Below are 72,089 nucleotides of genomic sequence, written 5' to 3' on the forward strand. Positions count from 1 at the left end.
GACACACACACTGCCACAAGCGCTGGGACGACATATCCAGGCTTAGCAAGAATGTTGCGGAGATGACACTGGGGATGTATCCAAGATCTACACGTCTGGCCCGACGCACCATGACCCCTCTTATGCACCGTATCCATGTCTGCCAGGTTGACAGGCCACTTGCTTAGTTGTTGAGGGTTCAAGGACATGCCGTAGAGGTCTGTGGTCCCATCGCATTACATGTGTGCAGATCTACATGCACTTGCCCTGTTCGTATGATGTACTTGTTTCACGGCCACCACCGATTCTTTAATGTGAGGATGACTGGTAGGGGTGGGACGTGTGCAGGATGGGGGCTACATGTTCTTTGTCTGAAATGGAATTGGAGATTTCTTGTCCTTCAGTACGTGAGTGTGGCACTTACTTGCACCTCTTCTCTCTCAATTTCAGCTTTGGCAGAGGGCACTGACCCACAGACGACGGAGATGAGTGGTGGCAATGCATCCGGATCTGACATCACACACACGCAGACTGACACAGAAGAGGGCAGCCCCGGAGAGGGGGACAGGACCGTCCCTGAGGACTCGCATGTCGAAACACCATCGTCCTCATCTTCAGACAGCGGTGGTGAGTCAGCACTGTTGTCACAGACAGGAAGTGGGCAATCAACACCTTCGGTCGGGACACAGCACACAGGTCCCACACTGCCGACAACTGCACCAAGTACTGCTCGTGCACGCAGAAGTAGGGGGAGCAGAGTGGCCTTCGGTGCAGGCAACGCTGCACCTGCCCCGGTGACCCAAAGTGCACTTTGTGCTGAGGCTGTTGATCTGCTGCGACAGCTATGTGTGGGGCAGACCAACATGATCAATGCATTCCAAGACCACGATAGGAAGTTGGGGCAGGTGGTGGCATTCATGGAGGGGATGCATGGCGATGTTGCTGGTCTACACAGAACAGTCCAGTCATTGGCAAACACTGTGTCTTCTGCCATTGTACAGTCGCATAGACAGGGTGCTACTTCTGTTCCCCCATCTACACCACTTGATGTCTCAGGGGGGAGTGAATTTTCTGACCAGGACTCTATTACAGGTTATTGCACTAGAAGCAGCCACAGGCAGCAGGGCAGAGCATGGAGGGCACAGACACCATCCCCTAGGACAGGAAAATCTGTTACCAAAGACGACGTGAGATACACTGGAGTTCACACACAGGATCCCCAAGGGGTGTTGGGGGAAATGGCTTCACATGCTACACAGGCATCCCACACAAAAGGTACTCCCAAGAAAAGAGAAACTCCAAAGTCCAGGGACACTCCCTTGGACGAGGACACTACAAAGGCAAAGACACCTCAAAAGAGCAGGGACACGCCCATGGACAAGGACACTACTAAGGAAGGGGTGACGCCTAAGGGCAGGGACAAGGACACTACAAAGGCAAAGCCACCTCAAAAGAGCAGGGACACGCCCATGGACAAGGACACTACTAAGGAAGGGGCGACTCCTAAGGGCAGGGACAGAGCCACTACAAAGGCAAAGCCACCTCAAAAGAGCAGGGACACGCCCAAGGACAGGGACACTACTAAGGAAGGGGCGACTCCCAAGGGCAAGGACAAGGACACTACAAAGGCAAAGCCACCTCAAAAGAGCAGGGACACTCCCTGGGACAGGCACACTACAGAGGAAGGGGCATCTCCCAAGAGCAGGGACACTCCCAGGGACAAGGTCGCTTCTAGAGACAGGTACACTACAAAGGACAAGTCTGCAGCCAGGGACAGGGCACCGTCCAGGGAACAGGGAAAGTCTAGAGACAACACTCCTCCTACGGCCAAGGCACATCCAAGGAACAAGGCTTCTCCCATAGACACTAGCTCCATCATGGACAGTCGTACATCACCCCTGGCTGCACTGAGGCTGATGTTGTCGAAGGAACGGAAAACAGATGTCTCCGCGGTGGAGTCACCCCTTACCTCCAGTCCCATCCAGGCCCGTCAGAAGCAGAGGAATGAGTACCCTGTTGTTGCATCCCCCATTACAAATGATGCAGAGGCCAGAAGGCAGGCACACAGCAAACAACAAGCAGGCTCCAGCACGTCCCCAGAGAGCAGACCTCCAGCAGCAGATGCTCCACCTTTGGTGGGTGATATTTCATTGGAGTCCGCACCACTTGCCAGTCCTGTCATGTCCAGGGTGCCCTCACATATCCCTAAGAAACGTAGACACACACCATTGACACCTGAACACCCCGATGTCGCTCCAGTACAGCTATCCCCAGCTCCCACAGCCACCCTGCTTCCTGGCCCATACAGCCCTGTGGCTCATCATTTCAGTGGTCCCAGTGGCGCAGATGCAGTTGACTCTCATGTGTCAGATAGTGGCACTGTGTCTGTTGTTTGCTGTCATGCATCATGTAGTAGCACTGTCTCAGTTGTGCCCTCTACTGTTTCTGGTGCTGGCAGTGTGTCTGGGTCTATGGCTCATGTGTCAGTCACTCGAGCTGTGGCTGTGTCTCACACTCCTGTTTCTGGTGCTGGCAGTGTGTCTGGGTCTGTGGCTCATGTGTCAGTCACTCCAGCTGTGGCTGTGTCTCACATTCCAGTTTCTGGTGCTGGCAGTGTGTCTGGGTCTGTGGCTCACGTGTCAGTCACTGCATCTGTGGCTGTGCCTCACACTCCTGTTTCTGGTGCTGGCAGTGTGTCTGGGTCTGTGGCCCATGTGTCAGTCACTCGAGCTGTGGCTGTGTCTCACACTCCTATTTCTGGTGCTGGCAGTGTGTCTGGGTCTGTGGCTCATGTGTCAGTCACTCGAGCTGTGGCTGTGTCTCACACTCCTATTTCTGGTGCTGGCAGTGTATCTGGGTCTGTGGCTCATGTGTCAGTCACTCGAGCTGTGGCTGTGTCTCACACTCCTGTTACTGGTGCTGGCAGTGTGTCCGAGGCAGGTAGTTCAAGCAGTACACCTGATTCTCTGATGTGAGGTGCTGTTCACTTCACTCAAATGTCTTTTCACATGGTGTGTACATTGTCCATTGTAACCAGCCTTGCATTGTTGTTGTCCTTGGGACGGGTAGCTTGAAACACGTACTTGTGTTGCTAGTGATGAACCTGTTCTGTTGTCCACAATGCCCTGTTGCTGCTCTGATACTGCATTCTGCCCTCTCACGTGCTGCCTCTGATGTACCTGTTCTGTTGGCCACAATGCCCTGTTGCTGTTCTGATACTGCATTCTGCCCTCTCACGTGCTGCCTCTGATGTACCTGTTCTGTGCTACAGACTGTTGATGCACTTATCCCCTCTCACGTGCTGCCAGTGATGTACCTGCTGTGTTGGGCACAATGCCCTGTTGCTGTTCTGATACTGCATTCTGCCCTCTCACGTGCTGCCTCTGATGTACCTGTTCTGTGCTATAGACTGTTGATGCACTTATCCCCTCTCACGTGCTGCCAGTGATGTACCTGCTGTGTTGGGCACAATGCCCTGTTGCTGTTCTGATACTGCATTCTGCCCTCTCACGTGCTGCCTCTGATGTACCTGTTCTGTGCTATAAACTGTTGATGCACTTATCCCCTCTCACGTGCTGCCAGTGATGTACCTGCTGTGTTGGGCACAATGCCCTGTTGCTGTTCTGATACTGCATTCTGCCCTCTCACGTGCTGCCTCTGATGTACCTGTTCTGTGCTATAGACTGTTGATGCACTTATCCCCTCTCACGTGCTGCCAGCGATGTACCTGCTGTGTTGGGCACAATACCCTGTTGCTGTTCTGATACTGCATTCTGCCCTCTCACGTGCTGCCTCTGATTAATCTGTTCTGTGCTAAAGACTGTTAATGCACTTATCCCCTCTCACGTGCTGCCAGTGATGTACCTGCTGTGTTGGGCACAATGCCCTGTTGCTGTTCTGATACTGCATTCTGCCCTCTCACGTGCTGCCTCTGATGTACCTGTTCAGTGCAATGGACTGTTGATGCACTTATCCCCTCTCATGTGCTGCCTCTGATGGACCTGTTCAGTGCAATGGACTGTTGATGCACTTAGCCCCTCTCATGTGATGCCTCTGATGGACCTGTTCAGTGCAATGGACTGTTGATGCACTTAGCCCCTCTCATGTGCTGCCTCTGATGGACCTGTTCAGTGATGCACTTAGCCCCTCTCATGTGCTGCCTCTGATGGACCTGTTCAGTGCAATGGACTGTTGATGCACTTAGCCCCTCTCAAGTGCTGCCTCTGATGGACCTGTTCAGTGCAATGGACTGTTGATGCACTTAGCCCCTCTCATGTGCTGCCTCTGATGGACCTGTTCAGTGCAATGGACTGTTGATGCACTTAGCCCCTCTCATGTGCTGCCTCTGATGGACCTGTTCAGTGCAATGGACTGTTGATGCACTTAGCCCCTCTCATGTGCTGCCTCTGATGTACCTGCTCTGTTGTCCACAATGCCCTGTTGCTGCTCTGATACTGCATTGTGGCCTCTCATGTGCTGCCTCTGATGTACCTGTTCTGTTGGCCACAATGCCCTGTTGCTGCTCTGAAACTGCATTCTGCCCTCTCATGTGTTACCAATGATGTACCTGCTCTGTTGTACCCAGTGCCCATGCTCTTGCATACTCAGAGATTATACCCCTATTATGTTTAATAAAGCAGCTCAATCATGTGTAGTGGTTTGTCGTTGTCATTCCTGCTTGTGTACTTCAATTGTGGATATCTTTTTGCGATCTAATGTGGTTTCTCATACATGACACTCCCCCTCTCAACGTCACGGCCCTGGCAGGTACTCCCCTTCAGACAGCAAATGGTGTGTTGCGTACCTGCGTCGTTGTCGATGATGGGCCATGACTTGCAGGTGGTGGAGCGCGAAGAGTATCGGAAAGGCATGTAGCGCTGGGTCCATGACGGCGAGCAGCTTGTGGTGGGTATGTCTGCAATCTGTGGTTTCTTCGCTGTGGGGAATCCGCCGTGTTCAGGCAGGTTGTTTTTCCGCAGCGGTTTTATGTGTGTCTTCCGCCATCGTGATTTGGGGGACAGTCGGTGACGTCAGTCCGTACGGCGATGTCTCTGGGTTGCTTACGTCCGCCGCGGGGTCGGGTGTGATTCGGCGGCGGTGCGTGCTCTTCCGTCGCGCACGGACTTTTGACAGTGTTTGCAATCCTAATATGGCGGACGGCGTGACCGCGGCAGGCGGACACGGAAAAGGCATTTTCCGCCTAGTCCAGGACGGCGGTCGCACTTCCGTCCGCCATCCTAATGAGCCCCTAAGTGTGGACTATTCCTCCTTTTTAAAACATTTTTTTAGCATATTTATATACCGCAAAATCAACCCAAAACTATATAACCATTTTACATGAGCACCGTATTTACAGTACATTTTTAGGCACGTGTAGATTACATCATTAGTCTACAATAACAGGATGTGGACGCAAATCCAAGCCTCGAGCACTGATTTCCAGCATCAAGTTCGACAGTATACCGGAATGACCACATACGTATATATATATTATCTGTCCTTCATGTGCCAAAAACTGCAACCTAAACCTTTCACAGCCTTGTATTACTACAGCTACAACACTCCACTGAATGTACAACAAACATTCATATTCGCAGAAATGTGTCATGTCCACCATCTTTTATTTGTGCATCTATGGATGAATTTAGGGTCAGTGATACCTCGTACCTTCCATGTTAGCCATATTGTGGGACTTTACAGACATAATGACACATTTGCGTATAAGACCTAGGAGATGGCAGCACTACAACGCGGACACCCAAATCAGTAGATTTTTCATATAGCTCACGACAGAACCATGCCCATAGCTCTGGAGTCATCGTTCTTAGCCTCGCACAGCACTGGCATACGTTAGTCCAGCCCCCTCAGCTTATGCTTCCATTGACCTGTCCGCCCGGCTGAGTGGGGATCAACAGCAAACTAGCGGTAAGCAGACTGTATGTGTATGTCACTTGGGAGTGCAATGCATGTATTGGTGCTCAGACACAGTAGTGACTTCCGTGGTGCGTATGTTTTGCTGGAATGACATGTTGGTGCCATTAGTGAGTGTGCGTTGGCATCCATGTCCGCCAGGTTGACAGGCCACTTGCTTAGTTGTTGAGGGTTCAAGGACATGCCGTAGAGGTCTGTGGTCCCATCGCATTACATGTGTGCAGATCTACATGCACTTGCCCTGTTCGTATGATGTACTTGTTTCACGGCCACCACCGATTCTTTAATGTGAGGATGACTGGTAGGGGTGGGACGTGTGCAGGATGGGGCTACATGTTCTTTGTCTGAAATGGAATTGGAGATTTCTTGTCCTTCAGTACGTGAGTGTGGCACTTACTTGCACCTCTTCTCTCTCAATTTCAGCTTTGGCAGAGGGCACTGACCCACAGACGACGGAGATGAGTGGTGGCAATGCATCCGGATCTGACATCACACAGACGCAGACTGACACAGAAGAGGGCAGCCCCGGAGAGGGGGACAGGACCGTCCCTGAGGACTCGCATGTCGAAACACCATCGTCCTCATCTTCAGACAGCGGTGGTGAGTCAGCACTGTTGTCACAGACAGGGAGTGGGCAATCAACACCTTCGGTTGGGACAGAGCACACAGGTCTTACACTGCCGACAACTGCACCAAGTACTGCTCGTGCACGCAGAAGTAGGGGGAGCAGAGTGGCCCTCGGTGCAGGCACCGCTGCACCTGCCCCGGTGACCCAAAGTGCACTTTGTGCTGAGGCTGTTGATCTGCTGCGACAGCTATGTGTGGGGCAGACCAACATGATCAATGCATTCCAAGACCACGCTAGGAAGTTGGGGCAGGTGGTGGCATTCATGGAGGGGATGCATGGCGATGTTGCTGGTCTACACAGAACAGTCCAGTCATTGGCAAACACTGTGTCTTCTGCCATTGTACAGTCGCATAGACAGGGTGCTACTTCTGTTCCCCCATCTACACCACTTGATGTCTCAGGGGGGAGTGAATTTTCTGACCAGGACTCTTTTACAGGTTATTGCACTAGAAGCAGCCACAGGCAGCAGGGCAGAGCATGGAGAGCACAGACACCATCCCCTAGGACAGTAAAATCTGTTACCAAAGACGACGTGAGATACACTGGAGTTCACACACAGGATCCCCAAGGGGTGTTGGGGGAAATGGCTTCACATGCTACACAGGCATCCCACACAAAAGGTACTCCCAAGACAAGGGAAACTCCAAAGTCCAGGGACACTCCCTTGGACGAGGACACTACAAAGGCAAAGACACCTCAAAAGAGCAGGGACACGCCCATGGACAAGGACACTACTAAGGAAGGGGCGACGCCTAAGGGCAGGGACAAGGACACTACAAAGGCAAAGCCACCTCAAAAGAGCAGGGACACGCCCATGGACAAGGACACTACTAAGGAAGGGGCGACTCCTAAGGGCAGGGACAGGGCCACTACAAAGTCAAAGCCACCTCAAAAGAGCAGGGACACGCCCAAGGACAGGGACACTACTAAGGAAGGGGCGACTCCCAAGGGCAGGGACAAGGACACTACAAAGGCAAAGCCACCTCAAAAGAGCAGGGACACTCCCTGGGACAGGCACACTACAGAGGAAGGGGCATCTCCCAAGAGCAGGGACACTCCCAGGGACAAGGTCGCTTCTAGAGACAGGTACACTACCAAGGACAAGTCTGCAGCCAGGGACAGGGCACCGTCCAGGGAACAGGGAAAGTCTAGAGACAACACTCCTCCTACGGCCAAGGCACATCCAAGGAACAAGGCTTCATGGACAGGCATACATCACCCCTGGCTGCACTGAGGCTGATGTTGTCGAAGGAACGGAAAACAGATGTCTCCGCGGTGGAGTCACCCCTTACCTCTAGTCCCATCCAGGCCCGTCAGAAGCAGAGGAAGGAGTAACCTGTTGTTGCATCCCCCATTACACATGATGCAGAGGCCAGAAGGCAGGCACACAGCAAACAACAAGCAGGCTCCAGCACGTCCCCCGAGAGCGGACCTCCAGCAGCAGATGCTCCACCTTTGGTGGGTGATATTTCATTGGAGTCCGCACCACTTGCCAGTCCTGTCATGTCCAGGGTGCCCTCACATATCCCTAAGAAACGTAGACACACACCATTGACACCTGAACACCCCGATGTTGCTCCAGTACAGCTATCCCCAGCTCCCACAGCCACCCTGCTTCCTGGCCCATACAGCCCTGTGGCTCATCATTTCAGTGGTCCCAGTGGCGCAGATGCAGTTGACTCTCATGTGTCAGATAGTGGCATTGTGTCTGTAGTTTGCTGTCATGCATCATGTAGTAGCAGTGTCTCAGTTGTGCCCTCTCCTGTTTCTGGTGCTGGCAGTGTGTCTGGGTCTATGGCTCATGTGTCAGTCACTCGAGCTGTGGCTGTGTCTCACACTCCTGTTTCTGGTGCTGGCAGGGTGTCTGGGTCTGTGGCTCATGTGTCAGTCACTCGAGCTGTGGCTGTGTTTCACATTCCTGTTTCTAGTGCTGGCAGTGTTGTGATGTATTCCTATAGGTTCTGTATCGATCCCCCTATTCCTGACCCTATTCTGGTTAACGAGTTAACTAGCAGCCATCCCATGATGCAGAAACCGTTATCTGATTACGCCAGACCACGGCACAGGAGCGCGTTATCTGATTAGGTCATAACGCTTGCCATCTAATTAGGCAAGCAATATTCCTCCAGCCCCTGATAAGGCATACGGAGTTCTCAAAACAAATCAAACCTATGACAACCTGGGAAAAACCCTGCGGCCATTGTTTTGATTTCACCGAGAACTTCAGTAAAAGAATGCGCTAACGACCAGCTCGTATGACATCCTTATTGACGTATCTATGTCCATCCTTACGTCAATCTCGGCACCTTACAGGTATAAATATTACCGATATTGCCTTAAGCAAACACACGCGGTGGTGACGAGATCGGAGCAGCGAGACTTCCCGAAGCCCAGCAGAGAGCGAAGCCCACTAGCTGCCCGCCTTCCTGACGCGCTGAGAACGAGACGCTGCCTTTCTCCTGCCGAGAAATCCAGCTCCGGCGCTTCCGAGCAGCCCTTGCAGGCAGCCTGGAATATCGAGACTAAAGATGAGAGATACCATCCCTCAATCATCCTAGATTCAAGGTACGGAACTGAATAACCCCTTGCAGAGAATTCTTGAATCAGTCACTTGGCAAAACAAACTTAACTTAGACTGCTACTTTCTATCCCCGCCCACGTATTAGGCTTAGGTCAGGTACACTGGGGTAGGCGTGGTTAGAAGCACCAGTTGAGTACGATTAGTCAAATGTTTATATGTATGTATCTATTTTATCCATTTTAAACCACCATATGGCTTAGAAACCATATAAATGTTTTTACAGTATTATTTTATACTTCTGCTTTTATTGTATGCACTTTACTTAACCATAAGTATTGCAATAATATCGATTCATTTCTCTTGTACGAGAAAAGAGACTGATCAATAAATAACATCTTTTATTGAACACGCCCGTCTCTTCCTTTTCTCTACAATCTGGTGAAACTAAGAATGCACATACTGACTGAGTAAAATAAGTTGTCTTTTGTTTTCACACGACTCTAGAGATACACTCTTGATTAGGGGAGAGCAAAGTTGTCATATTCTATGGTTGTCAGAAACTAAATCCCTTCTTGTCTATCCAGGGAGGTTCAACTCCTCCTTGTCTACTCGAGAAAGTTTCTAGTGAACTCTGAGCTAGCTGGCAAACCCAAAACTTTAAGTCTAATATCGACAGTAGAAGACCTAGTTAACGTCTGGTCTAGGTCTATACTATTGGAGGTATTATTCCAATGCGCAGAGCCTATTGGGATAATAGGAACTACACTACATGGCACCCAACGTGTTTGGATAGGCGATAAAACTAACGCAAGACTTTAGAGTAACTCAGTCGTGCTTTTTCACTCAGACCCCTTTTTCCCATAATACTCCAAAGACGTCTGGAGTGGGTGAGAGGTAAAATCCGCCAAACCTCGCAGGAGGGAACTCCTATGTATGGTTCTTGGTTCAATCAACGTTGAAGGATACACTGTTCCAAAATATTGTGCATCTCATCTTTGTTTCCACAAGAAACCTGATCTGCAAACAAACAGAATAACCATCCTGACAGTAAAATGCCAGACAGTGATGATGAAAGAGAGAGAGCTAGAGTAGCAGCTGATAATACTATGCAAGAAGCAGACCCGGATATAATACTCATCCCGGTCAACATAAGAAGATCTATAACGTTAAAACTTATAGAAAATGGACTGACACCAAGAGGTGGTACAGTCATATTCGTAATTGAGGCACACGAATATCGGCAGACAGAGGTGTTCTATTCATGGATAAACTTTCCAGCAGCAAATGCTGTAACAAAGGAGTTCCACTGTTATAAAACAGAGGAACCACCGGATACCTACACTCCTTTCGAGGAAGTGGAAGTACCACTCAAATTCAAAGAGCATCTGCTCTTGTTTAATGGCGCCCTAAAACATAATAATCACATCACCAGGCTCGGTCCACTAGGTAGACCAGGAGCAACGTGGCCGGTCCTAGCCGGATACACACCACATCCAGACATCGAAAGAATGTCTGCAGCAGATGTTTTAGTACAACTAAAACAATTAATTAAAATATATAGACAACTAGTCCAATATGTAATGCGGACTTCAACCATCCAACCTGCAGTTAAAATTCCACAGCTGACCCCACATCAGGGGAACACAAATAAAATTACACCACAGAACATACAGTCCTGCCTAGGTAAAGTACCAGCTAAACGGGAACAAATACCATTCTGGTTAGCACAAAAAATCACCCAAATAGAGGCGGTGTTTCCAGACACCACCCCTGTGGATAAACACAGGATTTTGACTATCTGTCTTCCAATGGGAATCGCACCACACGTGGAGGACTGTGACACTTGGGGTACAGTCTTTGCTTCCATTTACACAAAAACACATGGAGTTCCATCCATGTCAGTAATACCAGATGTGCTAAAACAAATTCAAGACGAATACGGTCCAGAACCCGCTTTAACTCTTGGTATGAAATTACTAAAAGACTTCAAGCAGGTCTCGGCAATATTACTAGCCAACATAAAAGGAGAAGCAGCGAATGTGGCGATCCGCCAGAGGTTAAAAGAGACAGATATAGCAGACCAACCAGCTGAAATTGCCAGAATTAAAGAAAAATCCTATGAAGAACTAGGTAGAGATAGTTTGGGTGGAATACCAGTAAAGCCCCAACTAATTGAAAGTCCTGAAAAAATATTTATTAAAAATAATCTAAACAGTCAAAAGAAGAACTGGGATGGAAACAAACAATCCAATCCAAAAGAAAAGAGATTCCAGTCCAGAGGAAGGTCTCCTCGGCGGAGAGAAAGATCTCCGGACCAAGGACCCAAGTCTCCCCAAAGGGAGCCCTCTGTGAAAAAATACAACCTTAGAAATAGGGATAACATAAAGAAACCGGATAGATATCAAGATTTTGATACACGTCCCTCTCAATCTTTTCAGACTTCCTCGCAGAAATCGGAAAGAAGAGGACGATCGGAACCCAGGGAAGGGCATGTCAAGTCCAAAGACAAGGAACCTGCTCATCCAAATAAAAAATTACAGTTTCCAAAAAAGAAGGTAGCCAGTATTAAAGTATTCAACAATGCCGAGAATACTGAGGACACAGCTGAAAAACGGAGAGTGGGCTCAGACAATGCTAGACAGCGCAGCAGAAGTGAGCATAGCACGCAAAGTCCTTATGAATCATCTGGAGACAGTGGACACGAATGAATACATTCAGGTGGAAACTGCAGACACCAGAGTTAGCAAACCTTACAAAATATATGAAATAACTTTACGTATAGAAGGGGATAAGACTAGGAAAATAAGGGGCCTTTTTTGGGATAATCTCTCCAAGGGCTATGACATCCTTCTAGCTGAAAAAGATTGGCCACCAGAGTTCGTCAGGGAGTGCCCACATGGCGAAGAAATAATTATGCCTGCCTTCTCAAATCATATTCCAATTCATAAAAAATATACACTTGCAAGAAAGTGGGCAGTAGCTCAAGTTCCTGCTTTATATAAAAATCATGTAGGATGGGATGAGGACTCTCCTCCTCACAAAATCCAGTTAAAATCACAACCTACTGCACAAAGGCAGTATCCAATCAAGCAAGAAGCTAAAAAACAGGTAAAAGAAATTCTAGATCAACTAGAATACCAGGGGGTGATTGCAACTTGCACCTCACAAATGAACAACCCTTTGTTTCCTGTCTCCAAACCAGACAATTCATATCGTCCAGTTTTGGATTACAGACACCTTAACTCATGTTGCAAAACTTTTGCAGTACAAAACTCGCATAGTGCTGCACTAATGAATAACATAGTGCGCAAAAAATATAAAACAACATTAGACATCTCTAATGGATTCTTTTGTCAAAATATAGCACCAGAGAGCAGATACTTATCAGCGTTCTCAATAAATGGCGCTCAAAAAGAATTCTGTCGGTTACCCCAGGGGTACAAGAACAGCCCAGGAGTATTCTCAGCGAGGGTAACAGAGGTACTACAAACATATGATGACGAAGCATTATCTTATGTCGATGACATATACCTAACAGATGATGACTTGGATACTCACTTGAAGAGAGTGAACACCATAATACTTGGGTTCGCAGCAGAGGGTTACATATTCAACTTTAAAAAATCTAGAATTGCCCATCTAACAGTCCTGTTCTTAGGATATGAATTATCAAGTGAAGGCAAAAGCCTGGCTGACAATTTCCTAGAGAAATGTGCCGTACTCCAAGCACCTAGAACACTAAAAAACCTACAGTCAATTCTAGGCTTCCTAAATTTCGGAAGAACATACATTGCAAATTACGCAGAAAGGGTCAAACCCCTTTATGATCTAATAAAACCAGATTTTAAAAAATCAAATTGGACTCAAAAACACACAGAAATTCTGAGATCCTTGCAAACAGATATGTTAATTAAAACAAAATTAGAAACACGTGATAACACACGCAACCTTGTGATTCGAGTCATCCCAGGAAGATGCGGATTAACATACCTGACCTCTAATGAGGGAGAAAAGGTACCAATTGCATTCAAATCACACTTGTACACTAAAGCTGAAATGAAATTCAGCCCAACGGAAAAAATTCTTACTGCAACACAGACAGCTATAGCAAAAGCCCTGTCACAAGGTAAACGAATAATAATCGTTACACCGATACCAGCCCTAGAGGCTGTAACAAAAGCAAGCATACCGAATGCTAAAGCGCTCCATCCGAGATGGATACAATGGGCTAATTCTCTTGCTGCAACAGACGTGGCATACGAATTTGATCCTAACTTAAAAACACAAGAGTTTCTCCAATACGAATTCGAATGTCCGACGCCGACCGAAATTCTGCCTCTAGAACATTACGGCTGTATAATATATACAGACGGATCAGCACAACCCGCAGTAGGAGGTAAACAAGCTTACAGTGCTGCGTGTGCGATTGTAAAAGGTCGCTGGCACGATGGGAAATTCAAACCAGCGGTCACTAAAACACAATCTCTAGGAGATTGTACAGCTCAGCGAGCAGAACTACTAGCATTCAAGATGGCGCTTGAAAATACCGATCGAGAATTCCCCACACTCATAGTGTGTGATTCGTATTATTGCGTTCAGTCTTACAATGAATACTTACAGATCTGGCTTCAGAATGGTTTTAAGGATGCAAAAGGAGGCACAATCAAGCATAAAATGCTTTGGGAACAAGTAGTTCTTTTACAAAAGGAACTACCAAAGACTCACGTGATACATACACTGAGTCATCAACGTGATGGCGTTCACGTTGCAGGGAATTCATTGGCTGATGAGCCGCGAAGGCAGCTGTGCAAACGGCTTCCGTAGCTGCCATCACTCGGTCAAAAACAAAAATAGACAGCGATATATTACAAGCTGTCAGCGCTACAGTAAAAGATGCGATAGAAACACTCCCGAAAGGCTTTCCAGTGAAGTACTCATACATAACTAATGCAAATAACGTTCCATTTGCTCGAATCCCTGGAGTGGGGGATAGAGTAATTCCAAACATGGAACATAGGTTAGGACTCATCATAGCGGCACACGAAGGACTTGCTTCTGTACATGCTGGCGTCTCAGCCACAGTATCGTTATTAAAACAGAGATACTGGTGGCCACAAATGAGAAGACAAACCAGGAACTATGTTCTAGAATGTGAAATATGTCAAAAAATGAAATTATCAACAGTGAGACGACCAGCACAGACGCCCCTTCTAATCTCGGATAAACCATTAGCCTGTGTTTACCTGGACCACTGTGGTCCCTTACAAAGGGATGGTAACTATAAATATATCTTGGTCGCAGTGGATTCATGCACGAGATTCATATGGATGTGGCCCCAGCGAACGGCTGACGCCAGAACTGTTATAAAAGATTTGCGAGTCTTTGTCTTTATCGGCACATACGCAATTGGCATGCTGCATTCGGACCAGGGTCCTGCTTTTAGCTCTAGAGCTTATAAGGAGGCCATGGTCAGCATGGGCGTTACATTGCGGTATTCTTGTCCATTTCATCCCGAGGGAAACGGAATTGTTGAAAGAAAAAAACATGACATAAAGCAATCTATAACAGCAAAGGTATTAGGTTCGGGAGCTGGGTGGGTCAAACATCTAATAAGTGTCCAACGTAGTCTAAACAACTTGCCAAGAAATTCTCTGAGGGGATTCAGTCCGTACGAATTACTGTTTGGAACTAGGATGCTAGTCTTAGATCTTGACAGTCAGACTTCAGTGGTAAAAGAAAAAAGCTTTGATATCAAAGATCGTTTGGCTATTTTACAGGACTTAAACGAAACAAGAAAAGACCTGAGCAACATAAAGTTGAAACAGCAGCCAACAACCACTGAAGAACCACCACCTGTCCCAGCAAGACCTGTCTGGATTCCAAAAATCGGGGATCTAGTCAGAGAAAAGATCGCGGTAAAGAAGGAATTTGGGCCTTCTTACAGAAAAGCAGTTCCTGTCTTGTCCATCAACGGGACAAGATCAGTTGTACTACCGCCGCTTGCTGGTAAAAAGGAGAACCGAGTTGTATCCATCGACCTGGTAAAACCACAATCATGTGGCCGATAACAAACAGTAGGCCAAGTGGACTCCCGATAAGTAGTAGAACACCAAGGTTTGCTACAAGTACAGAGGTGCTAACTAAAAGGCTAATCACATTCGAAACGCCTACAGAACAACAACAAGGACTATGCAATAATGCAATGGAACTCACACCTCTGAAAAACCAAATAAAAACATTTAGTAGAGACACACCAACCTACAATGAAGTAACAAATGAATATGCTGAAGCTGCAAGAAACAGTAATCCTGAAGCAATTGGAACAATAGACAGAACGGCATCCGGCTACTTCATCAACTTTGAAGATTCTTCTGAAGATCTAAGTGAATCAAAGACACAGCCATCAACAAAAACTTTTAAAGATAAAGCTAAGGAACTTTTGAAACAGCTGAAAGAAACCTATCTGATTTCTCCGTGGATTGAATTTTGGGTGTCATTTGGTGTATTTATCCTGATACTTTGGCTCATCATGATACTATGTTTGGGACGCTTCATTGAGGGAAAATATGCTAAAATGGACACAGCAAGCCAGAAAATCAACTTGATCCTCAAGCCACACACGTCTTCACACGTCAAGAAAAGAGAACTTTCTTCAGTCAATTTCACAGCCAATCCTATACCGGGTGGGGTAGCATGGGACAATACTGACTATGAAATTTATGGTCCGGTAGAGATCCTCAAATATCCACACCAAATCAAGATCTCGTTGAGTGACTTTGTAAAACCAAACTCATTTGCTGATGATTGGGACTTTGAAAGTATTAATAACATGATGTCTGATCTAGTGATGTCTGCTAAATTTACCAAACATGATTATTTGCAGGGTTCGTCTAATTATGATAGTATGTACTGCTACAACCACTATGGTAACCATTTTTTACATAAATCAGCACAACCTAGAAATGTTTTAAATTATAATCAATGGGAACATTGTGCAACCCCTCCAAAAGGAAGCTCAAGAACCTTTTATGACAAATATTCATACTTTTCAGGGTTCAACACAAGTAATGCTGAAACATTTTATTTCAAATTGTCAAATAAGACAGGAACAAAAACCATGCTTACAAACACAAAATTGATATATTCTGACTCATTTTTTGAACAAATGAATACATTTGGTTTTGATTATTGGGACAAAAATGTTGAAGTGAAAAGTGTTTGGGGTACAAAAGAATGGCAAGTACAAGGTATAGAATCATTGTTTAGAGCCTGCATGATCCCAGAACAAATTATATTCTTGAATGAAACTATTCAACAAACTACCTGTCTTGGATTAGCCAAAATCAAAGACTTAAATAAACCGTCTATTCCAAAACCAACAATGAACAGCAATAACTCTGCAGATGAAGAGATAGACGTAAACTATGTATTAAACCAAAACAGAACAAATCCTGATTGGAAACAATGGTTAATCTGGCCCACAGATACTAATAACTGTCAAGACAGATTCCTGAACAAAACACAGGGGTTCACATTGACCAGGCCAGACCCTAGATATTCCCAAAGACAACACCCAGGGATAATCACCACCTACAGTGTGGGCAAACTCTGCCTTCATTGGCTAAAAACTTCCACACTGACAGAAATTAAGCAACACCTAACTTTACTTACTGATGGTGCTGACTTGCGTGATTTCATTATGGGACCATGCAAACAGCGTCAAAAACGCTTCATAGCAGCCTCTATATATGCAGCTTACAACGAGGCCTGGAAGATAACTCAAATTGAGACAGCAGAAAGTATACGGGAAATTGACCGTATTAATTTGGAAAAATCGCTTTCTGTAGTGGACAATGGGTTAATGACTCTGTCCTCCAGAATCTTTTCATTGGACAGCATTGTGTGATCAGCAATCGGCATAATATCGCAAGACTTACTGTTGTTACAACACGGTCAGTCTCAATTGCGTTCTATTGTACAGCTTGGCTGGACGTTACAAAATCTGCGTTCAGGCTATGTGCCTTGGCGTTTAATCAACACAACGTCACTATTCACTATCTTTAACCTTACTGATAAACAGATCAGTATGGCACAGAAGGGTGCTGATTATACAATCCTGAGCATTGAGAAACTCGAGAGATTACCATTGACAATGTCAGAACGACCTGTCATTGAATGGATAATACATGGGATAATTAATATTCCGATATCTACTTTCAGGTTTCAATACTGCCAAAAATATATACAGGCTGGCATGTACGAAAAATTGGGAAAAGGGTACATTAAGACAACATGGAACTTACCCTATTCACATGCATGTGTCAGTAATAAAGGACAGAAAGTGTTTCTTAGTGGCAATAATTGTGCGATGTCACTAAGCGGTACACTTCTGTGTAATGGAATTAGTTTGCATGGAGCCTGTGAAGGGAACTCAAATAACCTTTCTTGTCACCAGCTAGGCACACCTGCAACAGAGATAGAACCATTCTTTAAAAGACTCTATAACGGGAGTTACATTCTAATTGTGGATCGCAGATGTTGTAGTCTACTGCCCGGGGTTCCTTATCTCGTTAGTACGACTGCGAAGGTCATGTGCTGTGGACGCTTATTGTTCCCCAGCTCCTTTCCAGACAGGGAGGCAAGGGCATGGCCTCACTTGAAAATTACTTCTATTCGAGTTGATACTTTAAGCAGAATGAAAACAGTGCTTCTTCAGACGCCGACCAGGCTCACGTCATCAAAAGAAACGTATGATCTCCTAGTCGCAAGGACGACTGCAGAGATTCACTCATTATTATCAACTAATTCCCCCATACATTTCGCAGAAATCCTGAATAAAATCTTAAATATTTCTGATACCAGTGGAGTCTCAAATGTATTTAAGACAGTATTTTCGATGGCATTAACACCATTCAAAGCCATACTGGGTATTTTTCCAGACTTCGTCCATTCGATTTTTGGAGGAGTTCCCCTCATTTTGGGACTAATTGCAGGAATCCTATTCTTAGTCCTTATATTTCGTTATGGCAAACCATGTCACAGACAAAACACCTGCGACAAGGGAAGAAACAATCCGAGCCATTGGATACCGGGACCGGATATCAAAAATCCTGGGACTAACCCGGCTTAGAGACCTGAACATGACTTGGTTTCTTTCATTTCGGCCGATATGGCAAAGATGTGTTTTACCTGTATTAAGGTGCATGCTGTGCGGAGAAGAATGCGTGTTGGACACCTGTCTGACGCTACAATCGGATGCGCCAATGGATGCAGAAACACTGTTGGGTCCGGTAAAGGCTCATGCATTGTGCTGCCCTCAACGGCTGCCAATCCTGATGACGGCATTCGTGGAAACTTCACCACTACGATTAAGGGGTAGTGAAGATCAAGATGAAAGCAGCATCGATCAGGTACAACCTTCTGTCAGCAATACTAATCAAAACGTCAATGGAGACAATCATGCACATGAATGCATGGTTACATCCTTTTCCGAATTAGTGGAACTCTCACAGGAAGCTGTTGACAGCTTTTTCAGCAGTCTCAACGATATGATGTTCTCACCAGAGCAGAAATAATGACTCTTGAACAAGCTAGCACACGGCGTTCCCGACACCTTGAATTTGGCCTTCAACTTTAATAATAAAGTAGCAAGATCGACTTTTTCTCCAGTCCACGGACAGCAATTTTTTTAGCAGCCCCAAAATATTTTTGTTAAATTTTACGGGACACTTTTCTTCTGCTTAAAGTAAGAACTATTCTTAGAGAACTAATTTCTATTTTTAGAAACTTAATAGACATTAGCTGCCCGCTGGTATGTTTATAAATATTTTTGAACTATAATGAAGTGGTCTCGAACTTTTCCTCTGTATTAAGAGCCATTTCATGTGTAATTCTAATATTCAATTACTAATAATGTATACATATGCGTGATTATTTTAGCATTATTCTACTGCTTGAGTGCATATAGTACATATGACTATTTTTTTCCCCGTATGTTACATAATTTCAAAATGCATTATGTGTATTTTGGGGTGGTAAGGTATACACGATACTCTACAGTATGTTTTACTATGCCTAGATTCGTAAATATGGCCATAGTTAGCGTGGAGTGGGTGTGATGTATTCCTATAGGTTCTGTATCGATCCCCCTATTCCTGACCCTATTCTGGTTAACGAGTTAACTAGCAGCCATCCCATGATGCAGAAACCGTTATCTGATTACGCCAGACCACGGCACAGGAGCGCGTTATCTGATTAGGTCATAACGCTTGCCATCTAATTAGGCAAGCAATATTCCTCCAGCCCCTGATAAGGCATACGGAGTTCTCAAAACAAATCAAACCTATGACAACCTGGGAAAAACCCTGCGGCCATTGTTTTGATTTCACCGAGAACTTCAGTAAAAGAATGCTCGTATGACATCCTTATTGACGTATCTATGTCCATCCTTACGTCAATCTCGGCACCTTACAGGTATAAATATTACCGATATTGCCTTAAGCAAACACACGCGGTGGTGACGAGATCGGAGCAGCGAGACTTCCCGAAGCCCAGCAGAGAGCGAAGCCCACTAGCTTCCCCGCCTTCCTGACGCGCTGAGAACGAGACGCTGCCTTTCTCCTGCCGAGAAATCCAGCTCCGGCGCTTCCGAGCAGCCCTTGCAGGCAGCCTGGAATATCGAGACCAAAGATGAGAGATACCATCCCTCAATCATCCTAGATTCAAGGTACGGAACTGAATAACCCCTTGCAGAGAATTCTTGAATCAGTCACTTGGCAAAACAAACTTAACTTAGACTGCTACTTTCTATCCCCGCCCACGTATTAGGCTTAGGTCAGGTACACTGGGGTAGGCGTGGTTAGAAGCACCAGTTGAGTACGATTAGTCAAATGTTTATATGTATGTATCTATTTTATCCATTTTAAACCACCATATGGCTTAGAAACCATATAAATGTTTTTACAGTATTATTTTATACTTCTGCTTTTATTGTATGCACTTTACTTAACCATAAGTATTGCAATAATATCGATTCATTTCTCTTGTACGAGAAAAGAGACTGATCAATAAATAACATCTTTTATTGAACACGCCCGTCTCTTCCTTTTCTCTACAATCTGGTGAAACTAAGAATGCACGTACTGACTGAGTAAAATAAGTTGTCTTTTGTTTCACACGACTCTAGAGATACACTCTTGATTAGGGGAGAGCAAAGTTGTCATGTTCTATGGTTGTCAGAAACTAAATCCCTTCTTGTCTATCCAGGGAGGTTCAACTCCTCCTTGTCTATTCGAGAAAGTTTCTAGTGAACTCTGAGCTAGCTGGCAAACCCAAAACTTTAAGTCTAATATCGACAGTAGAAGACCTAGTTAACGTCTGGTCTAGGTCTATACTATTGGAGGTATTATTCCAATGCGCAGAGCCTATTGGGATAATAGGAACTACACTACAGTGTGTCTGGGTCTGTGGCTCACGTGTCAGTCACTACATCTGTGGCTGTGTCTCACACTCCTGTTTCTGGTGCTGGCAGTGTGTCTGGGTCTGTGGCCCATGTGTCAGTCACTCGAGCTGTGGCTGTGTCTCACACTCCTATTTCTGGTTCTGGCAGTGTATCTGGGTCTGTGGCTCATGTGTCAGTCACTCGAGCTGTGGCTGTGTCTCACACTCCTGTTACTGGTGCTGGCAGTGTGTCCGAGGCAGGTAGTTCAAGCAGTACACCTGATTCTGTGATGTGAGGTGCTGTTCACTTCACTCACATGTCTTTTCACATGGTGTGTACATTGTCCATTGTAACCAGCCTTGCATTGTTGTTGTCCTTGGGACAGGTAGCTTGAAACACGTACTTGTGTTGCTAGTGATGTACCTGTTCTGTTGTCCACAATGCCCTGTTGCTACTCTGATACTGCATTCTGCCCTTTCATGTGCTGCCTCTGATGTACCTGTTCTGTTGGGCACAATGCCCTGTTGCTGTTCTGATACTGCATTCTGCCCTCTCACGTGCTGCCTCTGATGTACCTGTTCTGTGCTATAGACTGTTGATGCACTTATCCCCTCTCACGTGCTGCCAGTAATGTAATGTAATGTAATGTAAAGTCCATTTATAACGCGCTAGCAATCGCTCCAAGGAGCATCTCGGCGCCAATAGAGAGACAACCAGATGTAAAGGTTGCCTTACTGCTTAAGGAGACCAGAAACCGGGATCACACTAGCGCTCTGGCCATTGAGTTTGGAAGATTGTAAATCCAGGTTTTCAATTGCTTGCGAAAAACAGATTCCTTGTCCAGTGCTCTTAATGGAAGGGGTAGAGCATTCCATGCTTTAGCACCCAGTACCGCTAGGGATTTGCCCCCGCGGGTTTTGAGTCTGAAACTAGGAATGGTCAAAAGGTTGGCATTTGAGGACCTTAGTGCGCGTTTTGGACAGTATTTTACAAATTTTTTCCTTAGGTAAATGGGGCCTGAATTATGCACAGCGCGAAAGGTGATTGTCAATACTTTGTGGAGGACCCTTTTAGTTATAGGCAGCCAGTGTAATGCATTGAGGGCTTTGGTTGCTGAGGATTTTCTTGGCCATTTCAGAACCAGCCTTGCAGCCGCGTGCTGGACCATCTGGAGTTTATGGGTAACCATCTTATTGGTACCAGCATACAGGCTATTGCAATAGTCAATGCGAGAAGTAACTAATGCAATCGTAACAGTTTTCCTTGCTTCGAGGGGTAGCAAGTCGAAGAACTTTCTGAGCATTTTTATTACCCCGAAGCAAGTGCCTGCCACTTTTGACGCCTGATGTTTAAAGGATAGATCGGCGTCAAACTGTACCCCAAGGTTACGAGCCGAGGAGGTAGTGTGGGGTGGTATTTCCGCCGTCTCGGGCCACCACAGTCTGGGGATGAAATCATTATTTGGGCCTATGGGCATGATCTCGGTCTTGCCTGTGTTACATTTTAAGTGGTTTTTCCGCATCCACTCAAAAGTGGCCGTTAAGCAGCACTTTAGTTTTTCCTCCCAGGCCTGATTGTCTTTGTCCATGACCAGTATCAGTTGAGTATCGTCGGCATATGCTATTACCTCTATGCCTTAGGACGATATCAGCTGTATCAAGGGTGCAGTGTAAACATTAAACAATGTCGGACTCAGACTGGAGCCCTGAGGTACTCCCGTAGACAGTGGCTTCTCACTGGAACGGAATTCCCCCAAGGTCACCACTTGTCTCCTGTCACTAAGAAAGTTTTTTATCCACTCTAAGGCAATGCCTTTAATGCCAGATGTTATTAGCCGGTCTATTAAGATGGCATGTGAGACCGTGTCGAAGGCCGCCGACAGGTCTAATAGTATCATGACGGCCTTCTTGCCTTGGTCTAGAGCTGAGCGGATGGTTTCAGTAGTGAACAGGAGAGCCGATTCGGTGGAATGCTGAGTCCTAAAACCAGCTTGATTAGGGTGCCATACCTCATTCTCTTCCAGGAAAAGTGTCAGCTGTTTATTCACTGTGGACTCAGTGATTTTACACAACGATGGAAGTAATGAAATCGGACGTAGATTGGAGAGTGTGGAGGGGTCGGGGAGTTGTTTTTTTTGTAAGGGTTTTACAGCTGCCAGTTTCCACTCAGGGGCGACGTAGGCGGTGGACAGAGAGTTGTTAATGATAGCATTTATGTCCGAGTTGACAATATCAGCAATGAGATGTAGGAGTCCTATAGGACATGGATCGAATGGTGATCCTGATTTGGTTGCCAGGATGGCCCTTTTTGTCTCCTCCAAGCTGATTGTACGGAAAGCTGTAAGCTGGGTGGCTTCCTGCCTAGTATTTTCGTCCTCATGAATTTGATCGAAAATAGGAGCCTCAAAATCTTTCGTCAGACCCCTAACCTTTTCCTCAAAAAAGTCTGCGATAGAATCACAAAGCATTTGTGAGGGAAGGATATCCTGCATTAGACATTTGGGTTTACTAAAGTCTTTTACAATATTAAAGATCGCCTTCTGTTTACAGTTGGCTGTTGCTATGGCTGACGTAAAGTACTTTGTTTTAGCCTGTTTGATTAGAGCATGGTACGCTTTCTTTGTTTTTTTATATTTGCTGCGTTCTGTGCTGAGGTAGTTTTTCCGCCAACTACGTTCAGCCCGTCTTAGTTCCCTCTGTTTGTTTTTGAGCTCTAGGTCAAACCAAGGGGCAGATCTCTTCTTATTCCCGGGTTTGAGCTTGCGTCTTCCCTGTCTCGTCATATTTTTTAGTTCCGTCATCCATTCCCTAAAGGTGTTTAGGTTAGGGGATCCTGTTAACTTAGGTCTACATTCTCTAGCTATTGATATCAATTCGGGGTGCTTCATGGTGGCCTTCCAGTCCTCCTGTCTGGCCTGGTTACCTTTGCAGGTATTCTTTTTATTGGCATTAGTCTCTGGTGTAATCGAGAAAGGCATTAGTACATGGTCAGTCCATATTTGGGGTTTCAGCTGGTCTATTGTTAAAGTGTCTAAGTTGGTGGCAATACAATCAATCGTGTGTCCCGCCTCGTGGGTGGCTGGAGTATCACGTATTTTAAGACCCAGTACTTCCATGGTTTCTCTGAAGGAGGCAGTAGATGCCTCAGTTATAGACTCAAGATGAATGTTCACATCTCCCAACAAAGTAAAGTTTGAGTATCTGAGTATCAATGGGCTTAGCGCTTCTCCCACACTTCCTAAAAAGTCAGTGCTAGTACCGGGAGGGCGGTAAATTAATGCCCCAGAGAAAGAGAAGTTGTCATGAATTTTAAGACTAAAGGCCATCCCTTCTGCATCCTTTATATCATGGAGTTCTGTCATTACACACCCAAAGATATCTCTGTGTATAATGGCCACTCCCCCCCCCCGTTGCTCATTACCTCTGTCAACCCTCTGGATACCATACCCTAAAGGTAGGGCATGTACCAGATCCGGAGTACTCCAGGGTTTGAGCCAAGTCTCTGTAATAAAGAGACAATCTAGGTTGTCATCTATGAGGAGGTCATATATGTGCTGAGCATGTTTTGATAAAGATCTGGCGTTAATTAAGCCCGCTTTTAAGGTATAGGTGGGGGCGATAAGTGTCGTAAGGGCGGATACCTGAGACCATGATAATGCGATATGGCATTTGTGGCAGCTCACAGGACCTATCCAGTCCGAAGGGTCTAAATTGTGGCGAATACAATCATGGACGGGTTTTAAAGCTAATAGTTGTTGCCTGCTATAATTTCCTTTAATGATTCCAGCAGAGTCCTTAGCCCTGTGCCCGGCCCGTGCGCGGACGGGCACAGACGGGTTGGACTCTGGCTTGACTCCGGCGCGAGTCCGGCGCGTCCGCTGATCGCGTCCGCTGCGCGAAGTCATGGCTGTCTATTTTTATAGCGGTGACTCTCGCCCCTAAGGAAGGATCGCCCTACCCAAGATGGCCGCCGCAATAGTTCCACCCTTGCCAGCAGGTCAAACAGCCCTGAAATCGGCTGTACCATCTGGGGGATGCAGCGCTATGCAGGAGGAGTGCAACCAATCAATTTAAAAAGATCAGTGAGTTAAAATAATGTTACTGCCCGAAAATCGGCAGAAACACCACAGCGTCGCGCTAAATCCGCACGCTGGTGCAGGGGGGAGAGGACCCAAAGGGCAAGTGAAAAACAATAAGCAAATGTTTTTTTAAAAGTAGCAAGAGAGAAGAATGACCGCCCGGCTCAAGCCTCAGGCGATATTAGCAGTAATGGTATGCCAAAGTCCTTCTACTCTTTTTATAGCGGTGACTCTCGCCCCTAAGGAAGGATCGCCCTACCCAAGATGGCCGCCGCAATAGTTCCACCCTTGCCAGCAGGTCAAACAGCCCTGAAATCGGCTGTACCGTCTGGGGGAGGCAGCGCTATGCAGGAGGAGTGCAACCAATCAATTTAAAAAGATCAGTGAGTTAAAATAATGTTACTGCCCGAAAATCGGCAGAAACACCACAGCGTTGCGCTAAATCCGCGCACTGGTGCAGGGGGGAGAGGACACAAAGGGCAAGTGAAAAACAATAAGCAAATGTTTTTTTAAAAGTAGCAAGAGAGAAGAATGACCGCCCGGCTCAAGCCTCAGGCGATATTAGCAGTAATGGTATGCCAAAGTCCTTCTACTCTTTTTATAGCGGTGACTCTCGCCCCTAAGGAAGGATCGCCCTACCCAAGATGGCCGCCGCAATAGTTCCACCCTTGCCAGCAGGTCAAACAGCCCTGAAATCGGCTGTACCGTCTGGGGGAGGCAGCGCTATGCAGGAGGAGTGCAACCAATCAATTTAAAAAGATCAGTGAGTTAAAATAATGTTACTGCCCGAAAATCGGCAGAAACACCACAGCGTCGCGCTAAATCCGCGCGCTGGTGCAGGGGGGAGAGGACACAAAGGGCAAGTGAAAAACAATAAGCAAATGTTTTTTTAAAAGTAGCAAGAGAGAAGAATGACCGCCCGGCTCAAGCCTCAGGCGATATTAGCAGTGACGTACCTGCTGTGTTGGGCACAATGCCCTGTTGCTGTTCTGATACTGCATTCTGCCCTCTCACGTGCTGCCTCTGATGTACCTGTTCTGTGCTATAGACTGTTGATGCACTTATCCCCTCTCACGTGCTGCCAGTGATGTACCTGCTGTGTTGGGCACAATGCCCTGTTGCTGTTCTGATACTGCATTCTGCCCTCTCACGTGCTGCCTCTGATGTACCTGTTCTGTGCTATAGACTGTTGATGCACTTATCCCCTCTCACGTGCTGCCAGCGATGTACCTGCTGTGTTGGGCACAATGCCCTGTTGCTGTTCTGATACTGCATTCTGCCCTCTCACGTGCTGCCTCTGATGAACCTGTTCTGTGCTAAAGACTGTTAATGCACTTATCCCCTCTCACGTGCTGCCAGTGATGTACCTGCTGTGTTGGGCACAATGCCCTGTTGCTGTTCTGATACTGCATTCTGCCCTCTCACGTGCTGCCTCTGATGTACCTGTTCAGTGCAATGGACTGTTGATGCACTTATCCCCTCTCATGTGCTGCCTCTGATGGACCTGTTCAGTGCAATGGACTGTTGATGCACTTAGCCCCTCTCATGTGCTGCCTCTGATGGACCTGTTCAGTGCAATGGACTGTTGATGCACTTAGCCCCTCTCATGTGCTGCCTCTGATGGACCTGTTCAGTGCAATGGACTGTTGATGCACTTAGCCCCTCTCATGTGCTGCCTCTGATGGACCTGTTCAGTGCAATGGACTGTTGATGCACTTAGCCCCTCTCATGTGCTGCCTCTGATGGACCTGTTCAGTGCAATGGACTGTTGATGCACTTAGCCCCTCTCATGTGCTGCCTCTGATGTACCTGCTCTGTTGTCCACAATGCCCTGTTGCTGCTCTGATACTGCATTGTGCCCTCTCATGTGCTGCCTCTGATGTACCTGTTCTGTTGGCCACAATGCCCTGTTGCTGCTCTGAAACTGCATTCTGCCCTCTCATGTGTTGCCAATGATGTACCTGCTCTGTTGTACCCAGTGCCCATGCTCTTGCATACTCAGATATTATACCCCTATTATGTTTAATAAAGCAGCTCAATCATGTGTAGTGCTTTGTCGTTGTCATTCCTGCTTGTGTACTTCAATTGTGGATATCTTTTTGCGATCGAATGTGGTTTCTCATACATGACACTCCCCCTCCCAACGTCACGGCCCTGGCAGGTACTCCCCTTCAGACTGCAAATAGTGTGTTGCGTACCTGCGTCGTTGTCGATGATGGGCCATGACTTGCAGGTGGTGGAGCGCGAAGAGTATCGGAAAGGCATGTAGCGCTGGGTCCATGACGGCGAGTAGCTTGTGGTGGGTATGTCTGCAATCTGTGGTTTCTTCGCTGTGGGGAATCCGCCGTGTTCAGGCAGGTTGTTTTTCCGCAGCGGTTTTATGTGTGTCTTCCGCCATCGTGATTTGGGGGACAGTCGGTGATGTCAGTCCGTACGGCGGTGTCTCTGGGTTGGTTACGTCCGCCGCGGGGTCGGGTGTGATTCGGCGGCGGTGCGTGCTCTTCCGTCGCGCACGGACTTTTGACAGTGTTTGCAATCCTAATATGGCGGACGGCGTGACCGCGGCAGGCGGACACGGAAAAGACATTTTCCACCTACTCCAGGACGGCGGTCGCACTTCCGTCCGCCATCCTAATGAGCCCCTAAGTGTGGACTATTCCTCCTTTTTAAAACATTTTTTTAGCATATTTATATACCGCAAAATCAACCCAAAACTATATAAGCATTTTACATGAGCACCGTATTTACAGTACATTTTTAGGCACGTGTAGATTACATCATTAGTCTACAATAACAGGATGTGGACGCAAATCCAAGCCTCGAGCACTGATTTCCAGCATCAAGTTCGACAGTATACCTGAATGACCACATACGTATATATATATTATCTGTCCTTCATGTGCCAAAAACTGCAACCTAAGCCTTTCACAGCCTTGTATTACTACAGCTACAACACTCCACTGAATGTACAACAAACATTCATATTCGCAGAAATGCGTCATGTCCACCATCTTTTATTTGCCATATTGTGGGACTTTACAGACATAATGACACATTTGCGTATAAGACCTAGGAGATGGCAGCACTACAACGCGGACACCCAAATCAGTAGATTTTTCATATAGCTCACGACAGAACCATGCCCATAGCTCTGGAGTCATCATTCATAGCCTCGCACAGCAATGGCATACGTTAGTCCAGCCCCCTCTGCTTTTGCTTCCAGGAAAACACAACAACGGTATGTACATGGCCCAGATTTCCATTGTAGTGATTTCTTACTTCCAGGTCTAGTTGTCAGAATGGCACACACACACTCACTCATGGCTGGTATACACCCACACCACACCCATCCAGCACATGCATCGCACACGTGACCCTACCAATAAAAAAGCCGGGGCGCACATGCTCTACGCCATTTTAGAGTTGATCCCATCCCAAGCACTGTGATGGCCCGTCCTTGTGGTTTGGACGCCTCATGTAGGCCCCAATCATCGAGTACAAGGGCCCACTCCTATGTGCGTGGCCTCTTTGGTTACTGAGGTAGTGGTACCGCAAGGACTGAGCGGGTGAGGAACCTGCGATGATGATGAGAGCACGAGTATGTCCTTACCCATAGCAATATCAAGACTTGGCACCATATGTCAGACTTCTTCGTGGCAGACCAGAACTGCATGATGTAGAAGGTGTCCTGTCCACGAAAAGGTGAGCAATGAGGCCTGGATGGAGTCGATGGGGTGCAGCAGACAGGATACAAAATGGCGACGCAGTGATTTAAGCGTAAGCACTCCTATATACCGTATCTTATTGCATTTATATATTTTTTTCCAATAGCAGGAACATTTTTATAGTCGGTCAAATGTCCGATGCTCGTGATGATCGAAACCACGTGCTTCATTTCGCACACCATGCTTTAACAACCACCTAAAAACATTACTACTATAGTAATTTTTCAAAAATCAAAGTCTATTAAACAAGTTAGAACTGTACAAATAGTTGTTTTTCAATGCGTGAGGGAAAGTGTCTGTAAAGACAACATAATTCTACACCACATTAAGATAGTAAAAAATACCAATCATAACATCTTTCTTTTACTATCTTTTAGATGTAGAGCTTCAGGGCGTATTATGTCCTGGCACGTGGTGAAACACACACGTGACAGAAAGCTGAGCTGTGAATATTCTTTGCAGAAATGACACACAATGTTAACTTCCTTTTTATCTTACTGGTTGTGTTTCACAAATTGGCGTCCACCCTCCCCCAAACACCTCCAAAGCTCTATGTTTGTGCATTCTTCGATGATGCATGGCCATCGTAACAATGTCTGAGAAGGCTGCTTCGACATATGGTGCACCCTCTTTGAATCCCGCCATTGCCACAAGGTGAGCAAGGAAGCTTGTTTCCGAAACAACAACAAGCCATCAAATACAATTCAAGTCACCAAATACAATTGTGTCCATGTAAATTGTTCTATGCCAAGTGGTATTCATTGATTTCTGTCTTGCATAATAAAGGACAGAAATCAATGAATACTACTTGGCATAGAACAATTTACATGGACAAAATTGTATTTGTTTCTGAGCTGTTTGTATCATAATTGGATGCAGCAGCAACTGAAATATTTTTTACAAATGTATTCACCTCTGTCTTGCATAATGAAGGACAGAAATCAATGAATACCACTTGGCATACAACAATTTACTTGGACAAAATTGTATTTGTTTCTGAGCAGTTTGAATTATAATTGGATGCAGCAGCAACTGAAAGATTTTGTACAAATGTATTCACCTCTATTAAGTAGGAATGATGTAGAGCGTCAAACATCATTATTATTTGAATTGCACTGGCACTTTATATTTTTTAATACTATGGGTGCATTTTTTGCATGCAATTGATTGTGACAGAATTGTATTTGCATTTGAGCTGGTTTAATTATAATTAGACACAGCGGAAGTTAAAGGATCAATTATAAATGTGTTGACCGCATTGGCACTTTATATTGGAGCACTGCGGGTGAACTCTTTTGTATATAACTGTATTTATAGAGTATTCAGCATATGGGAGATAATTTACCACTATGACAGTAGCTCCTTATGAAATATCCTCACTGAATAATGGGGAAGAAAAAACACCATTACACGATGGCGCCTACTAACTTGTTACAAGCATCAACATGGTTCTTTTTCTATGTTAATTACACACAGTATGTAAACGGTAGTAGAACAACACTTGCTTTACCATGACCACCATTGATAATTTCCCTGACTCAATCCAAGAATTTCAAGATGCCATGCTTCATATCTAGTATTGGTTGGATCTTAACCATCTTAAACTCAACCCTGGCAAGACCGAACTAGTCCTTGCCGGGAAGGCCCAGATCTTATGGTGCCCACACTATTGGCCTACTGAACTGGCCCCCCCCCTTCCGTCCCCTTCGGTAAAAACCCTGGGAGTGACCATTTATGCTGATCTCTCACTTAGAGGCAAAGTAGGGGCAGTGGTTTCCACTTGCTTCTTCCAGCTATGCAAAATCAGGAAGATTGGCCACCTGTTAACTCATGCCGCTCTACAGGTAGTGATTGCCCTGGTACTTTCTCATCTCAATTTCTCTAATTCCATCTACGTCAGTTTGCCACTTACTTATTTCACTTAGTTCTTACTTAAACGTCTCCAGCTGGTGCAAAACCAAGCTGCGAGACAAATCCACAAATAACCTAAATGGTAATCTGCCAGACCTCTATTAGCAAAACTTCACTGGCTCCCAATTGTGCAACACGCAGCATTTAAGACGGGGTGCCTAATCTATAAAGCCCTTCACTGCAGGAGCCCCAAATGTATCAGCTGCTTGATCTCAAAGCATGTCCCGCCCCACAACCTGCGCTCACCATATCTCCAGCTGTTAACTACCCCCACTGTTAAGCTCAAACACCAGGGAGGGTGCAGGTTCTCCTATCTGCCCCCAAATTCTAAAACTCTTTACCTCTTGTGATCCGATCCCGCAACAACCTCCTGGGGTTTGGAAAAATGCTCAAGACTTGGTTGTTTAAGCAGGCTCATGCGTAATCCGTTGCTGCCTTGATACTGTCCAAAGTAAAGCACCAAGAAACTTCCCGGTGTATGTGCGCTATAGAGATATAACATAACATAACATTACATAATCAAGCCGTAATTGGCAAAACATGCCAGTAGAAGGCTTTAGAAAATGCATTAAAAAAGCATCAAGCATCTTGGAGTGTCCTGCGCTGTCTTTTCTAGAATTGGAAAATACGTTGTTTGTTTCATATATATATATATATATATATATATATATATATATTGAGTTGGTATTTTACCAATTCAAAGCTGTAATATTGTGCCTGGAGTGATAAATGGCTTTTGTTATTTTACAGCTCGGCAAGGACTGCACTGTACTAGTCCTATGCTTAAAGACTTTGCTGTTTAAATGGCAAAAGACTTTGTCATTTTCTATCTCGGCGTGGATAGCACTGTGCTAATCCTATGCTTAAAAACTTTGATAGAAAAACAGACATTTGAGGTGAGCAGATCTAGAGTGTCGCTGGTGTTGAGAGTGCTCTAACAGTAGCTACTTTCCACCTAAACTGAGACCTACCCAGAGTTCTCTCCTTCTTTTTTGCATAATTTATGCGTCACTCTATGCCTGAAAGGGTTTTGTTTTGACTTAATACTGGGTGCTCTCTTGTGTCTGGACAAAGCTATACCTCTCTAAAGAGCTCTAATTAGAGCGAAACACTGTGTCAGGGGTTGCTTTTACTCATTTCAGGTTGGCTTGAGTTGGTATTTTACCAATTCAAAGCTGTAATATTGTGCCTGGAGTGATAAATGGCTTTTGTTATTTTACAGCTCGGCAAGGACTGCACTGTACTAGTCCTATGCTTAAAGACTTTGCTGTTTAAATGGCAAAAGACTTTGTCATTTTCTATCTCGGCGTGGATAGCACTGTGCTAATCCTATGCTTAAAAACTTTGATAGAAAAACAGACATTTGAGGTGAGCAGATCTAGAGTGTCGCTGGTGTTGGTTGAGAGTGCCTTAACAGGAGCTGCTTTCCACCTAAACTGAGACCTACCCAGAGTTCTCTCCTTCCTTCTTTTTTGCATACATATATATATATATATATATATATATATATATATATATATATATATATATATATACGTACATATATATACATACATATATATATATATATTTTGTTATACGATGCTCCCTTTGCTGGACCATGAACGAGGCACACACCAGGGGGAATTTTCTTAAGTTTTATTCCGCAACAAAAAGCCCGACAGACGTATTTCGGCTACATGCCTTTGTCAATATCGGGGAGGTAATGCTTTCAAACAAATTTATTAACAAAACAATAAAGTTCATGTCGTGAAAAAATGTGGTTTAGTTGAAATAAATGAAGGGCAACCCATTCAAATCAATTTTAGTGTGAATGCGGGGGCCATTTTGTAGTATGTATAGAGTTCTTCACAATCCTAGTGTTTCTCCACATGTCCTCCATTAACACACTTTATGTACATATATACACAGCCTATTTACAATTGGATTGCTTAGTTGGTTATACAGGTATAATTCATGATTAGATGTGACTGTAAAATTCAATGCACAATTCATTCAAGTATTCTTAGATTGTTCCACATTAGAACATTTAGAGTCAGAGCATTGTTATCCCTGTTTCCAAGATCTAGCCCTGGATGGGCATACAGCCTTACCACTGCGTATAATCAAAAACTCTCATTTCATTTGCGATGTCCCCTGCATCAAAATAAATCTAGGTATATTTTATATCAACAGGACACATGAGGAAAGTCTGCAGGATGTGTATCGTGACCATTGTTATGCTATTCAATAATTATTAAGTGCAGAATTTACATTCATCCCTTCTATAGCTAGTCACATCATCTAGCCCAAGTTGGGCGAAAACTCTCATTCCTGATCCTTCCTCCCTTTGTGCCCTATGTTCATCTCTCATGCCCTTTCTAATCCCTCCTCTCCGTCAGGTGCAGGCTGCTGTTCACACTTAATAGACTAGTTTGCTGTCTCCGTCATGTTATATGTGTACCCAGAGCTCCTCCTCGTTATTCAGTCCTGTAGGACTCTTAGACTGCATCTCTAATATGTATTTGGACTCAAGTTTCCGTAGATTCCTGACTCTCATCTTTGGGGATGTGGTCCATACAGAAGTACCTGAGTAGATTTGAATTGGACTTGTGATGCTCCTGAAAATGGCGTGCTACAGGATACACAATATCTCGGTTTTTAATAGCCAGCATATGCTCGAGCACCCTCTTCTTTGCCGGGTGAATCGTACTCCCTATATAGTTCAATCCGCAAGGGCTCATTTACTTTTTGTTTTCCTGCCTGGTATCGTGAATTCCTTCACTTTTTGCCCATTTCTGCATGCTTTGCAGGTCATGCAAGGAAAGTATCCAGTTAATGCGTCTTTCCTTATCGGATTTTTAGGAAAGTGACTCCTAACCAGATGGGTACCAAGTGCTGGGCCTCTCCTGTATGTAATTAGGGTACTTCTGGTAGTTCTTTTCCTATGATGTTATCTAACTTAAGCACTCTCCAATTCTTTCGGAAGATTTGATTAATTTCATAAGATTGTGCTGAGTAATTCGTAATCATTCTCAGCTCATTGTTGGATTTCACGTCCCTACTCTTTGTCTCTCCTATAATCAGATACTTCCTCTCTAGCTGTTCCCCTTTCTTCTCAGCTGCATTCAGGGTACCTTCCTTGTAACCTCTCTCCTAAGTCTTTGGAACGATTCACCCTTTGGTTTTTGAAATTCGCTATCTACTGTGCAGTTCCTTTTCATTCACACAAGTTCCCCAAATGGGATCCCTTTGATGACACTGTCTGGATGGAAACTCGCCGCGTGAAGAGCGCTGTTCCCTGCTGTTGGTTTGCGGTACAAACCTGTCTGTATGTTCCCTTCCTCAATGTACACTCTTAAGTCTAAATATGCTACTTCTTTATCACTGATGCACCCTGTGAATTCCAAATTACAGTCATTGTTGTTGAGGGCCGCTACATAGTTTCCCACATCTGTTCGAGATCACTTCCAGATGGTAAAAAGATCATCTATGTAGCGCGCCCACAGCACAATGTTTTCCAGCCACCTCTCATGTTCCCCTGCCCATGCTACGTGCCTCTCCCACCAGTCCACAAAAATATTTGCGTAGCTGGGGGAGAAGCACAAGCCCATTGAGGTCCCTTGTTCCTGCAAAAAGGAAAATGTTATTTCTCAGGCAAAATGCAATGAGTTCCATCAACATGCGGTTATGCTCAAAATACTTGGCATCACGTTTTTTCAAAAAGAACTTAATCGCTTTAAGTCCTTTCTCATGTTGGATGCTTGTGTTTAAGCTTGTGACGTCTAGCGTCACGAGGAGCATATCGGGTTCCCACTCAATGCCAGCTATTAATCGTAAAAAATCCTTAGTGTCCTTAATGTAGGAGCTTAAGTCTCGGACCCATGGGTTCAGGAAACAGTCGTTGTATATGGATGCTTTTTCCAGTAAGCTGTTCAATGAGGAGACTATGGGTCTTCCAAGTGGATTTCTGGTACATTTGTGTACTTTGGGATAAGTGGTAGAAAGTGGGTATCTCTGGTGTCTCATAACAGATATATTTATAGTCCAAATCTTTCAAGATTCCTTTGTCATGCAATTTTGCAATTATTTCATAGAAATCCTGGATACTTTTCTCATATGTTGTTCTTGTGACAATTTTGTAACATTCTTTGTTCATTAATTGTCTCCATGCCTCTTTCTGGTATTGTTTTCTGTCCATAAGGACAATGTTCCCTCCCATTATCTGAGGGTTTAACAATTATGTTGTCGTAATTTTTCAGGTCCATTATTGCCTTCCATTCATCCTTTGTGATGTTTTCTTTATGGAGATCTGGGCCTTTTGCTTGTAATTTCTTGAGATCATTAATGATCAATTCGTGAAAAGTATCTATGGGGTCATATGCTGTTTGTGGAATGGTTTTTGATTTAGCTTTTATATTACGGGCGGCACTGACCTGAGTAATCCCCGCTTCTTCCAACGTTCTCGTCATGTCTGCTTGACTCATAAGGGTGCTTTCATATTCTAATTTTCTGAGCAGTAGTGCTGTTTCCATGTCCGTGCCTATGATACTTCCTCCTGCTTCTGATTGTGTACCAGGCGGTGTTACTTGCGGTGTCTTTGGGTGCAATGTATGTAGTTTCTTCACTTTTAACTTCCTTATGTACTTATAGACATCAATTTGTACATTTGCATAGTCGAATGTTGGCGTTGGGCAAAATGAAAGTCCTAATTCTATTACTTTTTCCTCGGTTTTGGACAGTGTTCTTCCTGACAGGTTCACAATTGTCTGTTTGTGCTCCATTACTTTCTCTTGGCCCTCCGCTTGCTTCTCGTTGTCATGTACTCTGCTGCCGGGGTTCTTGCCTTTCCTGCCCCTTCTTGTTCTCCGTCTACTTTTGCTTTTGCTGGTGTATGTGTTCTTGCTGCAGGTCTCTGTTGAGTATCGAAAAAGGGTTCACCCAAACAGAGTCACTGGGACCTGGGTAATATAAGTACAGAGTAAGGGGGGTCCCAGCAAGAGTTAACAATTTCAAAAAGTAAAGTAATGATAAAAGAGAAGTCAATTAGCCTGCATTGTTGTTTATTCACAATGTAGGTATGTTCAAGTTGTCATCAATTTAAATACAAAATCACAGATACTTCGTAGTGCCCCGGGGGGGGGGGAGAGGGAGGTGATATAGTGCAGGGAAGTGTGGGTATAGGATGGTGACAAGGTAAAAACGGCCAGTCGGCCTCACAGTACTATGTATCAAAGTCCAATAGTGGACGCAAAGAAAGACCATGGGTTCAATACATCATTTCATATTCATCATGCTCCACATATTACAATAAATGTTCAAATCATGGGGTGAAGCTGAAAAAACGTATAAGCTGTCGAAGTTTCGACCCTCTACTGGTTGCAGGTATTAGTTGTGACCTTGCATCGGGGTCTTCATCAGGACAGGGGTGGGGGCAGGCAACCTATTTAGTGAACACTAATTCTGCATTTTACTGGGAAGTTACAATGCATGAATAAGATTCTTATTACAATAAAATAATTCAGCACACTGGGAATTGGTAGACAAGACGTACCAGGGGTTGCTCGTCTCCAAGATGGATGAGGTTGAGGACGCTCTCAAAGGGAAGAATTTCTCCAGGTCCTATAATGAAGAGCATATTGGTAATTGCCCTACCATAAAATTGTCCAATAGTTAAAAATAATGAAAATTACACTCACGTGTAATGTTGGTGTAAGGCGTCCTGCAGATCTATGGGAGACATAGGAAAGTGGCCCATCGTAAGTAGGAGGACTGCATTAAAGAGAACTTGAAAAGCAATAGATCGCATGACAAGGAAGGAGGAACTTACAATAGGTGCGTGTCAATACGTCAAGGGTCAGGCCACTTGTAAACGTCCCGCCGTGCGTGGACAAACGGTCTAAAAAATTTGCCGTCTGGAAATTAAAGACGGGAATATTAGAACCGACACAGTAAATGGAGGGCTTTCTCGACATACGATTGGGTCGTAACAAATTAGTAATGGGCTTACCGTGAACAGAATGAATCAGTCCAAACGCTACCTCCTGTTCAGGAATGGCGATCGGTACTTCTTAGTTGCACAGGTAGTCTAGGCAACGTGACCACGTGACCTATGACGGTCCAAGTTGACATCAAGGAAAGACTACCTCCATACTTGCAGACAGTCTGCCGTGATGTTGATTAGCGAGCTGTAATTTGCTCGGGCATATCATATAAGGAATGTATTGTATTGACATTGATGGAAAGAGAATAATGTAAGCTATACATAATTGTACTGTTGATAAAAATGAAATCATCAGCAGTGCGGTCACCCTCTCGCAAACTAAAAGTTCGAGTTCCATATTTATTTGTAAAGCAAGAGGGCTGTCATAGTGGGATGTGCATTCAAAAATATTTCGAATCTGGGCATACAGAGGATACTATTTAGATTGCACGATGTGGCGTACCTATCCCATGATGGTAAAGGCCACTTCAATTGGAGACAGTACTGATTTAGGTGTAGGGACGTTGGTAACATATGTTCACAATTCCAGTGACGTGTGATACATGACAAAGACGTCAGGATTCAGAAATTGACACATAACACAGCACACTATGACCGTATATAGATTCTGTCAAGATTTGTACATGCATCTCACCAGGGACATCATAGGCTGCGTACCAGTCACAAGACGGTAAAGGCCACCTAGAGTAGAGACAGTGTTAACATTTTTGTTAAACATTGGTGACCCAGGGTAGCCTAGTCAGATATAATCATGACCGGTGATTCATCAATTGAACTTGGCCAGATATCATGTTGACCAGTAATACACTAATTCAGCGTAGCCAGTTGTGAAAAAGAGCTATCATTTTCATTAAGGCCATTCTGGATGGAGTCGAAATAAAACATCCATTTCAACTCTCGTGTATTTAGAACATTGGTATATTGCCGCCCCGTGGCCCAAGGGTTGCCTTTTCCAGAATCACCCATTGAAAGTGTCCGAAGGGTGCGAAGCAGATTTAAAATGTTCAACTAGAGGTGCGCCACGCACTTCACACAGAATACGGCTCATATGCTGGAGGATCCTCGCTTTGGCCTTCTGTTGAGTCTGGCCAATGTAGATTTGATTACACGGACAAACTATGGCGTAAATTATGTTGGACGTGTTGAAATTGGTGTGTGATTTGAGTTGCACTTTACGTTGGTTATGTTCAAATTCCTTAGTTTGTACCGTATTACTGCAGGCCTTGCATTGTCCACACCTAAAGTGGCCAACTACAGGTGGAAGGTTCCACAGGGTCGTGACAGTGGGTTCCTCTGTAGGCTGTAGGAAGGATCTCACGACATGGTCGCTAACTCTTTTGGCTTTTCTGAAGGCATGTAGTGGAGTATCCTCTTGTCCAACATCATCTGCAATCAGTTTCCAGTGGCAGACCAATCTTTTGTCATCCTCCCCTATTGACAGAACAGGGGAGGATGACAAAAGATTGGTCTGTGTTACCACATTCTCGACCAAAAGCAACACAATCAAACGGATTGTCAACCGCCACTGGAAACTGATTGCAGACGATGTTGGACAAGAGGATACTCCACTACATGCCTTCAGAAAAGCCAAAAGAGTTAGGGACCATGTCGTGAGATCCTACAGAGGAACCAACTGTCACGACCCTGTGGAACCTTCCACCTGTAGTTGGCCACTTTAGGTGTGGACAATGCAAGGCCTGCATCTAAATATCGCTGCGGAGAAGTGGCTTCCCACCACTTCCGTGTTTCTTTTTCGTAAGTCTTCTCCAATTTTGAAAACAACGTTCTCAAGTTGTTTATTTTTCTTGTTCCACTCGCCCTACTTTGTGCATCATTATTATTCTTTCTTTATCCCTTAGTGAACAAACAGTCTGCTGCCTCCCACAATGCTGCATATGGTGATGGACCAGCTCATTAGGGGCGTGATTCGCAGCATGTGAGAGACACCGGGCCGCAGGCACGCATTCATTTTCAGCGCAAGCCTCTGAGGAAGAAGGTGCTATCCTTCAAAACGTGTCAGGCATTATTTGCTGAAACTGGCTGTTTTAACATAATGGCAGAAAGGAGTCTGCTCATACCCATAATAAAGGCTTGTCACCTGCTAAATTCAGCAGTTAAGGTTAACTATAACTTACGCCCCTGCAATGTACTGTTTAGGACCTCACATATTCCATCACTCATGACATGGTCAGTGAAATACTTATGACATCACTGATGACAACTCAAATGACATCACTGATGTAGGCCAAATCCCCCACCAACGCGTTTTAACCAGAATTAGCAAGCAAGAGTTGAGTGATCATCGGTATCAAATGTAGCTGAGAGATCTAGGAGTATGAGAATAGACATTAGACTGTGATTATGATTAACTTTGCTATAGCTGTTGGTAATCCATGTTGTGCGCCCACTTCAAACCCTAGTTTGTTTAATCTGTTCTCTAGCACTGCTTCTACCCTTTATGTATTAAGTCAACTGTAAAATTACCTCTGCTTAAAAGTACACTGCAGACCCATCATCCCATCTTTCTGTAAATGAGGTTCTCAATTCCCCTTCTTGACAGTTTTGAAACGTCTTGTCTTCGACAGATTGACATAATTTGTCACCTTCTCTAGTCATCTTCTCTACAGAAACTGCCCTTTATCATCAGGTATCTATACATGAAGGCCACAGTGGCCCAGAATGGATTTCCTACTACCTCAAAGGGGATGAAGCCATCACAGTGTACCTACTTCATCCTTGCTAACCTCAGCATTCAAAGCAAAGCTGAAGCAATGGATGAAACAATGTTACTATTTTCATGTCTAGGAGTATTCCTTTCAACAGCAGTAATGAAATTAACAGTAAACTGTTGTACATTTTAGCCAGGTGGTGAAAGGTGGTACAAGATATAAATAATACATTTGCTCAAACATTTAGTTTTTTTGTTAATTTATCATGCAATGTTTGATTTATCTGTTCGACTTACCTCTATAGCGTTTCATATCATGCATCCCAATCACTATGGAAAAAAGAGTAATATTTAGATGAGTGTATTGTTTCTTATTTATCTTAGAAAGATGACCCACCAAATGTACAATCCTTCGGCAGCACCCGAGTTTATACATTATATGAAATACGTTGGTAAAACTATTACAGTTAAACTTTGGAGAAGAAGCAAAAACTAGCAGAACTGTGTGTATGTTTTTAGATCAAATGAGAGGGTCAAGGAAAATAGAAACAATTTTAATAGAAGCTACTAGTGCCCAATGGTTTAAAAATATTTACTCAATTGCTTTTTTGCGATGTAATTTGTTATATATTTATTGAAGTTTCAGAGGAAAGCACCGAACCTGCAATAAGATCTAGTAAATTAACCCAACACCCCCCACCTCGCCCTGCTGTGGTATATAAATAAATAATACCGGATCTATTTTTGGATGAATGAATGAATAACAGATAGCTCAATAAAATAAGAGTCAAGATTCGAGGTAGTAGGAGTTTCTGCAGGTTTATTACAGCATAAGGACAGGATCAGGACAACCTGCATAGGATGACCCAGCAGCTGCTGGGGCCGGGTCTGGGATGAGCGCGCTAACATTCAATAACAAAACACAGGCATATATACATAGCGCGAACACATAGCATTACATTGCAGTAGGCGTAGCAGTGGGTGGAGCAGAAGGCGTGACGCGTAGCAGTCGCGAAAGATAACAGTAAAAAGAGGTGTAACTGGGCGTATACGTAGACATGTGGTGCAAACGTAACAGAATATGTCATGAATGGGCGGAAACATAGGAGGGGGCTACCTAAGGAGCCGGGACCTCTAACCTAATGGTGCGCGAAAACTAGCAATGACGTGTTACTAGGAGAAGCTGGGGGCTATGAACTCTGTGTTAGGAGCAGAGACTAGAGTCTGGAGGGTCGGAGCGACATGTACCTAAACCCTATCTGGTATCTAATGTTTAGGGAACATGTTGATATGAACTAGAAGTCATGAGGGGAGAGGCTAACTTGACTCTAAGACTGGACCATGCATTATTCTACATGTAGTGCGTGATGAAGAATACTAAATGACCATTAAATACAGTATTTCTCTAACATGGAGACGAGAAGGCTAGACAATGACGGAAACTATTGATACAGTTCAGTAGCTTAGGAATGCAGAAGAGGAGGACTGAACTGATAACTGGAACTATAACATACTTTTGGCAGACTCAGAGGCAGAGCCAAGCTGCACCGGGCACTGCAAGGCAGGAAGTAAGTGAAGGGTCGAGGATACAGGTGGGGGCTGTATCGCTCCTCAGCGAGGCTTTCAGGAGACAGGAGCTGAATCTGTGGTCCGGGCCCTTTTGAGGCCTGGAAACGGGGACTTTACAATGGAATAACGTGCACACTGGGAAACGTGGCAACATTACTTTACATAGGCCTGATATTCGTAGTATTCACGAGGACTGGAAAATGACATACCAGAGGTGGACACAACTGTAATTGCGTCTTTAATCGGACATGGGGAATAACATATGCATATTGGTCATGCACACATAACATATGATGGATGAGGCGTAGGGACACAGAACATGGCAAAATTTACTTTTCCACATTCCCTCCTTGTCACTACGTTTCCATCAGGAAACATCAATTTTCATGATACCATCTATCATTTCATACAGTACCATTTGCTCGTCTCGAATTGTCTTGGAACGGGATTTAGAACGGGGCTTGGGACTAGGAATACAAGAGGTAGCACACATGCTGCAAATCGCAGGGCCACATTGTATACAGAGGCAGCAGCTAAATATGATCGCTACTGCTATACCTAGAAAGGACAGGACTTTCCATCCCCATGCGGAAATCATATTCCAGAACCAACCGGACCATGTCCAGGTGCCTGGATCTTGATGTAACAGATGGGCAATTTTATGGAGTCTGGTTATAGCTGAATAAACGGACGGCGCGTTATTTGGAATGAAAATGCAGCAACTAGATCCGATGACTCTACAGGCCCCGCCCCTATCGGCCAGTATGACGTCAAGGACGAGACGATTTTGCAAAACAACAAATCTCATAGCAGATTGTTCTTCGGTTAGGTTACCTAGAGCAGAGGCAGTCTCATTTACTACAGCTTCAAGGGTTCTTGTTAACCTACGGATCAGTTTACTATTCTGGACAGGTCCTACAAAGAAGAAGAAACCTTTATTGAAATCTGTATACTGTTCTAGAGTAGTTTCAGTATAATCGACAATTGGGGACTCCCTTCTATGTCTAATGTGTACTAGATGTGTGTTTCTGTGATAATCAGATGGGGCTAGAAAAACAGGTGGCAGTAGGAAAGCAATGTAACAGGTTCCCTCCCAATCGAGGGGCAGACGGACATATGCAGTTTGACCACAAATAAAATAAGAATGACGTGAAGCTTTGAAAATAGATTTCCCACTGTCACTATACTGGATAACAGTAGTACATTCACTATGACCTACATGTACGGAACCATAACTACGGACACATAATTCGCCTTTGATAGGTAGTACTGAAATAGCAGGTAAGTCTGGAGTAGTATCAGACTGAACATTCAGGACCATGAAATTCGACGAATAATTACCTAAATTATATACTTCATTTTCTAGATCTAAACCTGTTCTGTGGGAGAAACCTTTCTTGTCTGGAAAACATGTACTGTTAAGAAAAGACATATCTGTTGAGGATGACGTTAACGTGGACCATGCTCCACACGAACCATTATGTGAGAATGGATAAGGGAAAAGTGGCAGAACTCCCTTCGGTGTCTGGAAAGGGGGGAGTCGACCACACACCCAACAATTAGTGGCATTGCTGGTCTGGTGTGAATAATGTAACATACGGATGAATGTGTTGTTACGCATAGCGAGGCGGTAAGAATATTCGTGAGGAGGCAGATCACTAAACGTGTGCTCTACTGTAGCATTAGTAGACATATTTACATGAGGAACTGGTAAATACAGGAAAAATGCGTAGCTGGTGCAGGAAATCATTATGCTGAGAAACAATATGAAACTTAGAAAAACGATACATTGAAGTGAACTTCGACTGACTCTCTCACTATGGGGGTCTATTTTATACATGTCAGAAACAATCTAACCGTTTCACCTAGGGGAGGACTTATACAATCAAACTGACTGACTTATTTTACTAGACCTTAATTTGAGCTTATACTCCTGTTGCAGAGTTTTCTCTAACAAGGGAGGGGTTGTAATAATGTCTTGTGCGGGACAGTCCTTTAAAACAATGTTCTGGCAGTCTTTCGAATCCTGGAAATCCTTGGAAATGTTTTTGGAGACTGATTTCAATCCATTGAAAAGTTTTACATGAGAAAGATGGACCCACCCCTTCCTGCCTTCCAACTTGACGGCAGTTCGGGTGGTCAAGAGGACCTGACGTGGCTCCTTCCAACGTGGTTCCAGCGGACTTGATCTGTCAAAATTTCGGACCATCACAAGGGAGCCTGGAACGATCTCGTGCGGTGCCACCTCGGTATTGTCTGGAAATGCGGCGGCAACCTGTGAACGACATGAGTTGAGGGCAGACATCAAGGAAGCTAGGTAATCTGTCAGCATATTACATGAAACATCGGTAATACTTCGGGGTCTAGGAGTGCCCCACATGTTAGGGGGGCGGCCGAATACGACCTCGTACGGGGACAGACCTGATCTGGAATGTGCGACCATGCGCATATAAAACAAAGCGACTGGCAGAGCTACTAACCAGTCCACACCTTTGTCCTTACAGACTTTTGCAATGCGGATTTTCAGAGTCTGATTATGTCTCTCTACGAGACCGGCTGCTTCAGGATGGCGTACACAATGGAACTTCCACTGGTACCCTAACAAAAGGGAAACGTGCTTCATTAACTCTGAGGAGAATGGCTGACCGTTATCAGAATATACGACTCTAGGGAGTCCGTATCTAGGGAAAAATTCACGAACCAACTGCTTGGCAGTGGTCGCGGCTGTGTAATCTGGGACTGGATATGCTTCTGTCCACCTGGACAAAGCGCATACTACTACAAGGACATACTTGAAACCTCGACATCGCTCCATCTGAATATAATCCATCTGGAGGACCTCAAAAGGGTGGTCAGGGGGCTGGAAACCACCTTGTTCCACCGGGACACTTTTACCTGGATTAAACTGACAACATATCATACAGGTACGGACTTTCTGCTTGGCTGCAGCTCGTAAATGCTTGTTGAACCAAATGTTCTGGATACTATCTAACATAGCTTTTTCTCCTAAATGTGCTGGACTATGTGCGGTATTGATAATGACTTGAACCATAGAATCGGGGAGAAACCATGTGGCTCTACCCTTCGTTAACCATCCTTGATCTGTCTGGACCCCTCCTTGTTCAGACCATTTCTTGATTTCATCGGGAGTAGCATGTAACTGTATATCTATGACATCTTGTGTAGGGTCCTTAACTGTCATGCATGTAATCGGATCTGGAGTATGTATCATGTTAACTGGAATGTCTGGAGTCTGTGCTGTAAGCTTGGCTGTGCGGTCTGCTAAATCATTACCTTGGGAAATAATGTCAGTAACTTTCGTATGTGCTTTACACTTCATGATAGCAATAGATGTCGGTAAATGTATGGCATCTAACAGGGCTTGAATAAGGAGACCATGCTGAATCTTGGTTCCATGAGAAGTCATGAAACCTCTCTCCTGCCAGAGCACTCCGAAGTCGTGTACAACTCCGAATGCGTAACGTGAATCTGTGTAAACATTAACCTTCAGGTTCTTGGCATGTATACAGGCTTGTGTCAGAGCGACTAGCTCTGCTGCTTGAGCGGACAGGGTGTCAATACGGTGTGTTTCAATAACTTCAGTGTCAGTAGTCACTGCATACGCGGCGACTAGTTCTCCTGTACTAGTTCTCATACATGAACCATCCACATAAAGTGTCAGGTCAGGATCTGGTAACGGAATGTCTGTCAGGTCTTGTCTTGGCTTTGTCGTAATGTTAACTACTTCCACACAATCATGTGGGTCTGGATTTGAATTAACTGATGGTAACAGTGTAGCAGGATTCAGAACGTTGCAGCGTCTAATTTCTATGTGTGGCTGAAACAGTGTCAATTCATAACCTGTTAAACGTGCAATTGTCAAGTGCTGAGTTTGTGTTCGGTTTAAAAGAACTTCTACTGAATGTGGAACTTGTACGGTCAGGGAATGTCCTAAAACTATGGAATCACTTTGTCTGATAGCTAGTGCTGTGGCTGCAACTGACTTGAGGCACGCAGGCAACGCCTGGGCGACTGGATCTAATGTGCTCGAAAAATAAGCACAGGGCTTGTATTGTCCTGCTTGATCTTGTGTGAGAACAGACAATGCTGTACCTTCGCGTTCAGTAACAAAAAGTGTAAAAGGCTTACTATAGTTCGGTGTGGCTAGAACTGGAGCTTGACATAGGGCTTTCTTTAACTCATTGAAACTAAGTGTATGTTCAGATGTCCAAGGGAGGACAGTCGATACGGCTGCCTCCTGTGTCGTTAACTGTATCAGTGGCTTGGCTAGAAATGCATACTGGGGAATCCATTGTCTACAATAAGAAGTAAGGCCGATAAAGGCACGTACCTCCTTCTGGGTTCTGGGCTGGGGAAGACTCGCTATTAACTGGATACGGTCTGGTGTCAACTGCCTACCCCTCTTGGACAGCAAGTGTCCTAAGTATACCACTTGCTGGACACAGAATTGAAGCTTCGAAGGTGACACCTTGTGCCCCATCTCGGCAAGGAAATACAGAACTGTAAGGGATGCTCGCTCGCAGTCACGTTCAGAACGGGCTGTGATCAGTAGATCATCGACATACTGGAGCAGGGCAGTGTCAGTTGGCATGTGAATGTTGTCTAGCTGTCTCTTGAGTGCTTGACTGTAAATACTAGGGCTTTCTGTGAAACCTTGAGGAGCGCGTGTAAACATATAGCTCCTTCCATTTAAACAAAATCCGAAAAGAAACTGGCTGTCTGGATGAATTGGAACACTAAAAAATGCATTCTTGAGGTCTATGACAGTGAAAAACATGGCTTCGGAATCAATGGCTGTTAACAGGGAAGAAATATCTGGGACAACTGGGTACTGAGGAATAATACATTTATTAAGCTCTCGTAAATCAATCACTAATCGATATACTGGGGGTGCATTTGGATCAGTACGTTTCATGACTGGAATAATCGGAGAATTACATACATTGGAGTCAGTTTCTACAACTACTCCTTGAGCCATGAGCTCGTCAATAATTTTGGATAAGGCTGCTACAGCCTCAGGTGGCAATCTGTACTGTCTGATTCGGGGTAACACTACACCTGGTTTAAGAGTCACACGATGGGGTGTGATTTGCATATAACCTACATCAGTTGGACCTTGCGCCCATAAATGCTGCGGTACTTTAGACAATCTTGAATCAAAATCTCGTAATACATAGTGACCCTTAAAGTCACGTAGGAACAGACGTATTCCCTCTGGGGAACAGCAAATAACTGCACCTAATTCTTTCAGTGTCTTAATGCCTAATAGATTTTCTGGACATGACTTAGTAAGTAACAGGTCAGTAGTACGGGACAATGGACCTACCTCTAGAGTGACTGGCTTTGATATCTCGTTAACTATTGGTTTTCCTGAAAATCCAAGGGAAACATTTCTTGAGCCTGAGAGCGGAGCCCCTGGAACTTCGGCGTGACTAATTGTGGTCCTACTTGCCCCTGTATCGATCAAAAACTTTCTGTCTTTCCCTAATACTTGACTGTGAACATAGGGACCTTCTTGATCTACAGGTATCTCGATGAGAGGCAAGCCTACCTCCCTCTCTAGGCTGTTTCATGAATATGGCTGGTACTCTGGATACTCAGACTGCGCATACTGGTACATCTGCGATGTAACATGCTGTGTTGCAGCAATAGGCTGTGGTACTGTAACTGTCTGTTGTGCATTCTGTGGCTGAGGAATCTGTGAAACTTGTTCTTGTCTAGGCGGACGTGGTCTTTCTTTAGTCTTACCAGTAGCTATGTTGTGTTTCAGAACTGCACACTCGTTTATAAAATGACCTGGCTGTTTACAATAATTGCAGTTCCCTTTAACGGGAGCTGCAGGATGACTGGCTTGATTCAGACCCCTCTTCTGACTGTCTTGAGGAACAGATTGTGCAACTAGCACTTTCATTTTCGTGTCTTTCATACGTTTTCTCTCGTGTTCTTGCTCTTCTCTGATTCTATTCTGGTGATACTGGAGCATCTGGAGCATCTGGGACGGGGTATTCGCTTGCCAGGTGCTTTCGACTTTCAAAACTCGATTTTTAATTTGCGGACTTGAATTCTCGACTAATTTGGTGACGAAAAGATGAGGGTATGACTCACTACTCGTCTTGAGACCACTGTTAATACTGAAACATTTCTCAAATCTAGAATAAAAATCACTAATATCTTCATCTTGTTTCTGTTTACAGGCTGAGATTGCATCCCAGTCTTCTTTCCTAGTTGTCAATAATCTGGGTAAAACTTGAATCAATAATTCTGGTAATTCTTTACATTTATCTCCAAGACCGGTACCTGGTACTCGTGCCTTGTCTTCAGCTTCTAGAGCGGCCCAATCGATCTTTTTCTCTCCCACCTCCCATTCTTTTTCCTTTAACTTTTCATACACCCCTGCGGGTAACAGGACCTTTAACATTTTAATGATGTCTGGGTAAGTGTATTCTCCCATACGGAGCATGTCTTTTAATTCTCTATGGAACCCTGCTGGATCTTTGTCATGACAGGGAATTAATTTCTTCATTTCAAGAAGTTCCATCTTTGAAATCGGAGTGTATACAAACACTCGTTGCATTACGCCACCCGCCCCTTGGACTGGGTGGACTTCTCGTAACGGATTCTGTCTGTCTATGTAAAACGATTTACTTTCTGGAGGTGAGACATGAACAAAATGCGGGTTCAGGAACGTTCTATACTTGTGGCGCTGTTCTAGAATGACACTAATTAAATCAGTACCTAAACCTCTCCATCTATACTGGAGTAACTCGTTCAGAATATCATGCAACGGACCTGGATCAGAATGTTGACCCTCATACAGAGTAATGAGGTGCTGGATCATATACATTCCCACCAGTCGTTGCTCGGCTGGGGGCAGTTTCAGAAACATTTGTGCCACTATTTCGTCTGGAAAAGTGGTAGAATCAGTAATCCATCGGACTGCTGATCGGGCTAGTTCTTGTTCATGCATGGTACTTAACTCACTATAACCGACTCGTGATTTCAGAATGTGATCGGTAGCTTGAAATACTTGTTCTAGAGAACCTTGTTCTGGTGCTGGATGATGAAAAACAGACTTGGGTTCTAGGCGTAAATGGCGATCTGGAAATCTAGATTTTCCTACATACGCTATTCTGGCGGGATTCTCGTCTTCCTCTTCAGGATCAGAGATACTTTCTTTCTCACTTACTTGTGCTGCTTTACGCTGGTCGTGTAACCTTATTATTTCTTTACGGATTTTCTTGTACATACTCTCCATGGCACTGACGGTCTTGTGCTTACCCTCGGCTATATTATCACTCCACCTTGTCAGGATTCTCATTTCGGCGGGATCTTTAGACGGGTAATCTTGTTCTCTTATTAGACAATTGATCAGGAACTTTAATATCATGAGCTGAATCTCGGCTTTCCTTTGAGACATAATCTCGCCAATACTTTCTGGATCATCCCCTGTACGGATGAAACGATATATTCTGTCTAGATCTTCTTTCATATTCGGCAAGGTGACTAGATACTCGGTCACTCTCCTTACACGTAAGGAATATAAAACCATAGTATATTCGCCTGGAACTGGATCATAGACACATTCGTTAAGGGCTTGCCTGATTTCTGTGACAGACTTATTACTTTTAGGAGTACGCTGTGATGCTTGAGCATGTAATTCGAGTGCCGATAAACGCTTGTGTGGCGGCGGGGTTTGAGGAGTAGCTCCTCCTGCGGCCCCTAAACTGGAGTCGTCTACTGAGGCTCTACGTCCTGGCAGAGTGGGAAATGGAACTGTAGGCTGGACCGGGGGTACCGTAACAGGTACTCCGGTGTCCGGAGGAGCATGAATTACCTGGTTTACAGGGACTGGCGGAGCGCGAACAGGATTGGCATATTCGGGGACTGTGTCGTCCAAATAGGACGAAATAAAAATATCAGCTGCGGTCGGTTTGTGACGTAGCTTGGTCGGAACTAATGGTGGCGGGAAATTACTGGATGCCTCTGGGGTCGCTTTTGGTACACCTTCGGCAAGAAGAGGATACATACCCTTAATAAGGGCATGCCTCTGTCTGTCTGACTGTTCGGCTTTGACTTGTTCACCTATCTCGATTAATTCTCTTTCTTGGGCTCGTTCCTGGGATTCTCTACTTAATTCTGACTTTCTGACTTCCTTTTCCGTTCTTCTATGCGCTTCCTTACGCCATAACTCGATGGCATCTTTCTGTGACTGTCTGGCTTTCTTTTTCCATAATGCTTCTTCTACTCGCATGATACATTCAGCATCCCATGTACCCGATACGGGCCATCTATACTTTTCTTCTAACTGTTTGGTATACTCTACCCATAAATCTAGATACATTATGGCGCTTATGCCATGTTTCTGATACATAAAATGACCTGGACTGTCCCTAGGCGGGACAGGAACTGCTTCCTCTAACAGACCCTTTCTAGTTTTTAACTGACGTAACTTGGAAAATATAGGCATGACTGAACTGTAATCTGGACACAATACAATACACAATAAAAACACGAAATCACATCGCACTCATACCACAACAGTAAAATACATGAAGAACATTATAAATAACAGTTCGAACAGAATTTTACCTGGAATACTGAGAACAGAAATAGAACAGATTTTCTCGAGAACGGAACAGACTAGAGTTACTGGATGCACTGCTGTAACAGTACGGAACATACCGGTCCCATAAAGGGACACATCAGGACCCGTATCCACCTAGGTGAACACTTCGTTTGTGAGTCTGGGCACCACCAACCCACGGACCAGGAGTCAATTTAGATTGGTCCTGTCTAGATACTACCCCAGCAATGGTACTCACCGGGCAGCACGGAACGGAAGGCCTCGGACTGGACTGGACGACGGACGACGAACTTCGGACTTCGGACTTCAGTTACAGGTGGGCCTCCGGATACCTCGGACCTTGGACTCTCGGCTTGGGCTCTGGTCGGGACTCGCCGCGTTCCTCCACCGTCTCGTTCGGATGCTGGACCGCCTCCTCCGTCTCCTCCGTGGGCCTGAGGGATACTTGAGCAGAAATATCTGCCACTGCGCAGAAGAGTTCCGTCACGACTGCAGAGGGTCAGGGGGTCGGCGTGGCTTCACCGACGCGTGGGGAAAGGGCAAGTCCCTGTTCGGGCGCCATTATGTGGTATATAAATAAATAATACCGGATCTATTTTTGGATGAATGAATGAATAACAGATAGCTCAATAAAATAAGAGTCAAGATTCGAGGTAGTAGGAGTTTCTGCAGGTTTATTACAGCATAAGGACAGGATCAGGACAACCTGCATAGGATGACCCAGCAGCTGCTGGGGCCGGGTCTGGGATGAGCGCGCTAACATTCAATAACAAAACACAGGCATATATACATAGCGCGAACACATAGCATTACATTGCAGTAGGCGTAGCAGTGGGTGGAGCAGAAGGCGTGACGCGTAGCAGTCGCGAAAGATAACAGTAAAAAGAGGTGTAACTGGGCGTATACGTAGACATGTGGTGCAAACGTAACAGAATATGTCATGAATGGGCGGAAACATAGGAGGGGGCTACCTAAGGAGCCGGGACCTCTAACCTAATGGTGCGCGAAAACTAGCAATGACGTGTTACTAGGAGAAGCTGGGGGCTATGAACTCTGTGTTAGGAGCAGAGACTAGAGTCTGGAGGGTCGGAGCGACATGTACCTAAACCCTATCTGGTATCTAATGTTTAGGGAACATGTTGATATGAACTAGAAGTCATGAGGGGAGAGGCTAACTTGACTCTAAGACTGGACCATGCATTATTCTACATGTAGTGCGTGATGAAGAATACTAAATGACCATTAAATACAGTATTTCTCTAACATGGAGACGAGAAGGCTAGACAATGACGGAAACTATTGATACAGTTCAGTAGCTTAGGAATGCAGAAGAGGAGGACTGAACTGATAACTGGAACTATAACATACTTTTGGCAGACTCAGAGGCAGAGCCAAGCTGCACCGGGCACTGCAAGGCAGGAAGTAAGTGAAGGGTCGAGGATACAGGTGGGGGCTGTATCGCTCCTCAGCGAGGCTTTCAGGAGACAGGAGCTGAATCTGTGGTCCGGGCCCTTTTGAGGCCTGGAAACGGGGACTTTACAATGGAATAACGTGCACACTGGGAAACGTGGCAACATTACTTTACATAGGCCTGATATTCGTAGTATTCACGAGGACTGGAAAATGACATACCAGAGGTGGACACAACTGTAATTGCGTCTTTAATCGGACATGGGGAATAACATATGCATATTGGTCATGCACACATAACATATGATGGATGAGGCGTAGGGACACAGAACATGGCAAAATTTACTTTTCCACACTGCTCTTGCACACAGCTTCCCAGAGAATATAACTCAGAAAATAACCCGTAGAATATAACCCACATTGTTACTTAGGATGATTCAGGCAATGGCATTTAAATATAGTATCTAAGCAGACCCATCTATCAGCCATGCTTACACACAGAAGGGGAGACATCAATAGGAAATACTTTCAAGTCAGATAGCATGGCTACTCAGCCCTCAAGTCAACTTGCAGTTTTTCATCTGTACGGACATATTTGATCTAGATTTCCTCTGCCGTCACCCATTTGGATATGTCCCTGAATCAATCCACATATCTAGGTGGCTCCACACTGAGCCACTTTATCGCTGTTTGACTTTTGCTAATACCAAGCCAAGTAGAACAAACATCCTACTAAGTGCCTGTTTGTGACTTTGGCGTTGTGGCAGTGGGCTGCCATCTCAACTCTCCACTGCCACACTCCCAAAGAGGTACTGACACAACCCACCAGATTAGGATTTTTCTCCTGGTTTGGTGAGCCGTGCACTGGTATTCCCAGGTGGGGAGCCTTAGAAAGGCACTGCAATGGGAACACCAAAGCAAGTTCCTGCATGGTATGGTCTATGAAGTCCACACTGTGCAGGAACTGGGCATGCATGCAGAGAGGGAGGAACACCAAGTGCCCTCCTGCATTCATCCTCATGGCCGCGAGACACCAGAGGGCCCTGCAGACCCACCTTAGTTTCTTCAACACCACAGTTTTCATGGTGGGCTCACCACCATGAAAACTGTGGGGGTAAGGAAACACTAAATATGTTTGGCGGTGCCACAGCAGCAGCATGAGCATATTTTGGGCTTCTGACTACTGCACGTCCGCCAGGGTTTGCGGATCCCTGATGGAAGAAGTAGTCCTATGGAGGTCATACCGCCCAACTGAGAAGTGCCCCTACTGCCACCGTCGTAACGGCACTTCATTTGACTGCGGTAATCATAATCAGGCTCTATGTTTTAGCTGGAGGAGGAGGGAATAATACCTATTAATAGCAGTTGCATTTCCAGTTGTTCCTGCCAGCCATAAGGGCGGGGGCCCCGTGGGCAGGATTAGGATGCGCCCGCCACAGTGGCGGGTGCATCCTGCATTCCTACCATTGTGGCGGGTGGTGCACTCAGCACCACCCGTCACAATGGCAGGAAGGCATGCTGTGCACTTCCATGCACAGCATGGCAGGCACCGCGCGGTGCCTGCCATGCTGTGCATGGAACTGCTGGGGGGTACCATAGGTACCCCCCCATGTGCACCCCCCAAACCCCCCGGAGTCCCTAGGGGCCCACAACGGGCCCCCGCAGGGATTCTCTGCATTCAAATTTGCCCATAATATGGCTGGCGGTGTCTGATAGACACCGCCACCATATTATACCTTTTAAGGCGACCGGGGCGGAAAAGCGGCGGACGGTCTTACATCTGCCGCTGTCCCCCCCGCCATACTAATATGGTGGGTGGTCTTTAGAGCAAGGATGGCCGGCGGATTGCCCCCACCAGGCCGGCGGTGGCTACCGCCAGCCTGGCAGGGGCAATCCGCCCGCCATCCTAATGGGCCCCCATGTGTTTAAAGTCCGCTGCCAGGCTCCCGCATCAGAGGCAGGTATCTGATTGGGAGGAATTATAGCATGTAGGGTCATTTGGATAACGTTATATTGGATCAATTTAAATCTGGCATTGGAACTATCAGTGCAGACTCCTTTGTGTATACATATTCATTCCTTCCCTAACACTGGTTTACTTGGTATACTAGCCCATTTAGTCTGGATGGAGAGGGGTGCCTCCGGACGGTCGCTGTGCAGTGCTCTATAAAGATGTGAAATCAATCACTGTCCCCCTGCCATTTCCAACAGGGTGTTGGAACATGATGGGGCCTCCAGAAAGGTGGGCCAAAGCTCACACGCTGGGGCAGACAGTTTAGCATGGTGTAGATATTTCCCATACCTAGAGTAAAGAACTCCACTGCGTCATCTTGTGGGATGAATCGCACCTCAGGTTACAAGTCACTTAATGTATTACACTGCCCACCTTTCCATCTCTGTACCAAAATGGATGTAGCATCCACAGCGGCAGGTCTGGGGCATAAGTCGCTCACTGGATCACCCTTTTGACTGCTCCCTCCCATATCACTGATATTTGTCGTATAAGATAAGGTGTGTCAGGTGGAATTCGACACACACACATCAATAACACAGGTTGCACACTATCTGCATGGGAACCCCTCAGAAGGGTTTTTTCTCATGAGCCCTCATGGTGGAGCCAGTGGTCTGAGTGTTGTAACTGCACTGCCATACATTGTAGAGCTCTATGTTGGGGACCATCAGACCCCCAAGGTTCCATGTCTTATTCAGAAGGGAGTGATGTTAGAAATGGGATTCCTGGTTACCTGAGATATACACTAATATCATGTAGGAACCACCAGTTTGGTCAGGGTAAGCAAGATCGCAAGGTAGTGTTGCAAATCCAAAGTTCAGGCCAACCGCGATGGAAGGCAAGCTGACTCAGACAGGTCCCGCTAAAGAAATAGCTTGGTTGGAGCTTCAGGCGATGTCAAGAGTCTACTGCATCATCTTTGAGCTCAGTTGAAGTGAATTTAATGTATCGTCATCAATCCATGCGGAGCATCGCCATCAGGCTGTGAGGGCTGTGAAAATGCTGTTGTCGAGCAGCCTCTGCGTCAGTGTTGAAGGGATAAGCGGTGGAAATTCTCACACAGTAGGGGCGATTCTTTGTTCTGTTTTTTTTTTAAATGAGCTAACTTTAGCAATGGTTAGCAGTGGTAAAGTGCTCAGAGTCCTAAGTCCCACAAAAAGAATCAGCAAAAATGGGAGGCAAAATGTTGTGAGAATGACCACCCTAAGGATGGCAGGTCCAAAATACCCTACCCATTTCAGTTTATTAGTCCACAGCAGATCAACAAAGAGGCTATAGATCATTCTGAAGTACTGCCTAGGGATCACATTCAGCATGCCTTGGAGCGTGTAGAAACATCTAGAGAGCATTATAACTTTCTCAAGTGCAATTCTCCACATGAGGAGGAGAGGTAGATGCATCCACAATATCACAGACACACTCAGTCCCACCACCAACCTTCTAATATTAACTTCCACGAATGATATTTCAGAAGGTGCCAGTCAGATCCCCAAATAGTGGAAGGTAGCTCTACCTCCAGGAGCATCTCAATCGACACCCAGTCAGGGATCTCAACAGGTATAATTTAGATTTTGTTGAATTTACGCAGACCCCAAAGATTTCCCCAAACTCCTGCTTCCCTTTCAGAAGTATGGGCACAATACGTTGGTTATCTGAGAAAAATCAGAGCATCGTCCACGGGTCCCTCAACCTGCCAAGTCTCTCAGCTAGCAGGTCCATCACGAGCTCAAACAGGAGTGGTGACAGAGGGCAAACCTGTCTGGTCCCTGTATGCAGGCTGAACAGGTCTGAGACTTCTTCTCCCGAGAGCACTCACGCACAAGGGGCAATGTAGAGAAACTGGACCCATTATGTAAATTTAGGACTTATACCTAATTTCCTCAACACATGCCAGAGGTAGGTCCAGTTTAAGTAGTCGAATGCTTGTTTTTTATCAACCAATGCCTCGGTGAATGTATTGTTAAACCATTGTGAGAGTTGATAGACATGAGACAGTTGTCCTAAATTATGCAGAGTGATTCTGGTCATGATACATTCAGATTGATCCATGTGTATTAGGGATGGGAGATATGGGCGGAAATGAGCCGCTAATATACCACTGAGGACTTTAACATCGACTTTCAGAGGGAGCTAGGTCTATATGCAGAGGTTACAGTAGGGTCTTTGCCAGGCTTTCGTACCATTACTATCAGGGCCTTGCACAGTGTGAGTGAGAGGCTGCCTGTGATATTCTATATTTACTGTTGCTTCTATTTGTACGCATTCCGTGAATTTTCTGTGATGCGCACAAATTATACTTCAGCACCCACTGGAATTTCTTCATAACCTCGTCAGCTATCAGCCACTACACCGTATTACAATACACAACAATGTAAACTTCCTTCAATTTCAATACATGGAAATCGACAGAGGACTTAATTGTTGTTCTTGCTGTCTTCTGCATTAACACAGATGTACTTTAACTTTTTTCTGTACTTTGCATTTGGAATTTGAAGTTTATTACAAGTTGGAACGGCAACGTATATTTATTACACATTTAAAAAAATATATATATTATGGTCAAATTTTATTGATTTTTTTCATTCTTTCTCTCTTTTTCATGTTTCTTGCCTTTTCCTTTTCTTCTTTGCTATACATTTTCTTTTCTTTACAGGAAGGTTTTGGGTATCTTATTAGATATAGGTGAGGGTCATTTTTTTTCTTTCTCCTCTGTGTCTCACCATTTACGATGACATGCAACATATTGCACCTCCCCCTTTCTTTCTTACTTTGATTTGGTCTAAATGGAAAAAAGTATTTTTGAATTACGTTAAGGTTAGTGGACCTAACATGTCATCTGAAAGAAAAACGTCTTTGTTAGTCCATTGTTTGGTGGCCGAAGGTCAAAATGTATATGAGAATTTGCCAGATTTGGGTAATGAAGGAGAGGGCGATGGTTTTAATAGCTGTAAAGAAGTTGGACACAAATTACTTACCTAAAATTTCAATAATTTTAGAGAGGTTTCATTTTGGTAAAAGAAAACAACACGACGGAGAATCTGTTGAAGATTTTGTTACAACATTGAGGAAGCTTCTCTTTGACCCTTTAGGGAGAATACAGAAGAAAGAATACTTGGCCAGTTGATATTAGAATGTTGGGGTGAAGAAATTAGGGAAGAATTGTGGTGTAAGAATGATCCCACTTTTTCTGAGGTACTCATTATTGCCAAAGAAGATGAGCCTTCAAGGGAATGCATGAGGGAATTACAAAAAACTAAGAATGTAGCTAAGATTGAGTCCATGGGTGAAGCGTCTGGAGTTAATGTTGTTTCTTCTTCTTCTAAAAGTAAACCCAATGTGTCTTTAAAACCAAAAGGTTTCTGTTTTATATGTGGAAATCCTTATCATATGGCGAATTCTAAGGATTGTCCTGCTTTGCATCTTGCTTGTAGAGTGAGTGAAAAGAAAGGACATTTTGCCAAGTATTGCAAGTCCACTAACATAAAAAAAGAAAATGTTAATACTGTTGGGGAACTTGAACTTGATATTTTGTTGCAAGTTACTGATGTTATTGTCAATGAGGTGCATGAAGTATTGTATTGTATTGTATCAGATATTTATATAGCGCGTAACTGTCACCCTACGGGTATCCTAGCGCTTGAACAATAAAAAAATATTGCGGCTAAACCGGACTACCATTACAGCGGGAGGACTAGATATCGCCACTCGGGAACAGCCATATTTTCATCTGCTTTCTGAAGCCGATTAGCGTGTGGGACTGTCTAATAGGCTGGGGTAGCTCGTTCCAGAGTTGCGACGCTACCACTACAAAGGCTCTGCCCCCCCGTCCTCTCTCGTAAAGCTGATGGTATTTACCAGGTTTTGTATTGGAAGAGCGAAGCTGCCTTTCTGGATTGTACCAAGAAAATCTTTCTTGTAAAGGGATAGGGCCCATGCCGTGCATCGCTTTGTACATGATGCATAAGGACTTAAAGTGGATCCTCTCCTTAATAGGCAGCCAATGAAAATCTCTCAAGACTGCAGTCGTTGAGGTCCTCTGTTGCCTATTTAGGGCCAGTTTAGCTGCCATAGACTGGATTCTCTGTAATCTCCGTATGATGTCCTGCAGGGCTCCCAGATACAGAGCATTACAGTGGTCCAGTCTACTAAGGATTACACTCTGTACCACGATAGGACGCATGTCCTTAGGCCGGAGGGGGAAGGATCTGGCGTAGCATTTGCAACAACGCAAAGCATACGTTAGTCGTTTTGTTGACCTGGAATTCCATCTGGAGATTACCCTCCAATTGTACCCCCAGGTTACGCACCATTTTGGCCGGAGTTAAGGGGTTATCCTCTGGGGTGAGCTTGAAGTCTGGCATTAGCGGTTGGTGCACTCTGGAAAAGGGACAGAACAGCACCTCTGTTTTCCCCCCGTTAAATTGTAGAGAGTTCTGCCTGAGCCATCCTGCTGTCTGGCGCATACACTCTTGAAAGTTGTCCATCGATACCGCCCCTTTCACTTTCAGGGAGAACACCAGTTGGGTGTCATCCACGTAATTGGCAAGGTCGATATCGAAGGACTTGATCAGGGAGAGAAGGGGGCGCAGATAGATATTGAAAAGGATGGGGCTACTAATCGCCAATCCCTGCGCAACCCCATGCGCCACTAGTGACTGGCTCATCTCATAAGGGGGCAGTGACACTATCTGTTGCCTTCCAGTTAAGTAGGAGCGTAACCATTTCAGAGCACATCCTTTTACCCCCCATCATTTTTAATCTCTCCAGCAGTACTGTATGGTTCACCGTGTTGAATGCGGCAGACATATCTAATAAGACTAGGACGGAGGATTCTCCCTTGTCTGCTCGCATCCGAAGATTGGCCATAACGGTGACCAAGGAGGTCTCAGTACTGTGGCCCGTACGGACGCCAAACTGTTCCTTGTCTAGCAGGAGGTTATCCTCCAGATATCCCGACAGGGTTTTACTGACAATTTATTTCAAGATCTTGACCGGGTAAGGAAGGAGAGATATTGGTCTGAAATTAGCAGGGGCCAGGGGATCAAGGGAGGGTTTCTTGAGTAGTGGAATGACTATCGCCTTCTTCCATGTTTCCGGGACTACTCCTTCTTCTAGGGATTGGATGCAAATTTGGCGCAGCCAGGGAAAGGTCTCCTTTCTATAAGTTTTCCATATTCCATGGGGCAGGGGGTCCAGAGGGAACCGGAAGTAATACTAGCTCATTGAACTGGACCTCCGATGGAACCTGGAAGTTTTCCAAACAGGAGATTACCATAGATTCTTCTCCTGAACTTCCAGCCCGGTCATAAGCATTGTTTTTATTATTGGGGCCTAACTCGCCCACAATCTTACTGACTTTTTCCTCAAAGTGTATTGCAATCGAGTCACAGAGTTTCTGTGAGGCGATCACCTTGTTGTTAGTGCAAGTAGGGTGTGAGAGACTCCCCACAATGCTAAACAATGCTTTGGTGTGATTCGGAGCATGCAGAATAAAGTCGGCGAAGTAATCTGCTTTACCCTTCGCAATGCCTTCCTTGTAACAGGCCTGGGCTGCTTTTAATTCCTTTCTATCTATATCCGCATAGTTTCTCCTCCATTTTCTCTCCGTCCTCTTAAGACTGGAGCGCATAACTTTCTGTTCCACACTAAACCAGGGGGGCAAAGGCTTTCTTCCTGTTTTTTAGTCTCTTAAGAGAGATTAGCCTATCCAGGGACCTATCAATAAAGTTGCAGTATTCCTGATAGTTGTTCTCGGTGGAACTAGATGTAACACACAGATTTTTCTTTTTATTGGGGGGGTGTCAGGTTTAGCTTATTATTAATTAGCTAGCCCATTCTCTTGTCTGTCGGAAAGTAATCCGACTGCTTCTACTTGGCTCCAGTTGGTGGATTGAGATATGAAAGTGCACCAAGAAATGGTACGACCAGTTTTGCGGCCGTATGTCAATTATCTTGGTATCCGTCTGATTTGCGAATACCAAATCCAATACATGTCCTCCCTGATGTGTCGGTTCTTGAACCAGCTGGTCTAAATTGCAATTCTCACATAATTGGCTCAGCTCTCTCAGGTGGGTATCAGAGGTCCCGTTATCCCACAGATTAAAGTCCCCCAGTATAATCATTCTGGAATGAGTCAGGGAGAGCTCCGTGATAGTATCGAACAGGACTTGATACTGAGTGTCTGATCCTGGCAGTCTGTAGCATATCATACCCGTAACTAACCTCCCCTTTGTTTCCTGCAGAGAGAAGCCCAGTATTTCTATCCCTGTCACGGCCTCTATCTCCAAGAGTGAGAAATCCAATTTTTCCTTGAAGATCACCTGACTCCTCCCCCTCTCCCCCCAGTTCTAGGTTTGTGGAAAATTTTAAAACCCTCCGGACAGGCAAGGCCCAGTTCTACCAGCGAGTCAGTGCGAGTCCATGTCTCTGTAAGGAACATGGCGTCTAGGTCCAGGTCCTCCACCAGGCTGGAGATCTCTGTATGATGTTTTACCAGAGATCTACAATTCAATAGCCCACAGTTTAGATTATTCTGGTCATCCCTTGTAATTACAGAAAGTTTAGGTTCACCTCCTCCCTCCCTCTTACCAATACAGAGCAGAGAGGCAGCATAACTGGCACTTGGCACGACCGGGGCGCGAACGGGCGCAGACGGGCTTGCCTCTGGCGCGCCTCCGCGCTTGCATTAGGCTGGTGAACAATCCAGACAGTGACTTCTCGCTAAAGCAGCGTGAGATGTAATTCAATTTTGACTGCAGGTGAGTGAACCAGGGCAATTTAGACGGTAAAAAAAGCAACCCTAGAGTTAAAAACGGCAATTATTTTTTAAATTATACATTTAGCTAAAAGGAGCCTTGATATGACCAGACTCTCGTAGTAAGTTGTGGCCCACAATCTTTAGTTCAGTTATTGCTAGTTGCGCGCTTGCATTAGGCTGTTTAAATAGGCCTATTCGCGCCAAAAAAAGTGGCTCTGCACTAGTGTGCTACCCCCAAATGGCACCGCTGAGCGAGCTCCTCACTCAAGATGGCGGCGGTTGAACAATCCCGACACTGATTTCTCGCTAAAGCAGCGAGTGATGTAATTCAGTTTTAAGTGCAGGTGAGTAAACCAGGGCAATTTAGTTGCTCACATCCTTTAGACTTGGTATGTGTGAATGGTTTTAAGGTTGTAATGATGATGGATTCTGGTGCCTAACTGTCTTTAATCTCTGATAAAGATTTCGATAAAATCTTTAAGGGAAAGTTTTCTCTCATTGCACCTGATGTTACACCGTATAGCTATGCACAGAGGGGTCAAGTTGATGAAACATACAGCTGCCTCCTCCACAACTTCCGGAGGCAGGGTATGCAGTCACCCGTATGTTTGTTTCTAGCAAACTGAAGTAGACACTTGATAGCATTTCAGATAGACATGGACTCTCCTACGCTTCTCAAATTGGGAAATGCCTTCGACATTTCAGGACATATGCTTCGTTACATGTTTGCCATCTGAGTATACTAGTAGCTCCTCCCACTCCTCTGATTGGGATGTCCTTGTTTTCAGCATACCTATAAAAAGGTGGGCCAGGAACATCAGCTGGGTTCAAAGTGTGCAAGAGCAACATGTAATTCCCCAACCATTCAAAACTATCAGAACATAAATTCTCCCAGCACCCTATCCCCTTGGGCAGCTGCGCTTAATCCTCCAGCCTACATCTAGCCAGGTGAGGGCCAGCTTTGCCCAAAACTGGAAACCAAAAGAAATCAAATATAATGACATACAGTTAAACGTTATGCTTTGCTAGAGATAAGGACACAGAAGTCCAAAGGCAGTAAATCTCCCTCCCAGTACCTACTCCCCTCTCAGCGATGTCTTATCATCAGCATATCAGAATTTCAGGATTATTAACCATAATATAACACAATCATCCATCCTCCCTCCCCTCCGTTAATAATTTAATAGAAATCTCCATCCTTGGTCAGTTTTACAATATGTTAATTAAATATGCCAATCAAGGATGAACCAATTTTGCCCTGTAAACACTTTAGAACTGGTTAGCAGAGTTCTAAGGCCAGCAAAAACAAGTTTTCTGGAAACAATAGGAGGGGTAAAGACAAAACATTTTGGTAAGACCACTCAAAGGTTGACAGGTCTAACACCAGTGGTAAGGACTCTCTTTAAAAGGAGACTCAGAATATGCCTAGAATTATCAACTGTATGTCAGAGGCAGTATTCTACCAGAGGTGAGTGCCATCATGCTATGTGTACCCACAGTATGCCATGAAGTACCACTAATATAGCAGGGAAAACATTGTGTTAGAAGAAGGCCTCACCAGGTGAAGAATGCTGACATTATTCCAACAATTTTTACAAACGTGTGCTAGGAATTGCGATTCTGATACCAAGACATGAGTATGGCAGACGGGAGTACCATTATAAGGCTCTTTCATGTTCAGGGCAGTGATTTCCTAGAGAGGACATCGACACGACATTAGAGGGATTGGTTGGGATCATCACTGATGAACAACAAGTGAGGAAGAGTAAGAACAGCTATACAAATGGCACAAGGCTTTGTCACTTTCTAGCTCCTGGTGGATGACACTGTGCTAATCATATGCGTAAAAACTCTGCTAGCAAACACAGACAGTATTTTTTTTGCCTAATTGATGTGGCACTTTAAGTCTGAAAGGGTATTGTCTTGCTGTTAATATATATATATATATATATATATATATATATATATATATATATATATATATATATATATATATATATACATATATTCACTGAAAAAAACATAGGTTTCAGCCCTGTTATTGTTAGGAATTAGCATTTAAAAAACCTTTGAAATCCAGTGAAAAAACAGTAGGTTTCAGAAATGCCATAGGTAGGAATTAGCATTTAAAAAACCTTAAAAACTCTCTGAAAAAAACATAGGTTTCAACATGTTATAGTTAGGAATTAGCATTTTAAAAAACCTTAGAAATTCACTGAAAAAACCATAGGTTTTAGGGCTGTTATAGTTAGCTGGACATTTCTTTAGTTTAGAAAGCTTTATTGAATAAGATAAACTATGTAAAACAGTATTACAATACAAGAAGCATTAGAAAATACAACGGGTTATACAATAAATGGAAAAGGTAAAAGATCACAGAAGGGAAATTATAAACTATACCAAGAGAAAAAGCTTTTAAAGGTATTTTATGATGAGAAAGAAAAAGGAAGGAAAAAAGAGGGAAAAGGAAGGAGGAGAGATAGAGGAGAGGAAAGAAAGAAAAGAAAAAGGAGAAAGGCAATCTATTACATGAAAGTTAAGAGAAAATCAAGGAACATTCCTGGAGAGGAAATTTGTCAGTGGTGACCATAACAAATCTTTTTTGATTAAAAGATGGACAGTAGTAGCAAAAGCATGGTCCAAGCGATGATGATGGCATAACAGATTCCACCAAGCAGTATAGGAAGTCTTCGAAGTGTCCTTCCAGTTTCTTGTGATAACCTGCAATGAAATAGCTATGTGCAAGTCTATACGTTTCCGAACATTGCATTGAACATTCCATATGGGAGAAGAACCACCAAGAAAAATATGAACAACCTCAAAAGGGTGGTTCGTCCCCAAAATATCATTAAGTTTTATCCAAATCTGAGACCAAAAGGATTTAACCAATGGGCAATGAAAAAACATGTGAAAGAAATCACTTTCAACACATGAACAAGACCAACATTTTCTAGAATCACAGGCTTTAAATTTGAAAAGAACGGAGGGAGTACAAAAAAGCCTGTTATAAAAAAAATATAAGGTCTATGTGGTACTAGCGGATCGAGAGACAGTGTGGATTTTCAGACCAGATAGAGTCCCAAACAGGAAAGGGAAATTCCTGTAATAAATCCTTTTCCCACATAAGCTCAAGTTTAGACTTGAACCAATCCGTAATAGGGCGGGAAAGTAATTTATAAATAACAGCAGCCTTAAACAGAATAGTGAAATCAGGGTAGTGAGAATATGATGGGACTGAGGTGGCTAAGGAAATATTCTGGGAAATGAGCGAGGCAAGCGCATGCGAAAGCAATGAGTATTGAGAGGAGTATTTGTTGGAAAGGTGAAAGGATGTACGAATAGCGGAGGAATCCCTCAAAGAACCATCTTTAAGAAGATCACCGTAAAGAATAATGCCTTTATCAATCCACTCCTTATAAAAAAGCGCTTTATTATTAATCTTTAAGGATTTGTTTTACCAAATTGGAGTGAAAGAATGAAATTGAGCTTGTGATAAAGAAGAACGAAAAAGAGATATGGCAAGTGTTTTGGAGTGCTTGCAAGTGGGTGTGAGAAAGCGTTGAGGAGGTTGAGTTAAACGAATGGCAGTGAGAAAAGAGAAAGGTGAAAGTTGCGCCTTTTCTAAAGAGCTCCAAGCATTCACAGGAAAAGGGGCGGAGTCAGCTAAAAAAAGGCCAGATTTGTTTTAAAGTGAAAGCAGAGTGAAAACGAGTGATATTAGGAAAGTTAACCCCACCCATATCTTTGGATTGTTGAAGACGAAAAAGAGAAATCCTAGGTTTGCGATTATTCTATAGAAATTTAATAAAGGTGCAATTAATAAGTGTGAAGAAATAGAGAGGGAGCGAAATGGGAAGCATTGAAAGATAAAAATTGACAGAGGAAGAAGCAGCATTTTAATAGTAGCCAATCTCCCCCACCAAGACAAAAATAAAGGAGACCATCGATCTATAAGTGAGGAGAGCTTAGTGAAGATATCATGATGATTAATCTTAATAGTATCTCTGATGTTGTTGGTATAAAGAATGCCCAAACATTTGATGTGCTTGGGAGTCCAGGTAAAACCAGAGCCGTGAAACATATCAGGAAGGCAAAGTTTATTAAGGAGAAAAACTTCAGATTAGTCTATATTCAATTTGTAGCCTGAGACTGTGGAGTATTCTTGTAATAAAGAGAAAAGTGCAGGTAAAGAAGTAACTGGATTAGAAATATAAAGTAAAATGTGATCTGCATAAGCAGTGAATTTGATATCTCGTTTCTTATATAAAAATCCGGTATAGGAAGTGGAGCGTTGAATTTTTTCTAGGAAAGGTTCTAAGGCTAAAATAAAAAGAATGGGGGATAAGGGGCAGCCTTGTCTGGTACCTCTGTGGAGAGGAAAATAAGAAGATTGAGAACCATTAACCCAAATAGAAGTAGAGGGGGTAGAATATAATAAGTTAATATACTTGATGATGTGGGGACTAAAGCCATGCCATCTAAGCGCATCAAACATAAAATCCCAACTAACTCTGTCAAATGCTTTTTCAGCATCCAAGGTAATGGCTGCGATAGGGGAGTCCATCTTTGAGTCAAGGTGAATAATGTTAAGAAGGGTTCTCGAGTTATCCGTAATAGATTTACCCTTAACAAATCCAGATTGGTAAATGTTAATAAGATCAGGAATCATTTTGTTTATGCGAATAGCAAACATTTGAGCATATATCTTACAATCAATGTTAATCAATGAAATGGGCCGATAATTTTTACAAAGAGATGGATCTTTATCTTTTTTGGGGAGCAAGCATAACATTGCCTGTGTGAAAGTGCCTTTGGATTCCTTCATGGTAAGAAAATTATTAATCAAAGAAAATACATTTAGTAAGAAAATATTATTGAAATGGAAATAAAAGCGAACCGTAAAGCCGTCTGGACCGGGTGATTTGTCCTTGGGTAAAAGTGTGACAGCATGGAGTATTTCGTTTTCAGAAATAGGCAAATCAAGAGAGGAAAGGTCCGTACGAAGATCAGGGGGTTTAGGAATAGACTGAAAAAAGGAATCTATTTGAGTGGGGGAGGAAGAAGATTCCGGAGTATATAAAGAGGAGTAGTATTGAATGAAGCAGTCCAGAATGTTGTCATCGGTGGAATGTCTATTTCCATGGGCATCAGTAATAACAATGATTTAGGATTTTTGATTTTTGATTTTGAGGTAGTTCGCAAGGGATTTCCCTGCCCTGTTGCGCCCACCATACATTTTCGCATTAAAATTAAGGAGATTATTACAAGTATAATCCCACGAATGTTTATTATATTGTATTTTCGCTTGAATAAGGGAAGAAAGAGTATGAGGGGAATTGGTGGTAAAGAAAAGATGTTCAAGCTCCTTTATTCGTTTAAGAATAAGAGAAGACTGTGTGAGGGCTTTTTTCTTCTTCCGAGAAACGATAATGAAGCCTCTGGCAGAAGCCTTAAAAGCATCCCAAATAAAATAAAACTGAGACATTGAATGAAGGTTAATTTGGAAAAATTCCTCCATAAAAAGAGTGAAATGCTCAGGGAATTATTAATGTTCCAGCGCCGAGAGGTGGGAGTGGACGAGGGATAATCATCATCAAGTATGACAGGGGTGTAATCAGAAATAAGGATAGAGCCAATGTTAGAATTGGTCATAAATTGGAAAGAGTGTTGGGTGAGAAAAATGTAGTCAATACGAGAGTGTGATGCATTACAGGAGAAAAAAAGGAGAACTCTAGTGTGTCAGGGTGTGATATCCTCCAGGAGTCGATTAGGCCTCTGGAGGAGATAGCTTTGTAAAAGGATCTTTGCATCTTATTAGGTACATATCTAACCTGAGATTTCTGATCTAAAAAGGGTTCCATAAGTTGATTACAATCACCTGCAAGAATTAAATCATCATTCACATGGGAGGAGAGACACATAGAAAAATCATTCCAAAAAGTTAGATCAACCCCAGTGGGGCAATAAACATTACAAAAATATAACTGTGTATTATTAACAGTAACAATTGAAAACAACCATCTACCATTCGTATCATGGAGCTCAGTCATTAATTGAATAGATAGCGCTTTGTGAAAGAGAATAATAACACTATTCTTGTTATTCACTCCCGGAGAGCTGAAAACTTCACCAACCAATTGTTTACACAGTGAAGGCGGATCTTTAAGTGTCAGGTGAGTTTCTTGTAACAATGCGACTTTACATTTTAACCTTGCTAAGTGAGATAAAACACGTTGCTTCTTGACAGGATTGTGAATACCTTTAACATTCCAAGAAATAACACGGAGACCATTCATTATTGAAAAATACAGAAGGATAGACCAACAGATAAAGGAGAGGATATGAGGGATATAAAAATTGTAAACCGAAGGAATAGAGAGTGAAAACATAGAAAAAACAAGGATATCAAAAGAGAGATAACGAAATGAAGGGAAAGCCCAGTGATCACCATAAAAAAAGAAACAGGAGCAAATTGAGGAAGTAATATAGAATCAAGAGAAGAGATAAAAAAAGAGAAGAATGCTAAAGAGCATAAATATAAAGAAGATTGCCAAAAAGAAAGGAAAGAACGTGAAAAGGAGAAGATATCCAGGAAGAGAAGAGGACAGAAAAGAAAAGGAAGCAAGTGGAAGCGAGAGGAAGAGAGGTGAAAAAAAAGGAAGAAAAAGGGGGGGAAATCCCCCAAGAGATGAAGGCAAGAAGAGGATGACAAAAAGCCAAAGGACTTTAGTCATGGAGAACACTTCATCAAGGGTCATTACTGTGGGAGGGCGGCAGCGAGAAACAAGACAGCCACACGAGCAAGATACAAATAATAAAAAAGGGTTACCTGTAAAATAATTATAACAATCAGTTAACGTAGACAAACAGTAACCAAATAAGACAAATGAAGGGAACTTACCACACAATGAGAAATGAAAGGAAACAGAATGAATTGCACATTACAGACACCGGGATGACACGTATGGGGTTCGTATACTATGAACTGAAAGGGGTGCCCTGTGAAATCAGGAAGAGAAGAACAAACAAAGATAAGGAGTTACATAAGGATACCGGATATGGAGGGGAAAGACAAACAATAAAAAAGCTACAAATTAGTTAACAGGGTGACTATGGTTTGCTCAGTTCCAAAAGTTCTCCTTTGTGAGTATGAATGAACTTCCTAAGGTCTGCAGGATCTTCAAAGCTAAAGGTCCGTTATTTGTAGGTCACTTTGAAAAATACAAGGGTTAATTAGGCCATAGCGAGCATTCATGGAACTCAGCGCAGGTCTCAAGTCCAAGAATTCCTTCCATCGAGCAGCAGTAGGTTTAGAGACATCTTGAGTAAAGAAGACTTTGTGACCAGACCACAGCAGCTGCTTGTGCTGTTTGGCAGAGTGAACAATCACCATAAGATCTGAGTAAAGGAGAAAGTAGGCAATAATACCTCTGGGCTTAGATGTAGGTGATGAATTTTTAGGTCCGAGACGATGGGCTCTTTGAATGTTAACATCCATGTGTTTAGGAAGGCCAACAATTGGAAGGACTTGAGTCTTCAGAAATTGGATGATACCCGATCCCTCGGCATTTTCCGGAATACCATAAACGTGCAGGTTATTGCGCCTGCTACGATTTTCCAAATCCTCTGAGGTCTTTTTAAGCTGATCAACTTCTTTGGTGAGGATAGCAACCTTAGCTACAACATCTTGAGCGTCGCTAACCTTTTGTTCTACATCAGTAAGTCTTGTGTCAAGACTGGACCATTTATCATCAAGCCTCTGGAGAGTCGTAGCTGTATCCGTCATAAAGCAGAAAGAAGGAAAACAACGCTGCATATGAAAAAAAACACAAAATGGCGGCCGCTGGTCAGAGAGACGGTAAAACAGTCATAAAAATGCTTAAAACAAGCATTTTACAGCGGAGAACTTGCCCGTAGATGCCTGAACCCTTCCGACAGTGAAATCAGCTATTTTGGAGCGGAGACGCTGCCACAGAGACTTCCCTTCATGAACGAGCATAGCTCGTCATGTTGCGGCCATCTTGATTCACCGCGCCGCACGCTCTAGCTGGACATTTGAATCGTACAAAACCATTGAAATACCTCTGTTATATTTAGTTGTACTCACTATAACTTGCGCGCCCGCAATCCACTGCTGATGATGTCACATATTACATCATTCATGACATGGTCAGTGACATCACTGATGACATCTCAAATGACATCACTAATGATATCACTGATTATATCATCCACGTGACATTCTGATACACCTCATCATAAAGAAGCATAACCTTTCAACACTCATTATAAAATATGGAGTACCATGTTTGAAACCATTGATACACCAATACAAGTTTCTAAAAACCCACTCAGTGATTCCTACATCTACACACACATCTAAACAGTTACCTATAGATTCACTCATACATGCTAACAAAGATAAATAGAATACTATTAAATATACTGATACACCTACATCAAGATTGCACACCAGCACACATCCTATTCACTTATGCAGTCATCTTACTCACTTATGCAAACAATTAATCATACTTACATTTACTAGGCCACACACTTATACAAACACCACTTTATGTATTCATATAGATAGTAACTCATACTTAGTGTGTTATAAAATGACTATTACAAGTATACAGTTTTCAATACAGTCACTCATACAATCACTGAGTTTTATGTATACTTATTTATATACAACAACTGTCACATACACTGCCTTTTCTATTTCTACTTTGTTGGACATGTGTCATCGAGAAATATATTTACTCATCACCACACCCATAAAGAGATTCACTCACTCAAATAAATGTTTCCACATACAGTCTTAACCTCATATACCTACTAAATCAACTACTTACACACGTTTGGACAGGCACATACCTCCCACCCAACCACACACACATTCACTATCCCACACAAATACTCATTTAACTAATCAATAAATAATATATACTTTCACATAGCTAGTAACTTATGTAGTAGGTTACACAACAAGAGATAAAGTGATACAGATACTCACACAGTTTAATCACTATCCCATATATTTAGTGAGACACTTTAAATTAGTCACTTAGACAGTCAATCACAGTGCTGCTAAATCCTTCATCCAGACACAAATACATCCCCCAGTCTTCAATACAGATTCCTAAATATATAATACTTTTTTGAATATAGAAGCAAACTACATTCACTGGATGATGTCATCAGTGGCGTCATCAGTGATGTCATTTGAGATGTCATCAGTGATGTCACTGACCATGTCATGAATGATGTAATATGTGACATCACCAGCAGTGGATTGCGGGTGCACGAGTTATAGTTAGTACAACTAACTTTAATGGAGGAATTTCAATGGTTTTGTATGAGTGAAATGTCAAGCTAACTATAACACCCATAAAACCTATGTTTTTTCAGTGAATATATATATTTTATTCCACATGCAATACAGTTTGGGCTTTTTAATTTCAAACACTGCGTTCATGCAGACAGATGGTGTGGTAGTTAAACCACTTTGTTTGAAAATATTGACTGTGGCCCATTTTAATGAGCGTTGGCCTTATGAAGAATTTCTTCTCTTTAAAAGCGTAATTTGCACATGTAAGAGTATAATGTTTTACACAATTTTGTGATATTTTGCACAAGATTTAATTGTTTACAGAAAGCACTTAACTGCATTATTTGCACGTATTGTGATATAAACAAGCTACTATTTTGCACATATTTATTATGTTATTTGCACTTAACATCTATGACAAGAAAGGGAGAGAGAGGAAAAAAATGGGCCCAGCAGTCATAAGCTTTTTTGTAAAATGGAAAGGTTTTATTTGTCCTTCCAGGTAATTATATGTACAAACTGTATAGTTGATAAAGTGTTTGGCATGGGATTTTAAAATATAAGAGACAAATAAGTCTTTGTTTAAATTTATGTGCATTTATGCAGTAATTTTTAAAATGTTCGTACATAGGATTTCTAATTGTCGGTTGACACTTGAAAGATTTGCTGAAAGTTTATTTAAACAAGCACAAAAAAGTGAATAGAAAAAAAGAAAGTGTAAAGGAAGTTGCTGATAGTATGTCCTTTGTGTCTATGATCACATGTGGTGTAGAAAAAAATAAAAAACATATAAGGAAATGGTTAGCTCTTTACTGACTATCTGTGAACAAGGGCGGACGCCCGAAACGCGTCAGATTTAGGGCTCCATTTAATAAAAGAATTGTGTGCCAGAAGCCTTGGATTTGCGTCATCTTTGTGCTCGCTGGAAAACGCAGAGGTACAGGAGACGACATTTGGTGTTATATAATATATATATATATATATATATATATTCACTGAAAAAACCATAGGTTATAGACCATATATAGTTAGGAATTAGCATTTAAAAAACCTTATTTTACTCACACAAAACCATTGAAATTCCATATATAGTTAGTTGCACTAACTACATATCGCGCACCCGCAATCCACTGCTGATCATGTCACATATTACATCATTCATGACATGGTCAGTGACATCACTGATGACATCACTGATGACATCTCAAATGACATCACTGATGACATCATCCAGTGACTGTGTGTTTCTGAAAAGTTTAAATATGTTTTACATATTGAAGAATGAGTAGATGTAGAAGTGTCTGGATGAAGGATTTAGTAGGTGCGTGACTGACTGTATGAGTGAGTGATTAAATGTGTCTCACTGAGTGCATGGGTTAGTGACTAAACTGTCTTAATTTGTGCATCATTATGTCTGTTGTTCTGTAAACTGCTGCATGTGTTGGTCAGTAGCTATATGAGTAACTATATGGGTTATTGATTGATTGCCCAAGTATTTGTATGGGAGACTGAGTGTGTGTGTGGCTGGCTGGGAGGTGTGTGACTCTGTGCAGATCAATGTGTACTTGTATCAATGATTGTATAAGAGAGTAAGTATGTGTTAGTATATGTTTCAAAATGTAAGGTGCTCTATGTTTAACTGTATAGATTAGAAAATGGAAGTGTGATTGATTATTTACAGGACTGACTAGGTGTGTGAGTAACTCCATGGATGAGTGACAGAGTGTGAGAGTCTGTATAGGTGTATGAGTGCATATGATAGTGTTGTAAAGATGAGTGATTGTATGTATGAATGATTGTATGGGTAAATGAGTGAATGTGTGTGTAAACATAGGAATCACTGAGTGCGTATGTATTAACTAGTATTGGTGTGTCAATGGTTTCAAAAATGATACTCTGTATTTAACACTGGGTGTAACAGAGGTTATATTAAAGTGTGAGGAGATGCATTGTATTGTCACATGAATGATATCATCAGTGATGTGGTCATTGATGTCAAATGAGATGTCATCAGTGATGTCATCAGTGATGTCATTTGAGATGTCATCAGTGATGTCATTTGAGATGTTATCAGTGATGTCATTTGAGATGTCATCAGTGATGTCATCAGTGATGTCATTTGAGATGTCATCAGTGATGTCATCAGTGATGTCACTGACCATGTCATGAATGATGTAATATGTGACATGATCAGCAGTGGATTGCGGGTGCGCGATATGTAGTTAGTGCAACTAACTATATATGGAATTTCAATGGTTTTGTGTGAGTAAAATAAGGTTTTTTAAATGCTAATTCCAAACTATATATGGTCTATAACCTATGGTTTTTTCAGTGAATTTTCAAGGTTTTGTAAATGCTAATTCCTAACTATATATGGTCTATAACCTATGGTTTTTTCAGTGAATTTCAATGGTTTTTTAATAGCAAATATCATAAGCTGTCGAATGTCAAGTACGTGGTAAGTGAAAACATTTTCGTGTTTATGCACACTGATCTGCTTTGAATGGTGCCCCCCCCCCCTCATTTCTATTAGGAGTACTCTCTCTTTGCAGATAGTGAAAGGTAGTTAACGCAGGCCTTTGCCCCCGTTGTAATCCGTCGTGCCTGCTTCTCTCTCCATTTGATTGATTGTTATCCAAGTATTTACTGTTTTAGAATTAGTTCTCTTTGGTTCATTCTCTATTTACAAACAAACACAGAGTCGCAATACTCTGTTTAGTCTTTGCAGATAACGAAAAATCGTGTAAAAAAAAAGAAAAGGAATCGAGCAAAATCAGTAGGCCACTAATGGGATCTCTTTTTGACCTCGCTAAAATAGAAACATTAGGAACAACCCCTCATGACAAATACAAAACTAGTGAGATGAACTGAACTCCACACAATGATGGCTGCAAAACAGCTCGGCTCCGCCACCCACCCCGCCCAAAATAACGATAAAGAGCGGCTGCCATGATTGGTTGCGGAATGGCCACAACGGAGCTACGAAATGGTGGTGCTCTCATGCTAACCCCAGCTTCAGTCTGAAACATCCAGAAACACTGTAGACTACCAATTCGATCAGTTCCGGTAGCGCCCCAATGTAACCCGGTAGAGAAGAACTAGCCCTCCCCTCTTTGACTGATGGTTCTTGTTGCCTGTCCCTTCTGTTGTCATTTAACAGAACTATTTAGCCTGCTGAAAGGGGTTGTGTTTCGACCGCTGGTTGGTGGAGACATTTTGACTATATTCTGGACCTGCGTTGTCGCGTAATGCGTCATATGACGCGCCGCGTTAGCGCATCCGGAAGTCATCCGGGGCGCGCAGCGCGTAACGTAAGCATAACAAGTCATGTGACTTGTTAATAAAACTTTTCATTGGTTCATTTTACTTTTCTTATTCTAATGATGAAAGCCTTGGTCATATCACCTAAAAATTACGCTTTTAATTACTTCCGAACATTATTTTTTCTTAAATATATGTTATAATGTTCCAGGCTAATGTACTTTCCCGGAAATTTTACAACTGTCCTGCAAGTAAAATATATTCTTTTTTCGAGAAAA

The sequence above is a fragment of the Lissotriton helveticus genome, chromosome 1_1 (assembly GCF_964261635.1).
Source record: "Lissotriton helveticus chromosome 1_1, aLisHel1.1, whole genome shotgun sequence".
In the NCBI taxonomy this organism is placed as follows: domain Eukaryota; kingdom Metazoa; phylum Chordata; class Amphibia; order Caudata; family Salamandridae; genus Lissotriton; species Lissotriton helveticus.